Source organism: Callorhinus ursinus, unplaced genomic scaffold, assembly GCF_003265705.2.
Source record: "Callorhinus ursinus isolate GAN/ISIS: 27379988/994484 unplaced genomic scaffold, GSC_fseal_2.0 scaffold8, whole genome shotgun sequence".
NCBI lineage: Eukaryota > Metazoa > Chordata > Mammalia > Carnivora > Otariidae > Callorhinus > Callorhinus ursinus.
In genome coordinates this window covers 47,215,796-47,287,159 of record NW_027397070.1, presented here as the reverse complement: position 1 = coordinate 47,287,159, position 71,364 = coordinate 47,215,796, and the positions used below count along the sequence as shown (strand labels likewise).

The window sequence follows — 71,364 nt, the reverse complement described above, 5'->3', positions numbered from 1 at the left end:
CATCAAAAACTTTTTCTCCATCTATTGAGATGATTATGTGGAGTTTGTTCTTTATTCTATTAATATGGTGTATTACATTGATTACTTTTTGTATGTTGAAACAATTTTGCATTTCTGAGATAAGTTCCACCTGGTCATGGCATACAATCCTTTTTATATGTTGTCAGATTCAATTTGCTAGTATTTTGTTGAGGATTTTTGCATCTATATTCCTATGGGATAGTAGTCTGTAGTGTTCTTTTCTTAGGATTTATTTCTCTAGCTTAGGTATCAGGGTAATACTAGCCTCATAGAATGAGTTGAGAAGTATTCTCTCCTCTTCTAATTTTCCTCTTTTTCTAATTTTTGTTAATTATTCTTTAAACATTTGGTAGAATTCACCAGTGAAGCCATTTGGTCCTAGGCTTTTCTTTTTTTTTAAAGACTTTATTTATTTATTTATTTGAGAGCGAGAATGAGAGAGAGAGAGAGAGCATGAGAGGGGGGAGGGTCAAAGGGAGAAGCAGATTCCCTGCTGAGCAGGGAGCCCGATGCGGGACTCGATCCCGGAATTCCGGGATCATGACCTGAGCCTAAGGCAGTCGCTTAACCAACTGAGCCACCCAGGCGCCCGGTCCTAGGCTTTTCTTTGTGGCAAGTGCTTGACTACTAATTCAGTTCCTTTATTTGTTTTCAGTCTATTTAGATTTTCCATTTCTTCTTGACTAAGTTTCAGTAGTTTGTATCTTTCTAGGAATTTTTCCATTTTATCTAGGTTGTCCAATTTGTTTGCATACAATTGTTGATAGTATTCTCTTATAATCCTAATCTTTTTATTTCCTTAAGAGCAAAAGAATATCCTTTCCTCATTCTTGATTTTAGTAATCTGAGTCTTCTATTTCTCTTTTTTTTCCGCAGTCAAGCTAAAGGTTTTTCAACTATGTTGATCTTTTTCAAAGGACCACCTTTCAGTTTCATTGAGTTTTTCTATTTTTCTCTATTTTCTATTTCATTTACATCTGCTTTAATTATTTTTTTTAAGATTTTTATTTATTTAACAGACATAGAGAGAAAGCACAAGTAGGCAGAGCGGCAGACAGAGGGTGAGGGAGAAGCAGGCTCTCCGCCGAGCAGGGAGCCCGATGTGGGGCTCGATCCCAGATCATGACCTGAGCTGAAGGCAGCTGCTTAACCGACTGAGCCACCCAGGCGCCCCTGCTTTAATTATTTTTATTCCCTTTCTTCTTCCTTCAGGTGAGTTTGCCCTTCTTTTCCTAGTTTCTTAGGGTGGAGATTTGGGTTACTGATTCAAGATCTTTCTTCTTTTCTAATATAGGCACGCACAGCTATAAATTTCCCTCTAAGTATGGTTTTAGATGCATCTTATACATTTTGGGTTGTTATGTTTTTGTTTTCATTCATCAGGAAGTATTTTCTAATTTCCCTTATGACTTCTTATTTGATACTTTGGTAATTCAGGAGTGTATTATTTAGTATCCACATATTTGTGAATTTCCCAACTTTTTTCTGTCACTGATTTCTACTTTCATTCCACTGTGGTTGGAGAACACACTTTGTATAATTTCTATCTTTATAACTTTACTGAGACTTGTTTTATAGCTCAACAAATGGTCTATTTTGGGGGCGCCTGGGTGACTCAATTGGCTAAGCATCCAACTCCTGATTTCAGCTCAGGTCATGATCTCAGAGTCATGAGATCAAGCTCTGCCCAGCAGGGAGTCTGCTTCAGAGTCTCTCCCTCTCCTGTCCCTCCCCCCATTCTCTCTCTCTCAAATAAATAAATAAATCTTTTTTTAAAAAAGGCAAAAACAACCCCAATTGTCTATTCTGGAAAATATTCCATGGTGCACTAGAGAAGAATGTGTGTTCTCCAAAATTTTGTTGGGTGCAATATTCTGTTGATGTCTGGTTTAGTTGGCCTAGAGTGTTGTTTGAGTTTTCTATTTTTTTTCCTTAATCTTATGTCTAGTCTGTTCTGTCTATTTGAAAGTAGATTACTGTAGTCTTGAATTATTATTTTTGAATTGTCTATTTCTCCCTTCAATTTTGTCAGTTTTTGCTTCCTGTATTATATTTGATTTATTTATTTTTAAAAATAGGCTCCACACCCAGTATGGAGCCCAACATGGGGCTTGAACTCATGACCCTGAGATCAAGACCCAAGCTGCGATCAAGAGTCAGATGCTCACCCCTGCTTCCTATATTTTAAGGACTTTGCTGTTAGATGCGTACATATTTATAATTATGTCTTCTTGATGGATTGACTCTTTTATTTTCATAAAATGTCCTTTGCCACAGTAGTGATAGTTATCTTCAAGCCTATTTTATATAGTATATGTTTTCTGATTCTACTATATTCACCCTATTTTTGTATCTGAATCTAGTGTGTTTCTTATAGATAACATGTGATTGATTCTATATGTTTTAAATCCATTTTGCCAGTCGCTGCCTTTTGATTGGAGTGTTAATGCATTCAAATTTCATGTGATTGCCCATAAGGTAGGATTTATGTCTGCCATTTTCCTACTTGTTTTCTAAGTGCCTTATGCATTTTTTGTGCCTCTATTTCCTCATTACTTCCTGCTTTTGTGTTAAGTAGATATTTTCTAGTGTACAATTTTAATTTCCTTATTTTCTCTTTACAATACCTTTTGAGTTATTTTCTTAGTGGCTGCCCTGGGGATTACAATTAACATCTTATAGCAATCTAGTTTGGGTTAATATAAACTTAATTGCAATAATATACAAATAAAAATTCTCCTATAAACTCCATTCCTCCTTACTTTGTGCTAATATTGTCATACAAATTACTACTTTATACATTCTACGCTTATCAACACAGATTTATAATTATTGTTTTATGCAGTTATCTTTTAAATAAGATTGGAGACAAAAGTGTCATGAACAAAATATACATTTATATTGTCTTTTAATCACTATAGTTATCATTGCCAGTGCTCTTTATTTCTTCATACAGATTCAAGTTGCTGTCTATCATTCTTTCATTTCAACCTGAAGAACTCCCTTTAGTATTTCTTGTGGGGTAGGTCTGCTCGTAATAAATTTTCTCAGTTTTTGTTTATCTGGAAATATATTAAATTTCCCTTAATTTTTTAACAGCTTTTTAAGAAAAAAGTCAATGTCTCTTGTAGGTATGTAGTATGTAATAGTTTGGGTTCTCCAGAGAAACAGAATCAATAAATGTATGTGTGTGTGTGTGTGTGTGAGAGAGAGAGAGAGAGAGAGAGTGTGTGTGTGTGTGTGTGTGTGTGTGTGTAGAGAGAGAGTGTGTGTGTTTGGTGAGAGAGGGAGAAAGAGGGGGAAATTTATTATAAAGAATTGGCTCAACAAGTTCCAAGATCTGCAATCAGCAAGCTGGAGACCTAGGAGAGCTGATGTGTAGATCCAAACTAAGTTGGAAGGTCTGAGAAATAGGAGCGACAAAAGTGTCATTCCAGTCCAAAGGCCAGAAGGCTTGAGATCCAGGAAGAATTGATATTTCAATTTGAGCCTGAAGACAGGAAAAAACAATGTCCTAGCTTGTAGGTAGGAGGAATTCCCTCACATCTGGAGAGACTGTTGGCCTTTTTGTTTTATTCAGGCCTCCAACCGATTACATGAAGCCTACCACATTAAGGAGGTGTTTGGACTTTGTAAAATTAACATTTGTTAACTGAAACTCGGGGTTTGGAATGGTGAACCCTAGTTCAACAAAAGGCCATAAGAGAAATTGAGAGGGAAATGTTTATTATTCACGGGTCCTGGAGGAAATACACAGTATACCTCAAGGAGTCACATTGGGAGGTCAAGGCATGGTATAAGCAGAGAGAGTGATAGGGCCTGTAGCATGGGCCTTTATTAGAGTCTGTGGGTAAAGTGCTTTGGGGTTCCCAGGAAGAAGCCAGGTAGGTCAATTTAAACCAAGAAGGGCAGGGTTTGGGTAAGATCCATGGGGGTCTTATCTAAGGGGTGCACAAGGGGAAGACCCTGGGAAGTAAGGGGCATTGTTGATCACAGCACTGTTGGGGAGTCACATCAGGCTCTTACATTTGCTTGTGACTCTGTGGGCTGTCATCTAGGGCATGTGCTTGCATGAGGGGCTAGTGTTGGCTTTAAATCCCTACAGGCCACTTGGCCAAACAAAATGGATGCCAAGGCAGCAATACCATGAAGTAATTTAACTAAACTCTCAACGGGAGGAATCTGCTTTATTAAGTCTATCAATTTAAATGTTAAACTCATCCAGAAACACCCTTACAAAAACCCTCAGAATAATGTTTGACCAAATATCTGGGCTCCTCGTGGCCTAATCAAGTTGATACACAAAATTAACCATCATAGCAACATGCAATAGAATAGTGAATAACTGAATGAAAAGACTATTCAAAGAGGCAAGGCCGCTGAGATTGAACTGCTGTTTGGCTGGGAGAATCACCAAATATCCCCCTCTTCCCCAATCCCTATTGAGATGACAGCAAAGAAGTACAGTAAGGAGTTGACTCAGAGCAAAACCGATCATGGAAGGAGAGGACGTTGGAGACCAGAGGCTCTGTTGTTTTTCTAGAAGACTGAAAAAATTGTTGGAAATGTGCATTCTTTAGCAGATAAGCAAAAATCCAATTTAGCACATGAAAGGAGACTGACCAGAGAGACAATGGTAAGACAGAACACTGTGCCCCCGTGACAAATAATGTTACAGAAGAATATTTAATAAAAAAATTAATGATATACAAAGATGTTCAACATATTAAAATAAAAAGTGGGTTAAAAAAACATTATCTTTATCATGGTCCTGTTTTTCTTAAGAAAATACATTTATATATTTAATCAGGAGACTGTACACTATCTGTTTACAATGTTAACAATGACCATCTCACTATTTTCTCTAGCAAACACATATCCTGTGATGATAATAAAAGTGACTTTCAACTATTACATACCTACAAGAGACTGAAATTTTAGAACATCTCCATACATTTCTAAGACTGTGGCTGTTGTGGGAGCAAAGGTACTATATAGACAGGTGGGTGGCTTGTATTGCTCAATAAAATAGATGAACCCACACAAGATTGGCCACCCTCCTCCTTGTGAGTCTCAGGTATGCAGGTGTCAAGTTTCCCAATTCATGTCACACAAAACTCTGTTGTCTCTCTCGTTCCTCAGCAACCAAAGTGTGGTTTGTCTTAACTTACAGAGTCTCCATGTTTGGACATACATGTTCCCATATTGCCCGTGCTCCCTGTGATCTTCCAACTTTCTTTTAATCTAGTCTCTCCCACGGTAATCATCCTCAGAAACCTAGGTGACGAGACTAATGGCGAGGCCCATGTAACTTCTTACTGAGTGCCACATAGGGAAGGAAGGACTCGTTTTCCCTGCAAGCCATTCTTTTAAATAGAGAGGAATTCACATAAATGAGAAGAAACTTCTCATGAATTTATTGTAAAGAGAATCTGAATTAACTGTGGAATTAATTTAGAAGACATTTGATTTATATTTCTTCTCTGGAAGTAGGTAGGATAGAGTATTTAACAGCCCCTGATTGCCCATTATCACCCTCAAGGTATACAAGAAGATACAAAATTCTTATTCCTCTCTTTCTACTGGTCAGTGTAGCTTCCTTGGATCCATGAAGACATATGGTAAGATTAGGGCTAGGGGCTAGAAAACAGATGTACCAGTGGGTTTTCTAATTTTGTTATTACCTAAAGATTACTATTAAACTCTTTTTTTTTTTTTCTGGTGAAAGAGAGTGTGAGCAGGGGTGGGAGGAGCAGAGGGGAAGGGAGAGAATCTTTTTTTTTTTTAAAGATTTTATTTATTTCTTTGAGAGAGAGAGAATGACAGATAGAAAGCACGAGAGGGAAGAGGGCCAGAGGGAGAAGCAGACTCCCTGCTGAGCAGGGAGCCCGATGTGGGACTCGATCCCGGGACTCCAGGATCGTGACCTGAGCCAAAGGCAGTCGCTTAACCAACTGAGCCACCCAGGCACCCAAAGGGAGAGAATCTTAAGCAGACTCCATACTGAGGACAGAGCCCAACGCAGGGCTCAGTCTCACAACCCTGAGATCATGACCTGAGCTGAAATCAAGAGTTGGACACTTAACCCACTGAGCTACCCAGGTGCCCTAAGATTACTTTTATTTTATTTTATTTAAGATTTTATTTATTTATTTGAGAGAGAGAGAGACAGCATGAGCAGAGGGAGGTGCAGAAGGAGAGGGAGAAGCAGGCTCCCCTCCCAGCTTAACCAACTGAGCCACCCAGGTACCCCCCAAGATTACTTTTAAAACTACATCAGACCTCTGGATTAGGATGGACTGAGCCCATGTGCCTGACAGGAAAATCCCATTGAGATGACTTGCAAATGACTTACATAGTGTGAGCAAGATATATAGTGAAAAGGACTCTGCAGAAGGTGACAGACCAAGAAATACAGATTTCAGTAAAATGTCTAAAGTGATAAAGACGACTAATAGACCCAAAATTAAAATACAAGTAAAAACCTGGAGGTTGAGGGGGGCACCTGGGTGGCTCAGTCAGTTGGGCGTCTACCTTCAGCTCAGGTCATTGATCCTGGGGTCCTAGGATCAAGTCCCGCATCAGGCTCTCTGCTCAGCGGAGAGCCCGCTTCTCCCTTTGCCTGCCGCTCCCCCTGCTTGTGCACTCCCTCTGTCAAATGAATGAATAAAATCTTTAAAAAAATAAAATTGGGAGGTGGGGAAAATGAGGTGAAATACAACCGAATTAAATTCCTCAGTATTCAGAATAAGAGGGGGGGTCTTTAAATAATATCTAAAGGGGATAAGTTGGGGAAGAGAAGTGCAAACATATTTTAGAATTCTGGATATAACCACCAGAAGCACAAAACCCAAATACGATTTTAAACATTGACTTCCAGAGAGTAGGTCTAGGAGTAAAGGCTGGGAGATGCAGAAAACTTTCACATTTTCTTTATCTTTTTTATAATTGTTTGAAATGTTATTACCACGTCCATGAGTCATTTTTATAGTAGTTCAAACCAATAGCAACAGCAACAAAACTCCACTCTAGTAATCTTGTGGACAAAGTTTCTCCTTTTACCTCCATCCAACAGACAAACTGATCCTATGGCTTCTCCCCGCTCCTTCCTGGTTAGAACACATGCCAGGGAAGCAGAAGGTGACCAGGCATACAAGGTGCCCTACAGTTTCATTTGTTAAAAATCTTAGATTTAACTTTTTATTTATTTAAGCAGAAAAGAGAATGGTGGTTGACAGGGAGTGGGAGGAGGGGAAAGAGGAGCCAGTTGTTCAATGGGTATAAAGTTAACGGTTGTGCAAGATGAATAAGTTCTAGAGATATGCTGTACCACATAGTGCCTATAATTAACGATTTGGTGTTGTGCACTTAAAAACCTGTTGAGGAGCGCCTGGCTGGCTCAGTCAGTGGAGCGTGTGACTCTTGATCTCAGGGGTTGTGGGTTCGAGCCCCACACTGGATGTAGAGATTACTTAAAAATAAAATCTTAAAAAAAAAAAGTTGTTGAGAGGCTATAGCTCCTGTTAACTGTTCTTAAGACACACACACACACACACACACACACACAGCAAAAGGACACAAGGAGTCCTTTGGAGGTGTTAGATTTGTTTATGACCTTGATTGTGGTGATGATATCACGGGTATATACATATGTGCAAACTCATCCAAATGTGTACATTAGTTATGTGCATTTTTGTGTATCAATTATACCTCAACAAAGCAATGATTTTTAAAATTTTTTTACCATTTAAAGTATTTATTTATGTAACCATTTTATGCCCTACAGTTCTGAGTAAATACCATCGGGCCACCCTCTTTTCACTGGACTTGTTTTAGTCCTGGCTTGGTGAGCAGAACCTAAGAGGATAGCAGCTTCAAAGGCATGGCGACAGAAGCTGGGGATCCAAAGTCCAGTCTCTGGAGCTTTCTACTGTGGGGAGAGCCGCTGGGACCTGGGATTGGGAATCCTGCCTATCCGGGGTCCACACTGCTGTGGCTCCTAAGTGAGTAAGGCTCGCCCAGGCTCATTTCCTGACTGGGGAGTGGGGATCCTCAGACCAATACACCCTGCCCCTGTGGGGTCGCTGGGGGAGTTAGAGGAGAACAGGGCTATAAAGAATTTAGCACAGTGAGCCATTCCCCCCATGTTGGTTGTGTTGGCGTCAGTGTGCCGTTGTTTAAAGCTCGGGGGGTTGTCCTCCGAGAGCCCTCATTAAGCATTTCATCTGGGAGGAGCTCAGCCCCAAGGACAAGAGGAGGCTCCAGGGCCTCAGGAAGTCCTGACTCGGGGCGCCTGGGTGGCTCAGTTGTTAAGCGTCTGCCTTGGGCTCAGGTCATGATCCCGGGGTCCTGGGATCGAGCCCTGCCCCGTCGTTGAAGTCGTTGGCTCCTTCCTCAGCAGGGAGCCTGCTTCTCCCTCTCCATCTGCCTGCCGCTCCCCCTGCTTGTGCGCTCTCTCTGCGTCAAATCAATCAATCATCAATCAATCAATCAATCAGTCTTAAAAAACAAAAGAAGGAAAGAAAGTCCTGACTCTCAGGCCAGAGGCAAAGAAAAGGGAAGGTCAACAGGAAGAGAGCAGCCTTGGTGAATTCTACACTTTTCTGTTGACCGCCCTCAAGCCATAAGGTCCAGATTTCAGTTACCTTCTCAGAAAAAGAAAAAGCCCTGTCACAGGGGTATGCACATCCAGGAATTCAGACTGGGAATCACCAGGCACAGGGGTTTCTAGAAGTCTACGCTGTTGCTCCTGATCTGAATCACCCAGCACAGGGCCTATCAGCTGTGGCTGTGACTCAGGCCACGGCCACACATCTGGCTGATTCTGAGGAGGAGATGGTGGCCCAGACTCTGCAGGGGCTCAGATCTCGTCTGCGGAGCAGTTCTTCACAGGGCACTGGGGGGGCGGGGGGAATATTTTAGAATTTCTGTGTGTATTTTTATCAAAAAAAAAAAAAGGCAAGAAGGAAATGAAGAAGCTACGATCATATTTAACATATTAGTATAAGAACTAATACCTATTTTGTAAATAAATATACACATACTGCTTCGTAAACGCATATGTTGTACATCTATGTTAAAAATATACATAGACAATTTTTGCATGCTCAGGAAAATTGGATAGAGCGCACAAAGCATTTGGAGACTCAGATCTGCAGGTCTTCTGTCTGGCAAGCTTTCTGGCAAAAGCCTGGAGATGTCACGCTCCAGCAGCTCCGGTCACTTGTCCTTCTCGGAAGCCACCGTTGGGTTTCTCAACACTGCTCTTCTATACTCGCTGTTTCCTCTGGATTGTCCCTTACCCTCTCTGGTCTGGCCAACTCCTGTCTACCCCTTAGGCCTCCGCTCAGTCGTCATCCCCGCTAGGAAAGTGTCTGACCCACCAGGTTGGATGTTCTTCAGGGACCACCCTTCCTTGCACATTGCTTTATCGTGGCCTTTACATCTCATGGCTATGGAAATGTATCCCCATGTCCGTCTCACTCACTAACTGGGAGCCAGGAAGGTCTTACTTCATCTTTGCTCTCCAGTACGTAGCACAATGGCTCAAGTGACCATTGGGGCGCCTCCTCTCCCATTCATGTAGCCGTGAAGACCGCTGACTAAAAATCTTTGCCAAAAAAAAAAAAAAATGGATTAACATCTTCTCTGAAGTCCCATTCCTTCTGGAGTCTGGGTCAAATTGCCATCACCAGGCCTAGGGCTTCCTTTAAGAAAGAGCAGAAAGTTCCCCCTCAACAACATGCCCCGTTTCCGGACTGTGGTTCCTCCAGCACAAAGCATAACCAAGGACTTCCCCTAGTGGCTCTGTCAGAGACCTGGCTGAGTGAGCTCCTTCTGCAGAAACTCGATAACATCAGACTATGGTAAGGGTTCCAGGCAACAGACTGTCCTCGTGTGACTGAAGGGGGTGCCTCCAAAAGAGGTAAAGGCCACCTCTGGGCAGGGGCCTCTCCAGGCACAGGGCAGTTGGCTTCTCAGGGTTTCTCTCTGGGGTCTTGGGGTTTCTCCTTGCTACTTCCCCCTCCGCATCTGTTTCACCTCCCTCCTCTGCCCCGGCCTCCTCCATATGCCTGAAGATGGATGGTTCCCTGTACCTGAAAGAACCCCACCTCAAGTCATCAGAAATGGCTAAGGAGTCCCTCAAGTCACAGTTCCAAATTGAGAGAGGGGTTCACATGGGTCCAATCTGAGTCAGGAGCCCACTCCTGGGCCACTCAGCCACTCATGGCGGGTCTGGGATTGGTCTTACAAACATGGCTGCCAGCAGCTAGATCATTCCAGAGATTGTGGCTAGGCATACACTCTCAAAAGTACCAGCCACGGGAAGTAAAGAAGGAAGCAGAAAGGAAATAGGCTGAGTTTCTGTTCGGTGCCAAGTGCGTCAGCAAATATCTTAAAACAAGGAGTCAGATCTGAGAGGATGTGAGGAATCTAGTCTCGTCCAGTTCCCCAACTGTCCCTTTGTGCAAGCCCCATACCAGGAACTCTGAAATGGGGCAAAAAGTGGATTGTCCATTGAGGAGTTAACGGTTCAGTTAGGAAAATCACAGAGAAAGCTAAACTGGCATCAGGAAGCCCCCCCCCCCTTCTAAGGCCACTCATAACACTTCCATCCCTTCAGGCTCTGGTGACATTCCTCCTCCTCAGGGAGGCCTTCCCTCACCACACCTGCTTGGGTAATGTGGTCTGGCAGAGAGAGCCAAGAACTTTGAATCAGTCACCAGAGACCTGGTTCTGCCCCTTCCTGCCGCCAACCAGCTCTGTGACCTTGAGGGCACCATTTGTCCAGCCTCAGTCGCTTCATCTATGGGCTGAGGAAGCTTGAGTAAAATATAAAGTCTGTGCGACACAGTTATTTCTCCCATTGTCTCATTGTGAATTGTTTCAAGCTGAAAAATGTAATAGGTACGTTGGTTAAGAGCATGGGCTCTGAGGCTGCAACTTGTCCATGCTCTGAGGTCTCTTCTCATTGCAGAATGATCTAGAATGGGCTGACTGGCTGTTTCCTGTGGCATCACAGGCTTTGCAAAAGGAGAAGGCCTCCCACCCCCAGGGCTTTCCCACACCAGGGAGCATATCAGCTCTGGATGATCCAAGGGACGTCTGTGTTTTCGAGCCATGCCTGGACCTTGACTGGCATTATAGCGCAAGCCCCTACAGCTCTGGAAAATGTAAGCCGGCAGCCTCTATTGCTGGTACCAGGATGGTTGCCAAACTCGGAATTATAATGCTAAATAAATCCCATCAATGATATTGCATGTCTGTTTGGACCATTGTGGGACTGGAAATCTGCCAACTTCCATTACTTTAATGTATGAAGAAAGATGAGAACAGAGGCCCTAAGTATTTTCTGATGTCTTGATACTTCATACAAGAAGAGAAAGAGGAGGAAGAGGGGAAGAAGTAAGTGAAGGAGATGAAACGGGCAAACAGGGAGATGGGGGCAGGTAACAAAGAAGAAAATGGCATTGAAATGAGAGACAAAGAAAGAAAGCAATCACTAACGCCCCGGGCCCGGGCAGTGACTCTAATCCAGCCTCAAGACAACCTCCTGCACCTGGGTCTGTGAATACTGATGATGCTACTGCTTTCTGTGCCCCTAGATAAAATCTCAAGGTGTCAAATGTCACATGTCAGCAAACTGGAGGAGCCTTGAAAGTCTACTCAGAGGGGTACCACGAAAGGAAACCCTGCTACCTTGAGAGTTGAGCTATCTCTTATGTCCATCTATGCACAGACTTAATTTGAAATTGTGTTAAATGAAATCAAGAAAGTTTTACTATAACCCCCCCAAAAAAAGTTTGTGGGGGAGGATCTAGAGTCAGACGACTGAATGGAATCACAGCTGCGCCACCTGCCAGCTCCGTGACTTGGGGCAAACGAGTTCATGCTTCAGCAACTTTGTCATCCTCACCTGAAACATAGGGATATTCCCAGTGGAGACATCATGCAGCCGTTTGGAGGGTTCTGTGAGATTTTGCGTTCAGTGCACGCGGGGGACACCTGCTACTGCCATTGTGAATATGACCACAGGCAGCATCCTGTCTCTCCTCTGGAGTTGACTGTGTGGCCCCAAGGGCAGGGCCCCGTCATGGTCACTGAGGCGTTCACGACACTGCCCAGTGCAGCCAGGCACAGAGCATCCATCTGGTGAACTGCACTGATGTGGCCCTGGACCAAACTGCCCGCCCCCAGAGGGCCTCTGCTGTAGAGTCCGAGGGGGTTAAGAGCTGTTACGACCTGGGACCAGTCCCAGGAGCACATGTCCAGTGACCTCCCATTTCCCGCCCCAGAGCCAAGAATAATTTACTTCCACGACTGGTCAGTTTTGCAGGCTGCATGGCACGATGAGAGGGAGGAGACCGGCTTTGTCTGGGTTGACCATCTTGAGCCTTAAATTCTATATCTATATGGGGTTTCCTTTTTTTCCATCAGCCTCCTGGATATGCCAATTATCCTATTCGCCTAGATAGCTGGGAAATGCAGCACAAACACCCGGTGAGATTATGGCTCACCAAAGCCACACTTGAAATCAGAAAGAGCCTCCAGCAGCCCATGTTCCAGCTGAGCCTCCCACCTACGCAGAGATGCGCCCACTAACACTTTCCCAACACCGTTCTCTGCAGCGTCATAGGCAAGGCCCAGCCCCTGGATTTCCCTGCACCAATGACTAAAGGTCACTTCTCCAAGAGCACATAGAGACTGGGCAGCTGCCCTGAGATTCCCAGGAGCCTTTAATTGTCATTCCCAGATTATCCCAGGAACATGGAGAGGGGGTGGTAGAATCTGCATGTGAAGAAAGGCAACCTCAGCATGCCCTGCTACTGTCCACTCATCCACTCGGGCCGAAAAGGACTCAATATAATGAGGCTCCCCCGCCCCCAGCAAAATCTTCTCAGGTCAAAATGAGCGTGAGCGCACACTGGGTCCCCCAGGTGCAGAAGAGTGGGTACATGTCAATCTTTAAAGGCTAATCATAAAAGATATTTCACTGTGACCAGACTTCTTTGAAAATAAGTAGTTCCAATTTTCTTTATCACATACATATAAAAAGTTGAAAATTCTAATAGTGCAGGAGTACTAGTATTAGTATTAGTATAATGAAAACGAAAGAGATGCTTCCAGAAATAATAACCTCAGCTACTGTTTGTTGAGCACCTACTATGTGCCATGCACTTTACGGTCGTGCTCTCCTTCCAGGCTCACACCCGTCTGTGCAGTGGGGGCTCTGAGAATCCTGTTGCACAGGTGAGGAAATTGGAGCTTGCCCAGCATCACACAATGTTGAAGGAAGAAAAAGACAGTTAAGATCGTAAGTGCAGGAGAGCCGTGATCAAACACGAAGACTGGGATGGAAGAAGCCCAGAAAAATGAAAACCGTTGATTTGATGGGGTGATAAGGTCACGGGGATTTTTTCTCTCCTTGGCCAACATCTCTGTTGTTTTCGTGCAGTGGCGCGCCGCACCGGAGATAGAGAAGTCGATGTCAGCCATCTCAGGGGTGACACAGGGAAGCCTGTGGGAAGGGGTCGTGGACTGTCAGCCTGACGATGAAGGCCCTGGCTGCCCGTTCCCCCCAGACCACCTCCCCACACTTTCTCAGCATCTTTGTCGATTGCTGAGTGTGTGGAGGGACAGTTTAGGGGAAACTCCTTCTCTGGCTCAGATTGGCTTTGGTTCTTTTCTTAAACTTACTGCAAATTTGTTCCCTTGGAACCTGGAACCTGGGGGGGGGGGTTTCCCTTCCCTTTTATGAATCAGCACAGAATTGGCCTATGTGGGCCGGAGAGGCTTCTGGAATACAAATCTTGCTGAGGTCCGAGTGCTCCTCGGCCTACAGACTCTCCCTCCTGCCTTAGATTCACTGGCTGGGCTCCAGCCCAGGCCCCCAGCTGCCTCCTGTCCCCAGAACCCTGGGCCCAGAGACAAGCTCCCAGTCCCCTGATCCTAGAAGCAACCTGTAGGGTCCCTGTAATCCGCATGCCTTCTGAAGGGAGAAGGCCGCAGGGAAACTGTGGTCCCCCTCTCCCCAAAACTCAGCTTTCCCTGTGGTATCATGAGGCATACCCTGGCCTTCCCTCCAAGAAGAGCCCTGAGCCACATGACGCCAAAATCCACCCCCTTCCCCCCCCCCCCCCCCGGCCCCGGGGCCCCCCCCCCCGGCCCCCGCCCCGGCCAGTTGGTCCTGAGAGCAGTAGCCTGATACACTTGCCCTTGTTCAGGTGTCTGATATGACACATCGTCCCTCTGAGGGCACTTTGTGTCATCGAACTCTCATACCCACCCGGGGTATCTGCTTTCAATGATCCCATTTCATAGATGAGCTGATGGAGGCTCGGAACCATAAAGTAACTTGTCAAGGCCACCAGCCAGAGGCGCCAGGCCAGGATTCTTGCCCCGTCTCCTTGCTGGACCATCCTCCTCTGTCTCGTTAACTTGGGTTTTTTATATAAGGGCAGTTCTACGGGGACTGTGGTTTTTGTTCATGGATATTACCTTCTTTTTTTTAAGATTTTATTTATCTATTCGAGAGAGAGAGAGTGAGCATGAGCAGGGGGGCGTGGGGGAGGGCCAGAGAGAGCGGGAGAAGCGGGCTCCCCACTGAGCAGGGAGCCGATGCGGACTCGATCCCAGGACCCTGGGCGCTTAACCCACTGAGCCACCCAGGTGCCCCGAAACTAACCTTCTTCTTAACATCAGGCTGTGGAAGGGGATTTGTAGCACAGGAAGACGAGCAGGGATGAGCCTGAGGGGTTGGAGCCGAAAAGGGTCTTGGAAGCCCGGAAAGAGGGGCCATGCGTTAATCACAGTCCCTCCTCAATCCCAACCTCAGCTACAGGCCAGACGCCCAGGGACAGTGATGGGGGAAAAGACAAAAAATAAGACCAATGTAAAAAGCACTAAATATTGTCCCAAAATAAAGACTCGGCTTATAAGGGAAAAGAAACCTTATCTTGTTATTTCCAGAGTCACCTGATTTTCAGGGATCTATTATCACCTGGACTGGTTTTTCTCTGTGATTCAAGTTTCTCTCTCTGAATGTATTCATTGTGTAAGCTACTGCGAAGTTTCTGGGGAAGTGGATAGGATATAAATCGTAAACAAATAAATGTGATACATCATTTTTATCGTGATGGCAGTGGTTTGTTTCCTAAGTTCAAAACCAGGCCTCATAAGGTACATGTCCAGGAACCAAGTGAGGGAAGAGACGTCTGTGTGGGACCGTCCTCGGGGGCAGGTGCAGAGACACAGACAACCTGTGACCACACGCGGTGTCTCGGTTCCACTCTTAAAGAACAGACGCCCCAACCTCAACCTCAGAGGGCTTTCCAGCCCTGTTCCCATCCATGGTTCTGAAACTTACTGGTGACCACTCCCACCCACATCCTCTGCCTCCTCAGCCACTTGCCCCAGACGTCATCCATTCAACAACTATTGAGCGCCGGCTTTGTGCAAGGCTCCGTGTAAATGCTGGGAATTCAGCTGTGGCGGAGGCTGGCCAAACCCCTGCCCTAATGCAGCCCCCAGAAGAATGGAAGGATAGACGAGTAAATACTTAATAATCCTACGCAATGACTGCCACAAGAAAGGAAGTCCCTAGGAGGGCCACCCAATCCAGATCTGAGGGGTCAAGAGGAATTCAAATTTAAATGCAGGTCTCAAGGCTGTTTGACATAAGTCAGACGTGGCAGAGACTGGCTGGCAGGTCCGGGTTCCATTGCCTTCAGACGCAGAGTCAGGCTACATTCCCCAGCCTCCCCTGTGACCGAGCTTTATGTTGATGGACTACAGATGGGGTCGATTAGAACCACTCTCAGGCGGGTTCCATGTTCTTTGCTCACTCACCAGCTGAATGCAGAGGACTCCAAAGCCCTTGAGGGAAGAACAGGCCCACTAGACGGGAGGAGCCTGGGTCTCTGAATCACCATGTGGAAGGCCTTCCCACCAAACGGGAATGCCTTCATGAGAGTTACTGCACACATGAGAAATAAACTTCTATTGTGTAAAGCCATGGGCTTTGGGGTTTGTGTGACAGCAACTGGTACCCCCCTAACTTATTATCAAGTAGGAGTGGGGGATAAAGTGTCCTAGAAAAAAATATTAGTAGAAGCAACCTACCCTTAGGAGTTGCAGTCAACCAAACAGGAAAGAACAGAGGCTCCAGAGCCAAACCAATGGGATCGAACTCATGTTCTGTATTTCCTAGCTGTGTGATCTTGGGTGAATTACTTAACCTCTCTGAATATCAACTTCCTCGATTGTAAAATGAAGGTAACACCTTCCTTGAAGGAGTGCAGTGAAGATTAAATAGTACCTAGAACAGTTCCTAATACATGAAAGGCTTCCCAAATAATAAATCCCTTCCTCCTAACTATATGCATTCTTAGAATAACATTGAATTAATAATATGCTTTGGTAACTGGTAATGGTAACAATAACAATAAAACATTTACTGAGAACTAATTATGTTCCAGGAACTCATCTAATCACTCCCACGTATTAATTAATTCCACCCTCACAGCCCTGTGAATTAGGCACTACTTTCCCCCAATTTTACAAATGAGGAAATGGAGGCACAGAGCTGTTAAGTAACGTGTTCAAGGTTAACAGCTGCAAAGTGGTAGAGCCTGGTAAATCCAGGCAGGCGTGGTTACAATTCCCATGTTACAGCTGAACGAACAGCGCGGTGACACAATTTGCTTAAAGCCACACGATCTCAAAACGTCCCAGGTTGGGGGCCCTAACGACTTGCGATTCTGGCAGAGAACAGAGCTGACTCCTCGGACCGTGGGAAGCACGGCATGCGGGTGGCTTCGGGAGTAATGATGCTGACCAAAACCAAAGGCTGCTTTCGTGGACTGTGAGAACGTCACAGGTGAGCGCGCTCCGGGGCTGTCCAATGATGGAAGTCAAGCCCTCTGGCTGTGAAATAGAGGCCCAGGGGCTTTGGTTTTTACAAAAATGACATTTCTACAGGAGTTTTAAAGCTTACGCTGGAGCAAACCTCCCTGACTTTAAAAGGATGTTCAACCTCAGGGGAGAAAAACAGTTCTAAGAAATGGAACTTCAGGAGCGCCTGGGTGGCTCAGTCGTTGAGCATCTGCCTTTGGCTCAGGTCATAATCCCAGGACCCTGGGATCGAGTCCCTCATCGGGCTCCCTGCTCCATGGGAAGCCTGCTTCTTCCTCACCCACTCGCCCTGCTTGTGTTCCCTCTCTCGCTGTCTCTCTCTCTGTCAAATAAATAAATACCATTTTTTAAAAAATGAAAGAAGTGGAACTTCAGAAGCAGATCTGGAAGTAGAAGTAACTGCCCACCAAGGGTGAGGTGGTGGTGGGGGAGTTGTTGGACTTGCTGAGGTCCCAAATGACCACCAGAGGGCAGCAAAGGCATTGGTCAGAGAAGGCAGAGGCTCGCTGGAGGTTCTTCCGACCCTGGAAGGGTGGAAGGTGAACAGGAAAATGAGAAATGTCCTCCTCCATCAGTCAAGGAGCATTTCCTAGGCTCGGGATCCTAGCCATCTAAAAGAGAATTGGCTTTGAACTTGCTATTCAGATCATTTTAATTAATGAATGGTAATTGTAGAAAAATTGGAAAATGCAGAAATAATGTCAAGCAAACCACTGTAATGCCACCACCCAGAGAAAACTGCTGTTAGTTAACATTGTTTAATCTTTTTTTAAATTTAAATTCAATTAATTAACATATAGTGTATTATTGGTTTCAGAGGTAGAGGTCAGTGATTCATCAGTCTTATATAACACCCAGTGCTCATTACAACACGTACCCTCCCCAGTGTCCATTACCCAGTTACCCCATCCTTCCATGCCCCTCCCCTCCAGCAACCCTCAGTTTGTTTCCTATGATTAAGAGTCTCTTATGGTTTGTCTCCCTCTCTGATTTAGCCTTGTTTTATTTTTTTCGTCTCTTCCCCCATGCTCCTCTGTTTTGTTTCTTAAATTCCACATATGACTTAGATCATATGATAATTGTCTTTCTCTGATTGACTTATTTCACTTAGCATAATACCCTCTAGTTCCATCCACGTTGTTGTTTTAATGAGTATCTTTCTGGATAGATGTAGAAATCGATATGGATTTAGATGCAGAAACACATAGAGATTTACATATTTTTTTGGCTTCATGAAATTGATATCAGTCAGTATATACACATTGGTTGTCCTTTTGAAAAATTCAACAGCAGCAACAAAAATTTGCATAGCTATATATATATATGGCATTCTCTTGCCCAAGTATCTCTCGCTTGCTCACCTGTGAGCCCCTGGAAAGCCGGTCCCCCTGTATCCAGACAGGAGTTGGGCACAGGCAGGTGAGGGCTGGCTGGGCAGGCGCAGTGTCCTCTGAGGTCCAGTGGCCCTTCTGCTGGGTCTAAGCTCCTGCAATCTTGGGGGAGGGAGGTTGTGGAGTTTTCTAGCTAAAAAAGACTCCACTTAGTGAGCAGGTGCTCAGAGTTCGTTGAATTTCAACAAAATGAGTCACACTGAAGGTGTGAAGGACTGAGAAGTTTTAAGGAGTTACCACTTCCTGCTTCTACAACAGCCCTTCGTCCTTTACCCTGGACAGAAGCCCCGTAGGTCTGGGAGTCCAGGCAGCAGCCACGGGCATGCCTGTTCTTTCCAGATGCAAAGCCTCCTCACCATTTCTTCATTTTCAGGTGTGACATCTCTCCCCAAAGAAAATCATCACATCCTGACTCTGCCACGCCCTTGATCATCATTAAATGGGCTTCAAAACCTGAAAAACCCACTGAAAGTGTAGCGGTGCCTGAATTGAGTCGTAAGTTAGACACAGGTGTTCCCCAGGTGAAGAGATGGGCGGGGTGGGGGGGCACTGCACCAGCTGGATTTATGAGCCACTTACCTAATTCACATGGCTAGATGGGACACCACTGATCCCCTAAGGGAATTCTCTTTGGCATGTGCTTTGGAGTGAGACAAATCTAGTTCTGAATCAGCTTCATCGCTTCCTAATTGTGTGTCCTCAGTCAAGTCACATAACCCGGGTTATTCTAGGGTAGGGTTCAAGGTGACGAGGTTGGCATAGTTTTGGAAGGAAGCATCGGCTGTTCAGCCCTGCTGGAGGGTAGGATGACGAACCAGAGCAGGAGGGAGCCAGGAGGATGGCCTTGAATGCCACACCAGGGAAGGCCAGCGGGAGCTTTGACAGGATTTTAAGGAAGCGTTAAGTCATGCAATAATATGCAATATGGTCTGTTTTTACCAGTCGCACAAGGGTTATGGTTAGAAGCAACAAAATACGTTTGAGGAAAGTCTTTTTAACTAGAAACATGCGTCACTGGCATCCTCCTCTTGTATGTGGGTGATGATGATTGGCTCTCAAGTGCAGGCGGGAGGGTTTCCCACGTGCCTCTTCATTCCATGAAACACTCCCAGTGTGTGTGGTTCACCCCCTCTCAGATCCACTGTGCTCACACTCACAGCTCAAAGGGTGCTTCTTAACCTCTTCCCGGCCAGCTTCGGACTAGCCACGTTGGAGTGAGGTGCAGAGGGTAAGCCAGTGGGAGGAAAGGAAAGAGGCCTCCATCCTGGTGGTTGGGGACATCTGGGTACTGAGTAGAGAGACAATGGTCAGAGGCCAAGTCTCCCCTGACCTCAGTGTGCCCAGACACTGACCGTGCTCCGTCAGCATGCACCACTGAGTCTGAGCACCTCGCTCATGCCTCTGTGTAGTGGGTATTCCATCTGCCCTCGGCGCTACAGTTGGGAGGCAGCACGACAGGGAAGCATCCAGACGTGTGGTTTGCAGACAGAATCCTACCCCTGTCCCCGACAAGTGCACCACTGTGGGCAAGCCATGGTAACGCTCTGGGTCTCAGTGTCCTTGCCTGCCAAGTGAAACTAACATTAGTCACGAATTCTTAGTTTATTAAGAGACTTAAATGAGATGAACAAGCACTTAATACATCTAAGCTAAAATCACTGTTACTAATATTAATTGTTTTCTTTTTATGTCTCTTCCACTGGACTCCTTAGGGAACCAGATTATATCCTATTCACCTTCCTATGACTGTGCCTGCGGCCCATGATACTTTTAGGAGGCCATGAAAATGTTGTAATTTCTTTTAAGATCAGAAGGAGAAAAATGAAAATAACCCAGCTGGGGTTATAGTTGTCTTTATATCAATACAGTTGTAAAAATACAATTTTTAATATATTTTTTAATGGAGGAAGAGACCCACAAAGGCAAAGTGCATAGGACTCTGGAGAGTGACCATGCAGCCCTGAGCACAGGGGCTGGAGATGAGGATATCGGGTCTGAGTCCCAGCTGCACCACTTGGCTAAGACTGTGAGCTAGAGAAATGTACTGAATTTCCCTGAGCCGGAGCTTCTCCATCTGAAAAAAAGGGCTATCTGATAAATCCTACCTTCTATGTCATTCCACCCCCCCTCCATTTTTTTAATCACTCACTACATCTCTAATTATGTATTCAATGTCTATCTTTCCAGCTCCACAAGGGCAAGAATTGTGTCTAACTTCACAGTTCCCACACATAACCTTTAAGACACTCTTACTATGTGCCCTGCATTGTCCTAAATGCTTTCAATGTGTGACATCAGTTATGAAGGGTTTTAGGCCCATTTCACAGATGAAGAAACTAAGGCTAAGCAATTAACAGACTTGCCCCAAATCACATAGTAGGAAGTGTGTCCGTGTGTGTGAGAGTGGGTGGCTTTGTGTGAGTGGGTGGGTGTTAGGGTTTGAACCCCATGCCCAGGGGAAGCCACCCCTCAATGTGACTCTGATAAACTGAAATGAAGATTTGTCGCTGAGTAGGTGGCTGTGAAATCGGGGAGGCAGAGTTGTTAGGGAGAAGTCTTCCTAGCAGACAAATGTTTTCCACTCCTGGAGGGGGAAGAGTTCAGGTAGAGAGAATGATCTGACCACATCAAGCACAAGAGTGATTCTCCTCAGGATGGATCAGTCACCCTGGGAAGTTGGTCAGTTCTGTTCTTCCTGAGGTGGGAGAACTGACAAGCCCAGAGGGGGCTCCCCAGAGCTCAAGGTCATCCAGTTGTTCAGCCTCAAGCTGAATGAAACAGATGCTTCTCAGCTGGCCCCGCCTCCCTGCTTGCTTCTCGCAGCTATCACGCGTACAGAGGAATCGGTTTTTTATAATAACATTTCTATTATTTTCATAATGATTATTTTTATTTTTATAATAATTATCTTTTCTGATTACAAAATAACAAACATATCTTCATCTTAGAAAAATTGGAAAAATACTAATCCATATGCATACAAACTAAGTGAACGTCACTGATCAAATCACCATGCAGGAATAATCTTGTTTAACATTTCGGTATATTTCTTCCCAGTGTTTTTTCATTGCATATGAATGGGTATTTCCCCCTGCAATATTGATCTCATATATCATGCATATTTTGTAAACAAGGTGGTGGAAGCTTTAAGAAAAATAATCAATAAAATAATTAGAAGTATTGTTACTATGGTTAAAATATATGAAATAAAATGTAAATTTGGGGTTAGCGTTTCTTACTTCCTTCTAGATATCCGAGGCTGTTGTAGTAGTCAAAAGTGAGATCTTTGGCTCTTACTGTGTCTCAGGAATTGATGGAATTGACCTTTGTTTCTGCCAAGTGAGAGAAGAATCCCAGAAGTTCCATGGTGTAGCAGACACAAGTTAGCTGCTCAGGAAACCCTTTTCCCTTCCCTTCTGGGGACACGTCAGACAATTTCCCGGCCTCTCCACAGTGAGGTGTGACCATGGGACTCAATTCCGCCCGATGAAATGCAGGTGGAAAGGTGTATTAGTTGTCCACTGCTGTGCAACAAATTATCCCCAAAGTTAACAGTTTAAAAACCACAAATAATTATTATCTCACACAGTTTCTGAGAGTCAGGAAGCTGGGCGTGCCTTCCCTGGCTGGTTCTGGCTCAGACTCCCTCACAAGGTGGCAGTCAGTGTATTCGCTGGGGCTTGAAGTCTCCAACTTCTGCACAGGACTGTGTGAGACACGGCTTCCCTCTGAGTGAGGGATGAGGGACAGCCAGCCAGAGCCAGGGACAGAGAGACGGCACCTAAGATGGAAGCTGCCGTCTTTTTATAACCAAATCTTGAATTTGCCCATCACTCCTGACTTCTTTTTGTTAAAAGTGAGTCACTCAGTCCAGGCCACACTCAAAGGGGAGAGAATTCAGCTCTAGCTCTTAAAGGAAAGAATATCATGGAATCTGTGGAGATATCTTAAAACCACCACAATCTGCTACACTTTCGGTTGTGGCCATGAAATCCCCCGTGCGGTCCTCATCACTCTCTCTTTTCCCACGTGCTGGCTGAATGGAAAGGACTCTAAAGTCCTAGAGGATGGAAGGGACCTGGATCCCTGAGTGAGAACACAGAGCAGAGCTCCCAACTCTGTGACCACTGGGGCTTTAGAAGAGCAGAATTGAATTCTTCTTAAATTAAGCCATTGAGATACGGAGATCATCTGTTTCAGCACCTAATTAACACCTAACATAGATTTGTTTTGTTTCCTTAGGCTTTGCCTGTTGGGTGTATGTTCTATTAGGTAACAGTCTTCTTTCGAAAAAATAGAATCCCCCTAGAGAAATGATCACTTTCACTGTGCAGAGAGCCCTGATCCCAGAGAGAAGTGATCACAATCCTTGTGGCTTGGCGGGAGAGGGTAAGAGAATCAAGACACAGAAAGCCAGGGGACAACAGGGTACTGGAACAGGTGCGGAGAGATGAAGAGAAAGACACTTCAGCAAAACCCTAACAGGAATGTGAGCATTTGAGCACAGCAGTACCATGCAGTGAGTCCCTATCCTCCTAAAATACGGAGAAAAGAAGACACGAAAGACAGATCAAGAAAAGCAAAGGAAAGTGATTTGTCCAATCACTTGAGGGACGGATGCTACAGAAATCAACATACGGATATGTAAAAGCACGTATGTATGAAGATGTTCACTGTGGTTTATAATAGCAGTGAGGGATGGCGGGGAGGTAACTCAAATGGGGATGGTTGAATAGAGTAGGTTTCATACATAGCATGGTGTGCTGTGTGGGTTCATTCTAGACCTGAAATTGGCATGAGCTGATTTCCTGAAATGAAAGGCGTTCATAATAGCGCAGACCGCTGGTCCAGGCATTAACGGCACTGATTAATAATGTTGTTTTGTAACCATGGGTCTGAGGAGTCTCAAGGTGGCTTTTGCCAGCTTGTCAGCAGTGTTTGTTTGTTTGTTTGTTTACTTTTTTCGGCATTATTTCTTGATAACAATGAAATTAATGATTTGTACCTGGTTTTGGTGAGACCCCTGAAGGTCTCTGCTGCTGGGGCTGGTTACACAGAAAGCAATATGCCTGTATGGGCAGCAGGGAAGAAGAAGTCTTTGTGGAAAGTCCATTTGGGACTTCCTAGTTCTGAGGTGTTCTGGGACACATCTGTGCCCCAAGAGAGAAAGTGCATCTGTATGTCTCTTGCAGGCGAGGGAGGCCGACTGAAGCTTACACCTGGCCTCTCTAGAACCCTCGCTGTCTTGCTTCAGTGCTTGTAATGTTTTACCTGCAATAAATATAGACATATAAATATATTTGTGGACACTTAGAGGAAAAAATCAGGAAGCATGCACACCAAATTATAAACAGTGGTTACCTTACTGGGGAAGTGTAGAGTGGGGGAATGAAATGGGTTGGAATGGCTACTTCTTACTTTATGTGATTTTTTTTTTAAAAAGGCGGAATTACAGATTTTTTAAAAATTAATAGATTTTTTAAAAAGCACTTTTAAGTTAACAGAAAAGTTGAGCAGAAAGTACAAAGAGTTCCCATATACTACCTCTTCCCTCCACACCACACCCCCTCCCAGACAGTTTCTACATTATTAATATCTTGTATTAGTTTGGTACATTTATTACAATTGATAAACCAATATTAATACATTGTTATTAATCAAAGTCTATAGTTTACATGAGAGTTCACTCTGTGTTGTACAGTACTATGGCTTTTGACAAAGGTATAATGTCACAGATGCACCATTATCCCCCATTTCAGTATCATGCAGAATAGTTCCCCACCCTGATAATCCCCTGTGCACCACCCGTCCAGCTCTCCCTTCCCCCTGAGCCCCTGGCAGCCACAAACTTTTTACTCTTCCTATACTTTTGCCTTTTCCAGAATGAAATACAACTGAAACAATATACCATGTAGCCCATTCCCGCTGGCTTCTTTCACTTAGTAAAATGCATTTAAATTTCCTCCATGTCTTTTCACAGATTGACAGCTCATCTTTTTTTGCTGCTAAATAATGTCCCATCATCTGGATGCACCACAGTTTGTTTATCCATTCACCCACTGAAGGACATCTTGGTTGCTTTCAATTTCTGGCAATTGTGAATAAAGCTGCTCTAAACTTTTGGGCAGACATAAGTTTTCAGCTCGTTTGGGTAAGTATTAAGGAGCACAATTGCTGGGTTGTACGATACATCTAGCTTTGTGAGAAACCACCAAACTGTCTTCCAGAGAGACTTACCAGTTCACTTTGCCACCAGCATTGAATGACTCCAACAAATCTTGTTGCTCTGTATCTGCATCAGGATTTGGTGTGACCAGTGTTTTGGATCTTGGTCATTCTAATAGACGTGCAGCGGTATCTCCTTGTTGTTTTAATTTGTGATTCCTTAGTGACATCCGACACTGGCATCTTTTCCTATGTTTGTTGGCTCTCTGTGTATCTTCTTCGATGAGGTGTCAGGTCATATCTTTTGCCCATTTTTTTAATAGTTTTTTTTTTATGGTTGAGTTTTGAGACTTCTTTGTATATTTTGGGTTCAAGTCCTTTTTCAGATATGTGTTTTGCAAATACTTTCTCCCAGTCTGTGGCTTGTCTTTTCATTCTCTTAATTATAGGTCATTTAAACACTTTTTGTGTGTTTTTCAAGTTAGTGTTCAAGTAAAGAAGATGAAGGTGACCAGGAATGATTTACTTTAGCCCCCTTGCCTGGCTGGACTACTAGTACTAATTCCTAGTGAAGAATTGGCAGCAAAATGAAATCCACGCCTATGTATTATGCTTATAAACAGTTTTTGTATTTATGTAATAAATTTAGTAAATCCCATTAATTACCCCCCCCCTTTTTTTTGCAAAGGCCTAGAGAAAGAACAGCAGTCTAGTATGTGGGAGGGGTAGAAATTGTGGACTCCAGGGGACCCATGTGGGTCATCTGCTCCTTGGTGAGGAGCCCGGGCAGGGATGGAGACCAAGCACAGGGGGCTGCCCTTACCTCCACCTACCTGATGCAGAGTGGGGCCCCACAAATCTGTGCCCGAGAAAGTGAACATTTTACTGGAGCTTATTTCATGAGACCCACAAGCGTTGACCTTGGACTCACCCCCCTCTCCCCCTTTCTGATGAGGGAAGGGAAGTCCCTAGAGCCTGGGCTACAAGCTGCTTTAGAAATGCAAAGGTTCAGCTACTTCAAGGGAATGTATTTGAGGGAAGTCTCTCCTGGCTTCCCCTGTACCTTCAAAGAGGAATAGAGCTTTTTCAGAAACCCTGTATAAAGAGAGTTCAGAGGCTCTGGTCCCTGGGCCCTGAGGAGGTTTCTTCCCAGGCGGTGTTATGCAAATCTGGCTTAATAGAAGAGTGGACTGAGTCTTTATTTCAAGCAAAGAAAGGCAGAGGAAGGAGAATAATAATACCCTTCACATTTGGGCTATAAATACCACAGTAATAGGGCTGGAAGGGAAGGCTCTGGGGCCTTCAGGGAGCTTGAATCAGCTGTGAGGCCTGTGGCTGGTTTGTCAGGGTTTCTTCTCACAAGAGGACAGTAGAAGCTGGGATTGAGTGACTGTAACCGGCACCAATTAGAGAAGCCTCTCTGAGGACACAGTGGATTTCATTTTGCTGCCCCCGCGGCAAGGTAATCCTTGGCCACCGAAGAGGGGCCTGGGCAGCCGTCAAAGATTAAACACTGATGTGAAAGCTACTTTAGGGGAGTAAAATGGTAAGTTGGTCACCAAACTGTGGTGTATGCCCAGCCAAAACGGGGTTTTATTTTCCCTCAGGAGGAAAGGGCACAGCTCAAGGGTCGCCTGACCCCAGGTAGAATCTGCCTACCTGTTGCTCTGTCTCCCCAAGGGACTGTCCTCCTCAAAGGCAGGGATTCTGTATCAGATCCCTATTTGTCTTCCAGCCTGGCTCAGTAAATGTTACTTGGATCGAATGCAGGGGTGCTGCCTCAGTTTCCTCCTCAATAACATGGAACTTAAAGCTGTAACACCCACCTCACAAGAGCATATGGTAGATACTCAATGAAAATGAGGATCTGTCCTTTAGTTCTTTGGTGAACCATGGTGTCTGCTCAAGGGTGCCCTTTAACTCAGGAAAACAGTGTGCCCAGGATATTAAAATTAAAGTTTCGACTGAAACACCAAAGCACAATAGGTGTGAAGCCCTATGCAAATGCAGGCTTTCTAAATTTTAAGGAAAGAGTTCCAGGATGACTGGACCCTTCTCCAGTTTGAGGGCATGCAAAGGGCTCCAGGGGCGCCTGGGTGGCTCAGTCAGTTAAGCATCTGCCTTCAGCTCAGGTCATGATCCCGGTGATGGGGTTTTGGAATATAGGTGAGGTTCAGTGGGGTGGGATCCCGAGCTGATGGCCAAGAAAGAATTCTTGAGATGTCTTTGGTGCAAAATGGTAGTTTATGAAAGCATGGGGACAGAACCCGTGGGCAGAAAGAGCTGTTGCCTCAGGGTTCTGAGGGGTGGCTGATTATATACTTGGAAGCTGGGGGAAGTAAGGGAAAGGGAGGTTTCAAAAGGATTTCATACGGTAAAGAAGACTCACAGATTACTGGGAGGCCTTGCCATTGTCAAATTAAGGTTGTTTTTCCCTATAGCAAGACATTAATATTAATACAGTTGGGAGCTTCCAGGAGGAATGTCACACATATCCCATGGGGTGAGGGGGAGGGCTGCAGAGTGTCAGCTTGTGCTTTGTCCTCAGCTTGCCTTGCGCTTCTTCATCACCCAGTGAGGCCTGGGATCCAGCCCCATGTCTGGCTCAGCGGGGAGTCTGCTTCTCCCTCTCCCTCTGCCCCCCTCCCCCCGACTCATGCTCCCTCTCTCTCAAATAAATAAACAAAAATCTCTAAAAAAAGAAAAAGGGGGCTCCGAAAAAAATATCTGTAGAACCATTCCTTTGGAGAGAAGTGTGGTGCTGCGGAGTCCTTGCCCTCTGCCAGGTGGGAGGAAGGGGCTGGTGCCCCCTTTCCCTAGAGCCAGGTGAGGGGGAGCTGCCCTGGGACCCCTTGAAGAAGTGGTTGTGCTGGACCAGGTCTATATGCCCTAAGTGTCTCTGGGCAGGGCATGACCGAGAGCTTCCTGAGGCCAGTATGGGCTGGTGTAGCTGGCCTGGGTCTGTCCAATAAGGCCATCTAGAACATGCTGGGAGGTACCAGAAAGAAGCTGGAGGTGAGACAGTCTCCTAGGCCTGAGTAGAGCAGTTCCTACAGATACATCTGCCCAGGTGGACGGTCATGCAGAAGAGAGGTCCCTGGAGACAGAAACCTCAGAAGGACCCAGAAAAGTACTCGTGAAAGAATCGGCTTTAAACATTTGCTAAGACTTGAATGCCCAAAGCCAGCTTAGAACTCTAACACCTCAAGGTCATTAGGCCATTCCTACCCCTTCACCACTGCTCCCACCTCCTGCGAGCAGTTGGATTCTGCAGAGTGACAGAAAGATCAAAACTCTGGAAGATCATATTCCAATGGGGAGCTGGAGAATTAATACAGCACCACCACCACCACCACCCCCCTGCCGCCAGACAGTGAATGCTATCTCGGCCTTCCTTGTAGTAAAAGTGAGCTGTTTTTTTGATTCTCCTCGGCGATGGGAATTAAGAAGAAGGCATCTACCAATTAATAGCTGCTTACCAAACGCCAGAGGCTGGACCATCTGTTGTAACAATGCTAAGGCATCAAATACGGCAGCGGTGACACGGAGTACCAGTAGCCCACCGCTGCCCGGCACAATCCACCGGGTCTTCACAGGGACCACCCCCCCGCCCCCCACCGCAATAAGTGAGTCCAGCCCCATCTCCTTTCATCCCGTGAGTGTTGGATGGTGGCGCTGTTCTCCGCAGCTGCTCTTAGAGTGGAGCACGTACCATCACTTCAGATTCACTCACGTGGATGACGGGGGGCAGTTTCAAGCACTTTGGCTCAGGTTCTCCTATCAAAACCCTCTTATCGGTCAGGCACTGGGTAAAGAGCTACAGGGAGGGTCTGTGGGCCCACTGAACCCACTGACAGGCAGACTCTGGCTGGAATACCCTCGCTCTCCTGGCTTGACTAAACCCATCTCTAGCCGGAGGAGCATCTCGAGTTTCAGATACTCCCGCATCACTGTTATCTCATACCCAGAGTTTTCATGGGGATGTTGGATGCAATGGTGCTCAAAAGATGTGAGAATTCCACTTTCCTCGCTGTCTAGTTACCCTTTAGGAAGGTTCCTGAATGTTTTATTGAGTAAATGTAATGGTAATGCAGGGTCTTCCTCAAGGGGACCCAGCCTACGATGCAGTCAGTGGGTTCTGGCTCTGTGAACTGACTTAGAGCTAGAAAGTGGATGAGGGCCTTGCTGTCCGTGATGCCGGTTGATTGCCTTCTCCTGGCTTCTACCATTCTGGAACTCCGTAATACCTACTGATTTTGGGAGCCCCATCTCCTCCCGTCAACCCGGACCCATTCAGAGCTTCTCTAGGAGGCTAGTGGCCCCTCTCCAGTAGCTCGTCATTGCCCTAGTGAACATTCCTCTGGTCCTCCTGAGGAGCATGGTCAGGTGATGGGGCCTCCAGTCTCATATAACAAACCCATGTGAACATGGCCTCCTCCCTGGACATTCTGACCCCTTCCTTGATTCTCTGCCAAGGCTGTTTCAGTATCTCCACTTCACTCACTGTGGCTTCATGCCATGAGTAAGCTTCAAGGAGCTATCCTGGCAATGTACTAAGGTACGTTCCCGGTGTCAGTGCCATGGCTTTGAGCCCGGAGTCACAGGTGAGAGCTTGCATGCACAGTTCTCCCCTTCCCAGACTGATACCCAGGCCCTGTTGGGTCCAACACCCTCAAGGCACAATCATTCCCATGTGCCTGTGAATCCACATCAGCCAGGTCCTGTAGGTCCTTCAACAAATAAGTGATTTCCTTATGGAGCAGCGACTGTATTTCTTCCACTTGGACTATACTGACACATGATCCTGTCTGTCTGCCTGGAGGTCATGAGTATGGCAGAGGCGGATCTTGAGGACGAACATTGTGCTGCAGGGTACCTGCTTCAAGTGCAATCTTTGTGGGGTCTCCAAGCACAGGGAAGCTGCTCCCCTCTAGCAAGGGGCAGGGGGCTGCTTCTGCCAGTCCAGAGGGTTCAAGGGATCCTAGGGTTTCAAGAGTCATGTTTACCAAATGGCCCCGTTTTTCCCTTTAGCACACTGACTTCGATATGGAAACATGTTTAAGGGTAAACATTCATTCTCTTTAACGAGTCTGCCCCCCTTGGCAATTAGATTCTGGGCCTGATTCTCAGTACAGCGTCCTGGGACTGGAAGAACCAAGCATCTCAAATACTGCCAAAGATGTCTTCTGGGTTTGTGCATGTCTTGAGTTTAAGGTTGGCCAAACTAAGTTTTGCATTTCTTCCCCCAAGATTTCTAATACAGCTAACAGAAGGCAACCCACTCGAACTTTATACCCTAGCCTCATACCATACAGGTGCCACAGATAACCACTTCCCCTCCCACCTGTATCACATCACAATCCACCCAGGAGACAACCGAGTAACTGTGATGCTTCCATAGGTCAGGGATTCTCTCCATCCCACTTACACATCTGGCTGGCAAGTGAATCCCTCCACATAGCCCATGTGAGGGTTTGATTTCTAGGGCTACTTCTGACACCAACTCTTCTCACCTGGGATCCCCCTGAGACCAATGCTTGTGCTCAGGTGCTTTATTTGGGAAGTGATCCCAGGGAGCAGAGGAGCGAAACAGGGCAGGAGAGAAAACCAATACAAGACGCACTATTTAGTTGGGCCAACTCTGCAGGTCACTTCTACAGGTCTTGCTTAATCCTGCAAGACCTTTTGAGGAAGTTTAGGAAACACATCCCAGAACTCTCCACCTGGACACTCTCCACCTGGTGGATGAAAGGGAAAAGCATTTATCCATTGTTCCCTCCCCCGAGCTAGTCAATGGAGACCCTACAGGCATCAACTCCCCCACATTTCCAGGTTGTGTATGTGTAAATGCCAGGAGGATTACCGTGGATGTCCCCCAGGACAGGAAGTGGGAGATCCAGGGCATGCCTGGCGGCGGGGGTGGGGGTGTGGAGGGGAGAGGCACCATCAGCTTGCACCTGTGTGAGGTTGTTCACACCGGCTCAGACCCGGTCATGCAATAGAACTGGAGTGTGAGGATTTTTAAATGGGGCACAACAGGTGCCCAGGACTGTCCACTCAGGTGAGGACTGTCCTGAAGAGCAATGGAGGCTGATGCTTCAATGTTAATTTCACTGCAGGTGGCCCAAAGCATTGGGACTCGACTTGTTTCTTCAGGAATTGCCCACAGAGCAGCAGAGAAACCAAACAAGAAACTCAGTGTCTGACATATTTCCGTTTGTAAGCCAAAACAGTATGCCCAGCTTAATTAACATTGTTATTAACCATAATTTAGCTCTTCCCAAAGAAAGATTATTTGCCAGTATGGAGAAGAAGCTCATTCCAAAATTGTAGAATGTAATATAGAGTAAGACTGGCATCAATCTCATTACTTTATGCTCAGTCGCACCTGACATGAATAAATGTGTGTGTGTGTGTGTGTCTGTGTTGTGTATGGCTCTATTTGTCTGGGTCTATACCGTATCACACACATCTGCGAGTATATCTGTGAGTGTGAGTGTGTCTGTGCGTATGAATGTTGTGTGTTGACCATCTGCTCTGTGCCAAGTACAGTGCCAGGCACTAGGGATGCCCCGTGTAGAGACTATTCTCACAGCACTTACATGGAAAACAGCCTAAATTGCCAGGGAGTGAGGAGAGCTGTAAGAACCTCCAACTCTTAAATTCCTATTGCAGGAGGCAAAGTAATGGCCTCCCAAGAATGGAACCTGTGCATATGTTATGTTATGTGGCAAGGGGGAGTTACGGTTGCATATAGAATTAAAGTTGCTAATCAGTTCACCTTAAAATAAGATTATCCTCATTATCCAGGTGGGTCCCAATATAATCACAAGGGCCCTTAAAAGATGGAAGAGGGGGGCACCTGAGTGGCTCAGTCGTTAAGCGTCTGCCTTTGGCTCAGGTCATGATCCCACGGTCCTGGGATCGAGCCCCACATCGGGCTCCCTGCTCCGCGGGAAGCCGCTTCTCCCTCTCCCACTCCCCCTGCTTGTGTTCCCTCTCTCGCTGTGACTCTCTCTGTCAAATAAAGAAATAAAATCTTAAAAAAAAAAAAAGATGGAAGAGTCGGCATCAGAGAGATGTGACGTGAGAGAGACTCAACCAGCCACTGCTCGCTTTAAAGATGGAAAGGGCCATGAGCCAAGGAATGTGGGCAGCCTCCATAAACTGGAAAGGGCAAGAAAACAGATTTTTCCCCACCAGAGCCTGCAAATGAAACGCAGGCCAGCTGACACCTTGATTTTAACCCAGTGAGACCCATTTTGGACTTCTGATCTCCAGAACTTTAAGATATTACAATTTGTGTTGCTGGGGCGCCTGGGTGGCCCAGTCAGTTAAGCGTCTGCCTTTGGCTCAGGTCATGATCCCAGGGTCCTGGGATCAAGCCCAGCCTCGGGCTCCCTGCAGAGCTCCCTCTCCCTCTGCCTCTCCCCCTGCTTATGCGTTCGCTCTCTCTGTCAAACAAATAAATAAAATCTTTAAAAAATAATAAAATTTGTGTTGCTTTAAGCCATTCAATCTGTGGTAATTCGTTAGGGCAAAAACAAGAAATGAATACGCCTGTGAAAACTGCATTCGGGTCTTTAAAATGCCTCCTCCCCTTTGCTTTGCTTCGAACCTTAACTTAAAGGTGCAGTAGATTGCATTTTACATAGGGGTTGGGATGAAAAAGTCAGCATTTAAGGAGAAATGTTTGCAAAAAGCAGGGACCAAGAGCCACTGAAAGAACCAGATCAAGAGTACCCAAGGTGCCCTCACCCCTGGACACCCTCACCCCTGGGCTTGGGCTTACTGATTATAAGGGCCAGCTAAACAAATCACACCCTTTGAATTGTCTCTCTCTCCCTCTAAGCATTAAATTAAATTTGCATCAATTCAAAGAGCATATGCTGGAACTTCATTGTAATTTTAGATTTTGTTTTTATTACCTGAGTTTGCTAAGGAAAGAATGGAAAAACAAAACCTATTTGTGCTGTGGCTTGTTCTCTTTTATTATGAAACATACCAAGCATACAGAAGAATGTGAAGAATATCACTCACCTCTGACAAATTCTAACATTATTCTACATTTGATTCAGATTTTTTAAAATAAATGAAATATTACACATACAGTTGAAGCCCAGTGTCCTTCTCAGCCTTGCAGATACTGCCCTCGACCCCCTCTCTCCCCTCCCCCAGGAGCATTCCCCATTACTTATTTTGATATTTAATTTTGATAGGAGTCCTGTGCATGCTTTTATAGCTCTACTATCCAGTGGTGTGTGTACCCGTAAACAGTAAAATATTAGTTTCCATGTTCAGAAAGATTACATACATGGCACACTGCATATATCCTTCTGCGACTTGCTGCCCTCTTCAGCTCAACACTGTGTTCCTGAGATTTATCCACACCGACCGATTCATGTAGCTCTGGTTCATTTTTAACTGCTGAATAATATTTGATTTTATAAAAATACAATTTGTTTATCTGCTCTTCTGTTCATGGGTATTTAGGTTGTTTCCAGTTTCTCTTTATTACAAACAGAGCTCAGTGAAATTCTTGTTGGTTTCCTTGGGCCCCTGTGCTAGAGTCCCTCCAGGGTAGGAGGGAAATTGCCCGGTCAAAGGACGTGTTTAGCTTCAGCATCTCCGGTTATTGCCAAATTGCTTTACACAGGAGTCCCACCGATTTCCTACTAGTGGCCTATGTAAGTTCCCTTTAATTCGTATCCTGACCAACACATACTGGTTTCTGCCCATCTGATTGCTAATGGGTCTTGTCCTTCTTATAGATTGCACGGTTGATTCTCATAGCAACTCTGGGCACAGGCCTTTTTTATGACCACCTGGCAGGAAGGCATAGGGAGGCCCAGGGAGGGGATGATGAGCCCAACACAGATGACTGTGGCCATGCAGGAGCCGAATGAACCTAGGAATCTTGGATCCCAGCATTCATCACTAGAGGAACTGGATACATGGCCAGAACACAAACTCTGCAGCCACCTTTAGAGACTAGAAGACATTAAATCATTTGCACTATGTGGTAAATAGCAACTATCCACACTGGCAGAGAACAAGATAATTATCATTTTATGGTGACTACTCGGCCCCTTGTAGTTTGCCTGGCACACAAAGGGCAGGCACTCGGTATACTCGTGGAGGGAAGAGACAAAGGAAGTACTGCAGATTTCTTAAACTTCTCTGAGCCTCAACTTCCCCATCTGTAAAATGGGCGCATAAAGACACTTACCTGGGAGGGCTGTTGTGAAAACCAAGGGCCTACAGCAGATGCTCCAAACATCCTCTGACACCACACACCAGGAGGCCCACCGAGCATGCCTCGCACCCCATTCCCTAGGCAGACACCACAAGAGGCAGCCGAGTAAGTAAGAGTAACTTTTACTGAGCAATACAGGACTGAGTACTATGAAGGGTTTACCAGGATGGAAATGCACCCCATGCCCGCCCCGGCCACCCCCAACACCCAGAGACTACTACAGTACTTAGGAGTTACACACAATGGCCATAACTGCTAGATATCTGTTCGTAACAAACAAACCATAGCATATTTATACTATATCACATCGAGTGATTATAGAAATCCATATATATATTGCTTGTATAAAATCTTTTTTTTTTTGTAAAAAATATTAAAAAAAAAAAAAGAAAGTATAAAAAAACATGTGCAGTTGAAAGCCCTGCCAGGACAGCCAGTCTGTAAACATTCGGTGAGTATGTGCTTTGGAAGGGCGCCCGCGCCTCGTGCCCGCAGCAAACTCCAGCGGGGCCGGCGGGGGTGTGCCCTGGCTGCCGCTCCGGCAGGGCCCCCCGCGCTGGACCCTGGGGGTGGGGCAGGGATGGCAGGGCCCCCCCCCCCCCCCACTCCCGACGGCACCCCCTCCGGCCTCGCAGCAGGGTCAGGAGGCAGGGCTGGGGGCAGGCGGGTTGCAGTCTGGCTCTGAGTTCCATCCCCAGCCGAATTTCGTTTGCAACCCCATGGCTTCTCCTGGCTGCTCCGAGGTCCCTCCGTGGGTGCCCTGGCGCAGAGGCCGGAGCGGTGCCCCAGGCCATTCGGTGCGGGTGTCTCTCTGGCCAGAGGGTCTCTGTCCTGCCTCCTTCAAGCTGGGCCCCAGGCAGGGCAGCCCCACCCGAGCGTCTACTTTGGTCTCAGCGCTTGGTCCTTCTGGTTTTGTCAGCCGGTTCTTCCCCTTGTGTGGCTGATCGGAGTTTCACAAAAAAAGCCCGGCCAGAGCTGGCTGGGCGGAGCCTCGTTGTAAAGTTTGTCACGCAGCAAGGAAGGGCCCTCTGGGAGCCCTCGTTCTCTCCCCTCTTCCCAAATGCTCCTCCTCGTCCTCCTCGTCCTGCTCCCAGCCCATGGTCACTTCTTCTCTAGCTGCTCCAACAGCGGGTTGCCTTCCGACTCGGGGGTCTTGACGCTGTCCGTCCGGACAATGCAGGTGGGGCGATGCCGGTTCAGCATCAGGATGAGCTGCTGTCGCTCCTGCTTCAGCTCCTCGATCTGGGTCTTCAGCTCCGCGTTCATGAGTTCCAACCGCTCAGATTCCTGGAGCACAGACACAGAGACGGGGCTGTAAGTTTTCGCTGGGGACGAGCTCTGCCTCTGGAGAGGTACAAGGCATCCCCAGCTGGCCCTTGCCTGTTTTCTGCCTGCCATGTTCCCACTGGATTAAGTGACTTCCTGCAGCAGTGCCCGTCACACCGGTGACCCAGGCCAGGGTCAAAGTGGGATGAACCCAGGTTATATTCTGGGGGCGGCCCCTCTCGGGTCCCACCTCCCTCCCCTCACTCAATTCACTCCAGCCACAGTGACTTCTTTGTAATCATGCAAATATGCCAACGCTCTCCTGCCTCCTGGCCCTTGCCCCAGAAACAAAGGGTGGGAGAAGAATCGTGGCTCAGGGGCACCAGAGCAGGTGCATGAAGGGTCCAGAGGGGATGTGGCCCACAGTTGGCAGTGGGTGGCAAAGTGCTTGGATGTGTGATGTGTAAATGTATGTTGGGGATATTTTGGCCTATGGGATCCCCGAGCCCAGTGTGGTCATGTCATTCCTCCTAAAATGTGGGCTTCCTGATTATGAGCCCCCAATTATTTAAACAGCCTCTTCTTTATCCCATGTTATCTAGAAGCTTTGCTCATTGGGAGGCAATCAACTGTCATCCCTCTGGATCCAAAATAAAGTTTTACATCTCAAGTGAGATTCCCAGTGAACTTCCAGCTCAGTTGGAGAGACTCCAAGGAAAAGAAGCAACGCTGGCGATTTGATTTTGGGGGGAGTTCACCTGTTCAGAGGGTGGATAGGTGATGAGCATACCAATTCAAGGCTTGGGGCGGTCAAAACAGTTAAGACAGGAAAGCTCCTGAATGATGTTTATTGGACTGTGTCCGAAAATGGGCAACTAATTCGAGAGTTGGAATTGACTCAAGGGCCAGCAAAGTTTTAGCCCAGTGGTTCTCAACTAGGAGCAATTCTGCCTACTGGGAGACGTTTTTTGGTTGTCACAACTGGGGAGGGGGTTGCTGCTGGCATTTAGTGAGTAGGAGGCTGGGGATGCTCCTAAACATCCTGCACAGGATGGCCCCACAACAAGAACTATCTAGACAAAATGTCAACAGCTGAGGTTGTGCAACCTGTATCAGGCAAAGAACAAGCTGTGGTTGCCACTGCGTGTGTGACAACTGAGCGGGGTGATGCTGGCTGGGGTCTAGGGGCCAGCCCCTCTGGCAGGCAGGGCCGGGCTGAGCTCAGCCCCCTTCGGGGGGTCTTTGGGGCCCTTGGTGGGGCCCACACTCATCCCAGGGCTGCTGTCTCCCACCCGCTGGTCTGCCTGAACTGTCCTTGTGCTGGTCTCTGAGGTCACAGCACGAGAGCCCGGGCAGCTCAGACTGCTGAGACTTGTAGTCCTCGTGACCAGATACTGAGGGAGAACAGCCTCAAAAAAAGGAAAAAAAATGCTCAGGGGGAAAATATTAAAAATCAGCTATGGTGGTTTTTGGTTCAACAGGATGAAGCATGATGGGGAGGCTGGCCCTGTCCCCTGTTCTCAGAATTCCAAGAGACTGCCATCTCTGGAAGCCAGGAGAGAGACGCCACGTGAAACCATGAGTCTATGACCCATCAGCTGGGGGCAGTTAGGTGCTAATCTTAGCTGCCGGCTCACTGGATCTGATGAGCTCATGACGTTGGGGACTTCTCGCAAACCCTCTGACCATCTGGTTCCCCTGAGCCAAGGTCTTAGCTCCAACTTTGAATCCTCTGAGCCTCTGTTCAATCCACCCACCCGCATTTGCTGAGGACTTGCAGGTACAATGAACGTCTGGGGGAATCAGGGTCCATACAGCAGGGAAGAGTTTACTGTGTGCCCATCAGCAGTGCAGGGGCTAGAAGACCTTCCAAGAGGGCTAAATGGCTAGGTCTAGCCTCGGATTTAAAAAAATGGTTGGGTTGAGAAGGTCAGCTGGTGTGGAGGAGGTGGGACATCAGGAAGGGAACCCTGAGTGGACACAGACACAGACATGGGAAATAAGCTTAAGATGTGTTTAGGAGATGAAATCTTCCACTGTGACCATAGGTCACTTTAGGACAGAAGGGTAGAGAGCCTTCTGGAAGGCAGACTTAGAGCCACATCAGGCAAAGCTGTAGGGTCTGGAATCAGAGTCTAGAGAAAGTTTCCTAACTACCCTGAGTCTCAGTTATCTTAAATATAAAAAGATGATGCTCATGGGGATTAAATGAACTCACACAGGAAAAGCCCCTTGTCCCCTGAAAGGTTAGGGAGGCTTAAGGAATTTTTATTTTAGCGTTGAGCAAGGACCTATGAAGAAGGAGAAGGAGAAGCAGCAGAGGAGGAAGATGGTTCAAAGCAGCCTGGCCCGTCCAGGTGACTGGCTGTATCTGGAGAATGAGAGAGGCTGGGGCGCCTGGGTGGCTCGGTCGTTAAGCGTCTGCCTTCGGCTCAGGTCATGATCCCAGGGTGCTGGGATCGAGCCCCGCATCAGGCTCCCTGCTCCCTGCTCGGCGGGAAGCCTGCTTCTCCCTCTCCCACTCCCCCTGCTCGTGTTCCCTCTCTCGCTGTGTCTCTCTCTGTCAAATAAATACATAAAATCTTAAAAAAAAAAAAGAATGAGAGAGGCTGCCTGTGGACCTTGTTGGGGGGGGCGGGGTCCAAGGCCTGCATTGGGGGAAGGGGCTGCTGTTTGGGGGATGGCAAGGAGGCAGTCGGGTTGCAGGTGAGTAGACGTTAAAAGTGGACGTGCAAGGGCCAGGGTCAGACCCGCAGCATTCAGTACTAGGCACCAATTTACCTCCTTGAAACGATGCATGTCGAACCAACTTCATGGGTGAACATCTGTGTCACACAAAAACCCAAATAGGCGTGTGGCTTCACACACACATTCATCATTGAAATGGCACTGTGTTCTGTTGGTTTTTTTTTTTAAATGTTAGAGTATATCATGGAATATCCTAAACTCTGACCGGCCGGCTGTCGGAATGTAACTGACCGCTTTGTAGTTTTATTTCCTTCTGTTTTATTGGGTGGTGCGATGTCTTTATTTATTGTGTAAGTAGAAGATGAGTTCAGAAGAATCTTTTTTTTAACCATGATTGTAGAAGTCGTCTGTGGTTTTATAACAGCAATTACCTGATCTGTTTTCCTAATTAATTAAGAAACGTGGGCTAGGATCTTCACATGTTAATTACGAAGCAAATAACTCTGCTTGCATTTTTGTTTATCGTTTTGGCTTCTGGTAGATATTTATTGCCCTAGAGAAAATGAAACCATTTGTTGTTTTAGAATAGAGTTAGTGCAAGTGAAAGTACATTGTCTCTACTACTGTGCTCTGCAAAGGCAGGAGAAAAAATACAGGTAAGGGGCTGGGTGTTTTGGCTTTTCATCCTGGCTATGGGACCTTGGCCAAGTCAATTCCCTTCTCAGGGCTTCAGTCTCCTCCCAGAAAATATAATGATTGGCCCAGGGGACTTTAAGCATTAAGATTCTCTGATTTAATCTTTTAAAACACAGTTACCCTAATGCACTGAAAAGAGTTCTACTTCCCAACTTTTTGGGTAAGTATTGGGAAGAAGGCTGGTGTGGCCCCTTCTGAGCCCCAAAGACCGGTCTGAATTAAAATCCCGACTCTGCCACTTGAGCTATGTCACTGTGAACCAGATCCCCAATTTCCCTGAGCCCGGGCAACCCAAACAGCGTGCTGGGCAGGAGAGGAAGCCCTGGGCTCTAGTCCCGCCTCAGCTGCTACGGGGCCTTGAGCAAACTTCCATCCCTCTGAGTCTCAGAATCCTCGTCAGGGGAGTGGGGGCTGCCTTGCCTCCTCCCAGAGTCACCGTCTTCTTGTGACGATCAAGCCTTGGAGAATGGCCATGAAGAGCGCAGAGCACCATGGGAGTGTGAGCTGGGGTTCCTGCTACCGAAGCCCAGGGAATGAAGGTGCGACAGGCGCAGCAGTTCCCGGAGTGCGAAGCGGAGGGGTTGTTGCCCCTCACTGCAGACGGAGGAGGTACCGAGGTCACCCTGGCTGCCTCAAGGACTCGGCTGGTCCAGGCGGGCGAACTTGGAGAGGCTCTAAGAGTCTCCCAGGGCAGCTCTAGGTGTCTGGGGGTCAAGGATGGGAAAGTGACTTTTTACATTATACATATGTGTGTGGGGCGGGGGGAGGTACGCACACATATCCATATGTACCTCTGAGCCTTATAAATATTTTACCTGTTAAAAAATAGATTACAAGGGGTCCCTGGATGGCTCAGTCAGTTAAGCATTCGACTCTTGATTTTGGCTCAGGTCATGATCTCGGGGTCGTGAGTTGGAGCCCCATGTCGGGCTCTATGCTCAGTGGGGAGTCGGCTTGGGATTCGCTCCCTCTGCTCCTTCTCTCTCTCTCTCTCTCTCAAATAATAAATAAATCTTTAAAAAATAATAAATAAATAAATTACAAGAGAATTCCTCAGGTCTGTGGGCACTGGCTATCAACACAGCCATCGGCATCCATGTCCTAAACCTCACACCCAACTCTGTTTCCAAGGCCAGAGGGAAAGAGGAGCCTGGGAGGAGAGGGGGACTGGGATGGGCCCAGACAGGCCTGCCCAAACCCCCCTCCCAAACCCCAAGGCCACCAGGGACACCACCACAGCCACAGGACTGGTCTTCCCACTGCCCCAATCCTTGCCCCACACTGCAGCCAGAGGGATCTTTCCAAGGTGCGTCTCTCTCCAACTGAAACCTTCCATTGCTCGCCATGACTACATAATCCATCATCATAATGGGGATACTTGTGAGAGTAAAAGCAGGTGCTATTAATAAATAGGCCAGGACCAGAGGCATAAAGGGGGATTGCCCCAGAGAGCGAAGCACAGAGGATCACCCTACATAGCAAGGACGGGGCGGGGGGGACGGTTGCCCGCCCCCCCCCATTCTCCTCCTTGTACTCTAAATTCCAGCTATACTGACATTCTTTTCGATTCCTTAATCACATCCTTAAGCACCTCTGGCCTCTGGCCTTTGCTTGCACTGTCCCTGCGCACCCCTCCATCCCTGTCCTTCATCTTGTTAGCTCCTACGTCTCGCCTATGTCTGAATAGCAGTCTTTCCTCTGCCGAGGCCAGGATAGGGCCTCATGGTGTGTTCTCACGGCCCACCGCGCTCGCCCAACACGAGGCGCAGCACACATTAACCATTCCCCACTTCTATCTGCTGTCCGATGCAGACATCGCCTGCTTGTCTGCTCTGCAGCAGGTACTCACTACACACTGACTGGACGGATGGATGGATGGATGGATGGATGGATGGATGGATAACAAAGGGATAAATGAATTCTAGCTCTAACATTTGCTGGCAGTGTGACTCTGGGCAAGTAATCTGACCTCTTCTGAGCTATAGGTCAATCTCTACAATGGGGATAACCAATGTTTATCTCATTGGAATGTTATAAGATTAAATGAGGCATGTGAAATATCTGCATACATACAGGAGGTGCTCAGCAAATGTTCCTGGAATGTGGAGAACAGCTAGCACCATTCATATGGCACCATTCACCGCACCAGTGTGTGTTCACTTGGCGTATCTTGCCTGCGAACTGGCTGACAAGCCCTGGAAGGCAGGGATCTGGTGTGAGACTTCTCCGCTCCCCGCTGTGCCTCACCCAGCTCCGCGGGCACTCAGGGCTGGAAATGAGGTGCGGGACTCTCCATCCATCTACAAGGCCCATGTGAGACATGTGCCTTGGAAACTTCTTGAAAGCTTCCAGCCCAGGGCTGGTCTGCCTTCTCTTCCAAGAAGGCTCCCAGCTCTCAGAGTCTAACTCCCACCTGTAATGGCCATTCACCTACCCCAGATACTTAGAGCCCAGTGGTGTACACATGGCCCCATGCTGTCTACCCCTGGGACCTTGGATTTTCTCTCTGCTGGTTGCAAGCATGGGAAGAGACCCATATATTCCCCAGCATCAGAGAAAACCCGGGCCACGTCAGCCTTGTGTCTCCAGGTCCCACGGGAGAGACTATGTCTGCTCCTTCCTGTGTGTCCCCAGTGCACCTGACACAGTGCTGGGCACTGAGTACATGGATAAAAATGCTTGTCAGCGAATCAACGACTGAGTGAAAGAATGAACACACAGACGAATGAACGAATGAATTAGAGCTAGCAGAGCAGAGTGTTAAGAACAAATGCTTTGAAGTAGCCTCAGGTCTGAATCTCAGGTCTACCACTCAGTTGCTGAGGGGCCTGGGCAAGTAACTTAACCCCACCATGCCTTAGTTTCCCCATCTGTAGAAAGACAATAATGAAGCGCCGACCTCATACAGTTAATATGCCAACGAAGAGATAATATACTTACAGGACTTGGCACTCTGCCCAACTTTACAAATGTGAGCCACCACTGTTACTTGTTGCATCCTATAGAATAGAGCCGGACCCATGGATGATTATTGCAACTATCATTACTTAGTAATGAACAAGTGATCCAGAGTGGGGAGGCTGGAAACTACCAGCCTGGACTGATTAGCTTTCCTGGTCATGTCCCTTCACTGCCATGCATCATTTTTGAGATGCGGCGAAGGCCTAAGAGCTAGAACTCCAGAGGGAAAAAGAACAAACACCCTGCTTGGCACAGTCCAGGTGTAAGGGCAGGGACCCGCTCTGAGGGCTGGGGAGGGAGGTGACCCCCTCTGCTGGCCTTCGAGTGCAGAGCTGACCTCTGGTCCCTGGCAGCAGAGGCTTGGGGGTCACCCTCAGGGGGGCTGAGGGCAGCCAGACGGGATGCAGGGCTGGAAGAGCCCCCTGCAGCTAAGGGAGGAGCTTCTCTCTCTCCTGGTGCTGCATCCACCGCTCACAAGTTGGGAGGTTGTCACCTACACGTCATTAGCATCCACCCTAATAGACAACTTTGGCAGCCACCAGGGTTTCGAAATGAGTAGTAGCAGTCCTAGGCCCTGTGGGTCAATCGGCACCAGGGTCTGACCTCATAGAGGGGACTTGGCTCCTCCCACCTTCTCTGGCCTTCTGGGGATCTGGCTGGGTGGGACCTGAGGCCAGAGACCCTGGGTTGTCTTGGGTCAGGGAAAGGGCCCTGGATGGGAGGCAGGGAAGAACAGAGGGGTGGCGGCCCTGTGGGCAGATGCGGGCCCGTCCACCTCGATTCCACAGGCTTTGGTGCCGAGCCCGCTCTGAAGAATGAGACAGGCGTCCCGCCCCGGCCCCTGGCCTGCTCACCCGCTGCAGAAACTCCGTCCGCTCCTTCTTCTTGTTCCGGCATCGGGCCGCCGCGACTTTGTTCTTCTCCCGGCGCCTTTTCCTTCGCTCCTCTTCTTCATCTAGCTGTGAGGGGCACAGAGCCGCCGATGAAACACGGAGGCAGGCCTGGAAGGCAGCTTCCCTCCCGACACACACAGACAGATGGGCAAACCCCCTCCTAACCCACATCTCGGCGGTGAGCAAGCCGGCCCTGCCTGCCAGCCGGCCTGCTTCCTGGCCGGTGGGATGGCAGCGTCTCCCAGCCGGCCCACGGGTCCTCCTGGAGCAGGTGGGCAAACCTGGGAGGGCTCAGTGGCCCGGGAGGGCAGTTCTGCCAGAGTCCAGCAGGCTCCGAGCCTAGCAAGTCTCCTCACACAGAGGTGACACTGACACCCAGCGGGCAGTGGCGGTCTATTCTCTTGCCCAGCCCGAACCTTCTGGGCACTATTTTCCAGGCCAGCAGTCCCCAGGCACTTCCTTTAAAAAATGCCTTGGGCATGAACACAGATTTCACGTTCTACCCCCACATACTTCCACCTCCCCAGGTACCCTCCCTCCTGGTCCTTCCAGGGGCTCCGATCCACCTCCTGGCGCTCCTAACCAGTCTCCCCAGTCTCCTCACCTGGCTTTGATCCTTCTCCCGGCTTCTGTATGCTCTTTCCCCATGACACCCACCTGTATCCCAGGATCCCAGGGTGCCCCAGAGTGCCCTGCGCGGGACACAAGCAGACAGGCTTCCTGGGTCTCCAGCTTTGCTTGCTTCTTCCCCAGGACACTTTAGAAAGTTCACCGTGCATAAGACAGGGCCCATTAAATGGGAAGGAAGAAACTCACTGCCCACCAACCCTGACTTTCAGTGAAAGTTGCAGGTTCTCTTGTTTCCTTAATAATAACAACAATAACTGCTCTTCGATGCCTATTTGTTAAATGCTTTCCACAGAGATCATGTTATCCTCACGGTCAATGAGGAAGGTCCTATTACTGTCCCATTTTACGGTTGGTGGGACCGAAGCTGCAGGGTTCCATTTGCCCAAGGCCATCCGACTAAGAAATGGCAGGGTCGGGATTCTAACTCGGATTTCTCTGACTTCAACCTTCCTGCTCTTGACTGACCACGGGCCCACACAGCCCTGACCCATCAGGGTCACTTCGATGCAGTGCCTCTCGCTGTCCGTTAGCGACCAGGGGGGTCTGGAGGACACACGGGACCAGCTGGGCTGAGGACAGCTTAGAGGCCACGAGAGAAGTCATTGGACTGCTCTGGGCCTGCCAACTCTCTCACTTCTCGAGCCAGTGGGGGTGAATCTGGCAGCCTGAGGCCTGGAACAAGGTCTCAGCAGAAAGGGCCCCAGGCCAGGAAAATAAACAGCCTCTCTCCATGCTCTCCCAGCATGCTCTAGGAGCTTAGGACCGACAGCCTGGCCGGAGACCAGCACGCATGGCCATCGGCGCAGGCCCTGGTGAGGCGGTCCTTTCTCCTTCCCCGCCACCTCTGAGCTTCTCCCTGACCCACTCCCACCCGTCCTGGGAGGCTGGCTGGAAAGGCACCTTGTCAACAGCGCCACACCCAAGCACCTCCCAGCCCCTTGGCCTCCCTTGAAACAGAACCAGAAGTGACAGCTCCTCTGGCTGACCTGCATCTGGGAAAATAGAAACCGGGACAAAACTGATTCCGCCCAACCTCAACCTCACCCCCAACACAGCCGAGGTAACCGTGACGACAGGCAGAGGGAAGGAACGGGAGGAAGTGGCTGGCGGTGCAATCTCCCCTCGGCCAAGAGGGTTTGCCCACAAACTGCCGAGCTGATGTGTGCAACCCGGGCAGTGCGGGGCTCATGGGGCCGGAGTGAGCCCGGGCTCTGACAGAACAGCCGCTTCCTGGGGGACACAAGCTCCGTCCTCCAAGACCCCGCTCCCCACCCCAGCCCTGCACGAAGCCAGGGGCAAACGGAAGCTGCTCCAGCTGCAGATTCAAAAAGGCTCAATGCTGGGCGTTTCAGAGCTCAACTGGGCCAGGCTGATGCCCCCATCGGGGCTGCTCCAGCCTCATCCATCCCCTCCAGCCATCACCCTCCCTCCAGATGTCTCCCCCTTCTCCAAGCCCGCCTGAGACGACCTTCCTTTCCCCATTGGTAAACTCTTACTCAACCTTCAAAAGCAAATGTCACCTCTTCCAGGAAGGCTCTTTTGACTCCCCAGATAGAATTAACTGCTTTGTGCTGCCACAGCCCTGCGAGTACCAGGCTGTAAGAGTCTCTCTCACATCTCATCAGAGTTCTCTGTTAATGTGGGTATCTGTCTTCCCTGCTAGGCTGAAGGATGGGGGACCTGAGCATCCCCAATGCCTGGATAGAACATGGCACTTCATGCGGGCTCAGTAAGTGTTAGTGGAATGAACGAAATAAAAGATTCCAGGGAAAGATGGCATAGGCTTGGATTCTATAATTATAAAAACGATTTACTGCCTATGTTTGCCTCTGATAAGCTTTCCCCCGGTGCTAGTAAGGAGACTTTTCCACCAGGGTTGGCCTCTTCCGTCTGTGCAGGAGGCCAGCAAAGCTTGGGGGTTCGGTCCTGTCTTCCCCAGAAGCACACTGACCACAGACAGAGCCTCGACCCGGAGCAGGCCCCTGACGGCTATGGTAGGTCTGCACAAATCCTGAATAGGCCCGGACACAGTCTGGGCTGGGCAACCCTCTGCTAAAGTTCCACGGGCCCCCAGTAGCCTCCAAACCCATCCCCAGGCCTCTCGTGCACCCACGCTCCACCTCAGCTGACATCTCCCAATAAGGCAAGAAATGGCCCCAAAGCCCCATTACCACACCTTCCCCATTGACACTGTGCGGCATCTTCCCCAAATCCTCCTGCTGCTATGTAAGAGCCGCTGAGGAAATCTGGAAAACAGCAGCTGAAGTCCTGCCAGAAACAAGAGGGGAGCTGGGCAGTGCCGCCAGCCTTCTCATCCCCACGGCTGACTGTGGCCCAAGCCCCACGGGAGCTCTGTGCCCACCCCCGTACTGCCGCCGCCACCAGCCTCCTCCGGGCCTTCCCTCACCACAGTGAGGCCACTGCCCCTGCTCCCTGATGTTCCCCAGAGTTTCTAAAGCATTTGGCCGCAAGGGGGTGAGACAGGAGAGAGTGTTTTTGCCACACACAGTTCAGCCATCTAAAACTGGAACCCCAAAATGGGGCATGACGATTTTTTTCTGCAGATACAGCTGGAAGAACGAGAATATTTAAGAGGGAGGCAGCTTGACACTCAATACATTGAAAGCCCCACGAGATGGGGGCCTGTTCTCAAACTTAGCTCTGGCTCTGTTTTTCCCAAATTCCCGGGAAGGCCCGGTGCAAAGCTGTCTGTGTTCTGGGGCGAGAAGCGAAGGGGTACCCTTGTGCCACACTTCACATTGGAGGGACAGGCTAGGGGACCCACGGCCGAGAGGGTCCTCATGTTGAGCAGTCCCTCCTCAGACAGCCTGTTTTCAGGGCTCTGCTGGTGGGCTGGGGGACCCCTAACGACAGCTGACTGGACGAGGTGTGAACAGCTGACCAAGCTGGGCTGGAGTCACCTCCTGAAATCTGAAATCAGACCGCTGGACCAGGGGGCAGCCAGCTTCAGCCCTGTGCCCAGAGAAGCAGAAAGATCAGGCTGCTGATGTTCGGAGACGAGCAGAAACCAAACACCATGTGTCAGGAGAGAAACCAACACTCAGCCATAGAGGGGCATCGGGGAGACAAAAAGAGGGAGTGGGTGACAGAGAGGAAAGGAGGGCCTGCCCCAGGGTGAGGTGTCCACACTTACTCTCGAGCTCACGCAAGGGCAGGGCCGGCACCCAAGACTGATTGCCTCCCTAAATGCCATCTTGCAGGGCATCCTGTTTGCCTCACACTGTCCAGGCCCTGAGAGAGAGAGGGAGCTCCAGACAGAGAAGGTGAAGACAGAGACTGAGAGGAAAGAGAGGAACACAGAGAGACAAAGGCGCAGAGCCATTAGAAAGAGAAAACAGAGTCATGAACAGAGGTTAGTGGTTCAGCCGGGCTGAGAGAACATAGAGAAAGCACACACGGAGAATCCTCTGGATTCCACCCCTGGAGGGGCCTGCATTTCCTGCCCCTTAGGTCCATGGTGCATACCCCTGGATCTATCCTGAAACATTCCTCCTCTGGCCTGGAGGGAGTCTGAGAAGGTTTCTGCCTCTGGGATACCAGGGTCCCATCCTTGTAAAGTCAGGGGATGCCAGGTGATAATGAAGGAGCAGAAGGTGTCCTCCAGGGATGCAGGAGGGGAATCACTACCACCCAGGAGCCATGCTTCTAGAACAGCTGGGGAAACGGCAGAGCCTGGATGCAGAAGGGCTTGAGCAACCAGAGGTGGGTCACCTCAGCAAGCATCAAATCCTCGGGCCTTGAAGTCCCAGCAGGCTAAACGGTCTCAGTAACCCATCTAGGACAGCCCTGTTACCCTCCCCACTTTTACAGATGAGAAAACGAAAGCTATCAAGGCTGCCTGGAGGGTCAGGGACGGCTCCCAGTCCAGGCCTTTTGGCCCCAGGGCCCAAGTGCCTCCTGCTCTTTGAAGGGTTGGTGGTCTATGTCACAGGCCCCCTGTCCTTTCCGCTCCATCCTGCTGACAGGACCGTAAAGCTTCTGGCTCTGAGGGCAATGACTATGTTGTTCTTTTTCTGATTTGGGTCTTTTAAAATAAAAACAATTCATTGCACAAGGAACACTGGATGTGTCACGTTCAAGCTGACCGGTTTTCAGGAGGGCCCCCCCCACTCCCCTCTCATAGGCCATGTGGCTTTCACATGGTGGCAGCCTTCGCCCAGACTTGATTTTGTGTTCTGATATTTCATAAGCATTTCCAAAAATACATCTGGCAGGGCCCACAAAGAGATAGGATGAGAAAGAGCGATGACGCTTTGTAACCCGAGGCACCGAGCATATGGCTGCTCTCACATGGACGGAGCCATAAAGGTAAGAGCAATCAAGCTGGCGACAAGCAGGAACCAAGGGCGGGGGAAGAACCTCGCCAGAGTGCCAAAGGCCTGAAAGGCCATATCGTGCGCTAGAACCGCAGCATGGACAGAGAGAAGCAGGCTGAGCGGAGACTCATGGCATCAGGGTTTGTCAGCCTGGCCTTTAGGGTCTCCGAGGCCTGTGTGCTCCTGGGCAAGTCAGTGGCCTCTCCGAGCCTGTGTCTCACCTGTACAAGGAAAGCACTGAGCACCGCTGCCCAAGCTCGTAACAAGGACTGAGTTCCAGTCCAGGACCTGGGACACAGGAAACGTTCGCTAAGGGCCCGACTGCAGGCCTGCCTCCCCAGGTGAGGTGAGGAAGCAGCGCTAGTGCGGCCCGGGGCACCCAATCCCCATGCAGCGGAATCTGGCATAGGAGACCTGGTTGGGGGGGGGGAGGCAGGATGGGGGGCTGCTTCAAGGCACACAAGCTGTCCATGAGCAGCCCCGGAGTAACAGCCCGGCAGCCTCCACATCTAGCCCCGGCTGGGCCCACTAGGGTGCCCCCCACAAGGAGGAGCCACATTTCAACACCAGGGACCCATGAGCACCCTGGGAAGTAAACACCCAAATACCAAACATACCAGACATTCCCCCACATAAACACTGCTGCACTGAGCCAGGGGCTTCGGTTCCTTGCCACTCCCCTGTCCAGCCACGCATCCTTACACAAAGTAGGGCAGTTCAGGGGCAAGACCTCTGCAAGGCAGCACAGTCAGGCCCACAACCCGCCCCCCGCGCAGGGAGGAATGAGGAAAGCCGGGGGTGGGGGGCCCTCTGTCCGACACCCTGGCTGACCCCCCGCCCCCGCCCCCACAGGGGCCAGGCCCTCCCTGTCAGCATCTCCCCCGGGGCCAAGCTGCTGGAACCTTCTGCTCTCCTCTCCTGTCTTCTCCAGCAAGCCTCCCCCTCTCTCAACAGCCAGGGTCTGGACCTCAGCTGTGAAATACTGCGCAGTTTCAGCGAACACTGGGCAGGGCTGTAAGAGAAAATTCAAGCCAAATGGTCAGTCTAAGGCTTGAGCTGCAAACTCAGATCACCTCCAGGGCCCAAGCAAGTAACTGTTAGTGAGGGAGGAGGGCTGGATGGGGCTGTGGTCTGCAGACAGACACCCCAACTGGCCCCACCACAGCAGCACGGGCTCAGGGTTGACCAATCTTCCAAGTTTTCAGGCCTTGCTGAAAATACAAGTTTTTAAGTAAAACCTTCCACTTTTCAATGTTGGCAACAAATTCCATCTTGAAAAGAATGCTTCGTGGGCCGAACATCCATGGGCGGCTGATTTCGGACCCCCAACAGGTGACAGACCCTGGAGGGGTTGGTCATCAGACACTTGGTTCTAGTCACTGGGATATCCCCCTCTGTGACCGTGGGCCAATCAACTCATCCCTCCTGTCCTGTGGCTCATCTTTGCTAAACACAATAGCTCCTACTTCTCGCTAACCTTCAAACACCTTTCTTTGCAAGGTGGGTTTTAGGGGCCTCATCTCAGAGGTGAAGAAACAAGGTGAAGTGTCTGCCCGAGGTCGCCAAGCTGGGAGCAGACAGGGGTTAGAATCCATTACGTCGTGCTGCCTTCCCACAGTGGGCTGGAGTAAAAGCTCCCCCAAGTCCCGGCCAGCTCTGATGTCCCTGGGCTTTTACTCACCCAACCTTCAAGGGCAGCATTGGCTTAACTGAGGGGAGACGGAGGAGGGTGTGGGAAGGACACCTTTTACCTTTTAAGAAGTTTCAGAAATAGTCACCTTACAGACTCTTAGAGCCTGAAAGGAGAAGCCCCTAAGCCAACCCCTGCATTTTATAGACGAGGAAACTGAGTCCCAGGGAAGGAAGTGGACTGCTCCAAGACTCACACTCAACGGTAGGGCCTGGGTCCTCATGGACGAGTCCAAAGGATGCTGCTTGGTCAGCCCCCCGGGGCCTTCTGGCTCCACCTGACTCCCCCTTTATAGAATTCTCTATGCTCTGGATGCACAACACTGACTTCGTCTGTCCCCCTCCTACTTCTCTGGCCTCTCCTTTTCTGTCCCTTGCCCAGGACCCTCTTCCCGTCCCTTTCAGGCTGTCTCCTGGGGCCCCACCCCGGCCTCACTCCACGTGCACCACCTATGGATCATCGTTTTCATCCCCTCGTGTGGTTTTGACCACCATCTATATACGAACGCCAACCAGATCTTTACGATCAGGCCAAAGCATACAACTGCCAATCTGGATGCTCGATCTGGATGTCCTTCGGCGCCTCAAAGTCTTTATCCTCAATTGGCTACTTCCTGTCTCCTCTCTACCCCAGGCTAGCACCACGGCCTACCCACTCACTCACCTGTCCTTCCCTTTATGTCCGACTCTGGCTACCCAGGCCATCCCATTCCACATCCTGAACCCTCACCCTCCTCTTCCCCACTGCCACTTTCCAGCCTTCCTTCTCCCTCTCTCTCCTGGACCACCTCCTAGGAGGCCTCCTGACCCTGCATGGCCATCCTCCATCCCAGCCACTGGAGGGTATCTTTCTAAAATGCAAATCTGATCCAGTTATTTGTTTTTGGTCCTCATGAACCTCAGGATAGAGCTCCAGCTCCTTAATGTGTCAAGTAAGGGTGCTGTGACTTGGCCTCACGAGCTCTGGTCTCAGCTCCCATCTACCCTCCCCTCCCCTCCATGTTGCTGCAACCCTGGGCCCGTCTATGCCCCACACTCTCCCGGCCACATGCCTTTGCCGCTGCTGTCTCCCTGGCTTCCTCTCACCCTGTACATTCAGCTCAAGCATCACCACCTACAGGAAGCCCTCCTTAGTTCTCATCCCTTCCAGGCTGGGGAGGTGTCCCTTTGTTCTGGGCTCCCACAGAACTCTGAGCTTATGCTGGCCCCCACCGTGCTGTATTCTGACTTTAGTTTCTGCCCCCTCCATGAACCTGGGAGTGCTTTGAAAGTAGAACCTGTGTCTTGTTGACTTTTTGTGTGCCCTGCACCTTGCTGAGGTTGTGGCCACGTGGAGTGCTCAATAAATGTTTGCTAAAAGGAAGCCTGATCCACAGAGCTGGTGACCTGGGCGGGACTCCTGACTCCCAGTCTGTGCCCTTTCCACTTCACCCTGGATGCCCCCCAGCCAGGCTATAATCAAACACATCCACCTATGAAAAAACCCACATGGTGGACGCCATGCTCACTCAAAGCATCAAACCAGCCCAGCCAACCACCAGGTGAAGGCTGTGAACAAGGGCTGCTAGAGGCAATGGCTCCACCTGCCAAGATGATTCACTCGGCTCCACGGGCCGGGAGCGCAGGTGGGTAGGCAATTGCTCAGCGCCCTCGGCGTCTACAGGAAATGGCGGGGAGTGGTGGGGCTATAAAGTAAGCCCAGTCCTGAGGTTCTGGAACTGAGAAGACCTAGAGATCCTAGCTAGCAGCACCCTGCGGCACCCACAGGCCAGGAAGCTCAAGTTCAAAGAAGGGGGGGGAAGTCTGCCTCCATCCCAGGTCGGACGGTGGCACAACCAACCTGAACACCGCCGCTTCCTAGAACACCTTCTAGAAGCAGGAAACACTTTCTGTACTGAAAGCCTGACGCTGCTGCCATCGTGGGGCATCAGAGCCCCAGGGGGGATGGGGGGAATCTACCCAAACTGAACTGACTTCTCTGTCTCCTCACATCTCAGCAAGACAAAGTGTCCCCCTGACCTTGGCCCTCCCAGCCCCTTGTCCTCAGTAAGAACCTTCTCCTGCGTTAAGAGAACCTGTAAAACAATAGGCTGCTGAGGCTTGGGGCTGGTTTATATGAGCAGAATAGGGAAGGGCCATTCTCTCAGAAAGCAGTGGAGAACAGCCCATTTCCACTGCTAAGAAAAGACAGCATTGTGTTTGGAACAAAGCCTGAACAAGCCAGCTGGGCAGGGTGACACCCATTTGTGGTCCTGCAGAGAGAACAGCAAACGCTGTGCTGTTCTTGCAAAAGGGAGCTAGAGGCCAGGAGACACAGGAAAAATCATCTTGGCCGGGACAGAAAGCCTAGCATTGAACAGAAAGGAGCTGATGATTGCCGGGAAATCCTTTTGCTGGAGAAGAGCTATTTGAAGAATGATGGCTTTTGTTGAAATATGTCTATCTATTTCAGGCCTGTTTCATATTTATGGTTTGGTGAGGTTTGGTTTCCCACTAGGCAATCAGTCAATTTTCTTGCCCAATTGACATTCAATTCAAAAGATAAGAAAGGGAGAGAAATAGGGGCCCCCACAAGACTTCCCCCCCCCCAACCAAAAGACTGGTAAAAAGCAGAATATATCTGGCAGGGAAAATCAATTTTCTCAAAAAGTTAATAATACAGTTGAAACCAATTTTTAACAACAGCAGTGTAACATGCCTTGATTATACTGGGGCAAAAAAAAAAAAAAAAACCACAGACAAGAGCTCCTGCAAAATGACTACCTACAATTAAATGAAAATGCAGTTGTTGCAAAGAATATTCATGAACAGGGCTGTTCTGAAAGTCCCGAGTTGGCCATAGTAGAACATTTCAAGTGCCATCATCCTATTTAAGCCTTGGAAGTCATTTGCCTTTCATCATGAAGGTGAAAAACAAGGTCCTTGGCTTAATTATTCTCTACCAATGCAGTTCTGTTTAATCTGTATGCAGGGTGTGCAGCTAAAACACGGATTCCAGCCAATTTCTTTCAGGCATAAGGCACAGATTACAGACAAATCACTGAGCAGAACAGGTGACCTCTATTTTGTGAGTACTGAACTCTGGCTAATAAAAATCCCACCCAGGTGACGCAGCCAGATGAATTCACAACCAGGGATACCTAGCCTGGAGGATGGAAGGGTTTCACCATGAGTGATACATGTAATGAAATGGATGCAATGAAAGTTGAGAGATGGGGAAGGAAGGGCTTTGCAGCACCCAGGCAGGTGGAGGGGAGGTGGGGGAGGAGTGGGGTGGAGGCGGAGAGCTCCTGCAGCCCCAAGTTCTCAGACCAGAGCAGCTGAGAACTCCCGCCAGCTACAGCAATGGATGAACAGCTTATCTGATCCTCCCTTCTAAAACTATAAGAGAGCCAGCCTATTGACAAGCTTGGCAGCTTCATTAATTGCAAAATCCCTTAGGGTGCAAATGCTGGTGCGGTAAGGTTCTCAATACCTGGAAATAACTGGTTGGGAAATGTCTGCTGCAGACTCAAATGGCAACCTTGCCTTACACAAATTCAGGTACCACACACATTAATGGACAGCTGATGGCGTGCAGATCCCTCTAAAAAGTCTGAGATCGCTTTGGAGAAAAACGTGGTCTTAGACAACCTCGTAGGCATTCTCAGAAACATTGCCGGTCAGAGCTGGAAGGGACGTTAGGGTCACCTAAACCTTCAGAGAGGGCTGCTGGGTGGCTCAGTCGGTTAAGCGTCTGCCTTTGGCTCAGGTCATGGTCCTGGGATCGAGCCCCGCATCCGGCTCCCTGCTCTGCAGGGAGTCTGCTTCTCCCTCTGCCCCTTCTCCCACTCGTTCTCTCAATCTCTCTCTCTCAAATAAATAAATAAAATCTTAAAAAAAAAAAAAACCTGCAGAAAGCATCAGAAATGACCCGGAGGGCTCATTTCATCCCAGATTTCTGGACTCCACCCTCTAAAGCAGCTGCTTCAGTAGTCTCGGGGTGAGACCCAAGAACTTTTAACGTGCTCCGCAATTCTGGTCCACTGCTCTGCAGACCCCACTTCAAGTAGCGCCAATGTAAGCCAGTAGATTTCAGACTGGTTTCGGCAGAAGACGCTCGCTCAGACGATACCATTCTTTGCTAAAAAGATACAGGTGGTATTTTATGAGGAGGCTCACACTGTATCATAGTCATTCAGTGAGAACAATAAGGTGTGTTGTGATTGATGTAAAGCCTCTCGCTCAGGTTATGGGGAACAGCTGTGGGTTTCTGACAGCCTCAGGATCCAAATTATTTCCATCTCATGTTTCCCTTGCTCACACAGATCAGTAATTACAAGTGACGTGTGTGTAAATATGGACATAGGTAAATAACATTTTATCAGCTTGCCCTGCACTCTCATCAGTTAAAAGAGGAGCAGAAAAAGCTCTGTTCTGAAGTCTACACACAATAGATTAACCTGGCACCAGGCATCGACCTGGCGGTGCTCCCCAAGGTGTTAGATTTGATAACTGATAAGTATGAGCATGTGTGTGGATCTTGCTTTAAAAAATAAAATTATGCTTTAAAAATGACTTAACCTCTCGAAATCTCCGTTCTCTCACAACAAATGGCACTAATAACACCTACTTGCTGTACGGTTGTTAAACAGATCAAAAGAGACAATGGTTACAAAAGCAGTCTACAAACTACAAAGTGCATTGCTCACGTGAGCCTTCTGTCCTGAACCCAGATGTCCTCACTCCTTCAAAGACCTGGGCCAGTTTATATTGTACCAGAGGTTTCAACCAACGGCCACAGGCTAGAACCACCTGCCAGCCCCACCCAGACCAATTGAATCAGAATCTCTGGGCTCCACATCAATATTTTTTTTTTTAAAACACTCTCCAGGGCACTCTAATGAGTAGCCAGGATTACTCCATATTTCCTCCCAAGTTCCATACAAAATGCAGCCAGATTGCTCTCATTGCTTCTGGAGGGCCACTAGCAATAAAAAGGGAAGAGGAGAAAATGCCCCTAACCAGATCCTGGCTTTTTCACTGCTGTTGGCTTAAGAGGGGGTTTTAATCACTATACCTACTAATTCTGGAGCCCTGATACACGCCAGGTGATTTACCTGATTATGTCTTTGAATCCTCCCCACACCTACGTGACATCGATATTATTCTTCCTCATTTTAAAAACAGCTTTACTGCGATAAAATTCACCAATTTGCACTCTTAAAGTACACAACTCAATGGCTTTGAGTATACTCACAAAGCTGTGCAACTCTCACCACAATAACTTTTAGAGCATTTTCATTAACTCCAAAAGAAACCCCATGCCCCTTAGCTGTCACCCCCCCACCTCTCCCACCTCCCCCAGCCCCAGGCACCAGGGAAGTGGTTCTCCTTCCTGTCTTTATGGATTTGCCTACTCTGGACATGTCCTATCAATGGAATCTTGCAGTATGTGGTTCTTTGTGACTGGCTTCTTTCACTAAACATAATTGTTTTCAAGGCTCATCCATTTTGTAGCAAATATCAGTACTTTATTCCTTTTTATGAACAAGTAATCTACTGTACGGATATATCATATTTTCTTTACCTGTTCATCAATTTATGGACATTTGGGTTGTTCCCAGTTTTGATATTATGAATAATACTGCTATGAACACTCATGTACAAGTTTTTGTGTGGACATGTGTTTTTTTTTTTCTGTTGGGTATCTAGGAGTGGAATTAGTCTTCTGAGGACGGTTTTCTGGAGTGGCTGCACCATTTTACATTCCCACCAGCAGTGTATGAGGATTACAACTTCTCCACATCGTCACTAACATTTGTTACAATTTTTTCTTTTTTATTATAGTCATCCCAGCGGATGTGAAGTGGTATTTCAGTGGTTTTGATCTGTATTTCTTTGATGGCCAATGATGTTGAGCATCTTTCCATGTGCTTATTAGCCATTCATATATCTTCCCTGGAGAAATGTCCATTGCCCATTTTTATTATTGAGTTGGAATAGCTCTTTACATATTCCATATACGAGTCCCTCATCAGATCTACAATGTGCAAAAATTTGCTCTCATTCTGTGGGCTTTTTACTTTGCGTCCCTTGAAGCACAAAAGTTTTTAATTTTGATGTCAAATGTATCTATTTTTTATTTTGTTGCTTGTGGTTTGGTGTCCTATCTAAGAAATCATTGCCTAATCCAAGCTCACAAAGATTAACGGCTGTTTCCTTCTAAGAGTTTTATAGTTTTAGCTCTTGTATTAAGTCTTGGGGTCCATTTTGAGTCAATTTTTGTATATGGTGTGACAAAGAGGTCTGTCTCCCCCATTTTTACAAGGGCGGAAACTGAAGATGCCTAGTAACCTCTCCAGAGCCAAACTGTTCCAATGTGGCAGTCCTGCTTTGCTACAATGCCTCCAAAGAGCCAAGTTTTTGTACTGGTGGTGGCTGGGGGGAGGGGCAGGAAGAGGAGCTACGGAGGCAAACTGTGCAGGGGCTTGCCATCCCGAACACGCGCAGACACGGTGCTTAGTAAAGGGGAACCCTGCAGTCACAGCCACAGAGCAGAGCACAATGAGCCCCAGCACAGGGCAGGGTGTGCACAGCCTCAAGGGGACGCTAAACCCAGAGGAAGCCAGCATCTCCGCAGCCTGCCCAAATCTGCCCGTAAGTCCCAAGTCTCAGAGCTCCAACCTCAGGCCGAATGGTCTTGTGCCTTGGGGCACAGTAGAAGGGAGAGCGGCTTGGCTGGCTCCAGAGTTGTTCGGCCAGTGGAGCTCACCAGTGAGATGACCCAGTTTCCCAGCTCTGAGTCCATGCTGCCAGTGGACCCAGGGACACCAAAGAAGGATGGCCAGCATTGACAGAAGAGGCCACTTTGTACGGCTGCTAAAAAACTGATGGTTCACGGGAATTCAGTAGTGACCTTAACACCACAGGGAACAAGCTAAGGAGTCACACAAAGCAGCGTAGGGGAAAACAGAAGGTTGAAGGGTCTTCTCATTTACAGTTTGCGATGGTAACTAAAATCGGTTGCATCAAACCTGCACGAGCAACCAGAAAACAGGAAGGTCTGCTTGCTTCCCTGAAATCCAGGTCAAAGGTGCAACACATTGGTAAGGCCAATGCTGTCACAATGTGTGGTGTGATTCACTGCACATGGGCCACAGCCCTTAAAGAGGCAATTTACAATCAAATTGTGCTGGAGTCAAGGTCATCTTTTTACACAGTGCCTCAATTAATCTTCGTGATGCAACTCGGTAAGTATGAGTTTCCTCCTTTTATAGATGAAGAAACAGTAAGACGGCTGACCTGTCCAAGGTCGTACCAGGAGTGAGTGAAGGAGCCAGACTTCAAACCCAGAAGCTTGAGCCAGAGTCCAGAGCTCTTCCCAGGCCCCAGAAGCAGCCCCTCTGGTTAGGAAGCCAGGAGGGTGCCCTGCACCCATGACACGTGTGACCTCCACACATTCAGGCCACTCACCACGTCCAAGGGCAAAATACCCTCCAGGAAATGAAAGGAACAGTGTTTGAATCAGTAATAAAAACTAACTTGGGGCGCCTGGGTGGCTCAGTCGTTAAGCGTCTGCCTTCAGCTCAGGTCATGACCCCAGGGTCCTGGGATCGAGCCCCGCATCCGGCTCCCTGCTCAGCGGGAAGCCTGCTTCTCCCTCTCCCACTCCTCCTGCTTGTGTTCCCTCTCTCACGGTGTCTCTCTCTGTCAAATCAATAAATAAAATCTTTTTAAAAAATAAAATAAAATAAAAACTAACTTGCATAATTAACACATTGGAAAAGTGAAGCACATTCCTATCTTACATTTGTTGTGTATCTTACTGAGTGCCAGGCATTACGTGAGACCCTTGACCTGCATTCATTCATTTGATCATCAGAGCAGCACTAAGGGGTGGGTACTAATATTTTCCCCATCTTAAGGTGGAGAATCTAAGAAGGCAGCACAGGACTCCCTGAACTTTGCAGAGTAAGTCTGATTTCTAAGGACACACATATCCAGCCATGTCCCCACCACCATCTTTCCAAGGGATCCTGTCCTCAAACGATAGCGCGTGTGACCAACCTATGAGGTGAAAAAAGCGTCAGAACCCTTGTGAAGGCTTGGGGTCCTGCATCAAATAGGACTCAGTAACGCAGGGGCCAACTTTAAATATATCCAGAGTGGCCTTTAGCGATCGCTCTCTCTCCCTCAAATGAAATTATTAAAGGAAATAAAAAAGCTAACGGCTTTTGAAAACGCGCTAACAAAGTGACGGAACTAAAGTGGAAACTCAGGATTTCAACGACGAGCTGGGAGATTCCTGTTCCAAGAAGGGACAGATTGGATCTCTCTGCCAAAGAAGTATGAGACAGAAAAAGTGTGTGAGTCAGGGGGGAAGAAGGCCAATGCTATTTCAAAGAGCCACAAATTAAAAACCAATTATGCAAAGCTTGCTAAAAAATGTCAGTGGGCTTTATGTTTTAAATCACTAAAAACACAAGCGTGCTTACGCCAACATTTACCCAGCACATCAGATGATTTGGGGCAACTCTGTGTGCTCAGGCTAAACATGGGCAAACATTTTGGTGAACAAACTCTGGGATGACCACCTGTGGCTGAGGATGAGCACACCTTCCAAGACCACCCTGTAATCCATGGACTCAAATTCACACTTCATCGAAGGTGAAAACCCCCTAAGTGTTCTTTGGTGCCCCAGCAGAAGTTGGGAAATGACCATTGTGAAATTCACAAACGGTGAAGTCTCTCCTGCTCTGAAGATGACAAGGACGTGGACCCAGTCACCACGTGGAATGTGTGCTGGAAAGGCAGCCCATGTTGAAGTGTGCACACTGATGCCTCACGGTGAAGCCCTCAGAATGCTCCCTGCCAAGGATCAGAAGAGCCCGAGGAGAGGTATAAACAGTGAAAAGTCAGGTCCCCAGAGGTAGCTGAGGAACCTCTGAGCCTACTGAATGAATATACAGATTCCCTGGATTCTGCGCTCACAGTTTCTGAGTCCATGGACCTAGGGTCGGGTCTGGAAATATGTATTTATAAAGTTTTCCAAGCGGTTTTGATGATTAGCTAAGTTTTAGAAATAGTTGGTTTGATTTTCATGGTGAGTTTTGTTTTATTTTTCTGCCGAAAGTCACTTAAGTCCAAGAATAGAAAAACAAATGGACAATGCTTGGAGATAAGAACTGAGAGATAGAGAAACCAAGGGACAGAGAGTTTAAGTGACTTGCTAAGTTGACATAGCTAATTAACGTTTAAACCAACAAGCACGTATCAAACATAAAATCTGTGCAAGGCACTGCACACAATCTGTTGGAAATACAAAGAAATGTAAGATGTCATCCCTGTCTTTGGGGCCTACACACAGGACGCACACTCAAAAGCTGGCTTTGTGGAAGGCAGCAGGGAGTAGTGGGGACTGTGGCAAGCTAAAGGCCGCGTGCTAATACAGTGAGCATTTGCTACTCAGCTCCAGCTTCTTGGTGCTTATAAGGGTGTGGGCTTTTCCACATTTCCCGGCTTTTAAATATAACAACTCATTCAATTAAGAAAAAAAAAAAAAAAAGCAAGAAAGCAAACCACACTGTCAGAGCCAAATGAGATTCATCCATAGGCTGACTCCTGCCCATGGATTGACAGTTTGCAGCCTCTTTCCTAAAACGTCATCCAGTCCAAACTCCCTTGAATTCAAATGTCCTCTAGAGCCTTGCAGAGCGGCGCAGAGGGTGAGGGGTCCCATCTAGCAGGTTAAGTGAGTGCCTGGGGTGTGTGTCTGTGCCTTTGTGTGTGTGTGTGCCTTCACACCTGCAAGGGTGGGGCTTCTGGCCGCCCTGCTGTCCCTACTGGAAAGGCATTCCAGGCTCGGAGGCAGGGTGTGGCCCCAGCAGCCCACTTGGAGATGCCCTGGGGAGGGCCAAGATCTTCAGGCCAGTAGCCGCTGGTTGGTTGAGGAGTCCAGCTGGAAGGGGCTACAGAATGAAAAGTGAAAGAAGGAAAAGTCTAGAGAAAGCTAGAGAGCACAACTGTCCTGAAAAGGACTATTGGAAAGGCAAGAACAAAGAAGCTAGGAAGAAGCATCGGTTCTAGAAATCCCATCCCCCAGAACATGACATCCCCAGACTCCCCAGCCAGCCAGCCAAATGAGCCCTCTGGCCACTCTCCATCTGCTTGCTCGACTGAATTTGTCTTCGCAATACTGACCACTACCTGACCTTTTACATCATACACTACTTTGCGTATTTGTCTTTCTGGATGCCCCCAACTCTGACATACAGCTCCAAGAGAAGGGGGCTTCGTCTACTTTGTTTATGGTTCGGGTCCCAGTGCCTGGCACAGGGCCAAGCACATAGTAGTTGCTTAGCACTATCTGCCGGACCAATGGACTGCAGCCAAGCTCTTGGCACCAAAACAGTTGAAGTGTCAACCACATAATAAAAACATCAGCACAGGGCACTCTATCATCTACAAAACCTGTCGTTCAACTTAATTCCTCCAAGGTTCTTTTACCAAATGGCTTCGTGTGTTTGGCCACGGCCCAAGAGACCGCTGGCCTCTGCAAGGTGGCCCGCCCGCCAGCCAGCTCGGACAGGACTGCCTGCACAGCAGCTCGGCCCAGCTTTCTCGCCGGGGCCTGGGAGACGACGAGGCTACAGAAGTGCAGGGCTCAGCACTAACCGGGACATGTCATCAAAATGATCGAGTGTTCTGGGGCCAGGTTCATCCGGCCTCCCCAGCCCAACAGCGGGCTGCTAAGGATGTAGAGAGCTGTGGGCGGGGGGTTGCAGCACAGTCTAAGGTTAATGCTCTGGCTCTATAAAGTCCGACCGCTGGGCTGATTTCCCAGCTGCAAGACCTCGGACCTCTCTAAGTCTTGTTGACCTCATCCGTAACGTGGGCATAAACCACCACCTCGGTAACCATCACTTCAAAGGGTTCGGCGAGGCACTTGAGGAAGAGTGCCCAGCACCGTGCCCCATGCGGGTCTCCACCCCAGCAGCAGCGGCAGCACCCCCAGACAGCCCCAGCTCTGCCACTCTCCAGTGGTGTGATCCTGAGTGACTTGATCTCTTCCTCCCTGGACCTCAAATTCCTCTTCCCTAAAACGCGGAGAACCCAATCACCAGGACCGGGTAATGAATCAGCAAGATCCTACGTTCAGCACTTAGCACAGGGCCCGGTGCATCTTAAATGCTTAACAGTTGTGAGCTAGTATCTTATTATCCTTCAGGAAACTTCTACCAGGCTAAAAGGCCAATGTGAAAATCCTCCAAAGGCAGTTCACCATATGCAAAGAAATCTTCAGGACAGAAGGTTCTCGAGCTGTAAGTTTCTCTCCCCACCTCCTTTATTTTTCAGTTGCTCTCAACTGACCCTCCCCCAATCTTCGGTCTGACCTAGGAAGCATTTGGAGGTCAGCTCCCAGTGCAGGGCTGACCTCACTCCACGCCAGGACAGTCTGCACTGCTCCATCTGCCTCTTCGCCCCCACGAAGCTGCAGTCTGACAGCTGGGGAGGGGACATGCAAATACGCCCTAAAAACGGCTCGCTATTTTCACAGCCTGGATGGTGCGTGTTTGTGGGGGCCTGTGAAGACAGTCACTGTCAGGTACAGGGCATATGCCACCAATCCGGGGGAGGCTGTGAAATGTAAAAATACCCAACCCAAATAAAGCCCTTTTCCAAAGAAAAAGAAAGCTCCTTGGCGCCCTTTGCAGAAAGGGAAGGGGTGGTAACTCAGCCCCCTGGGGGCAAATCCCCACTGGGCCAACCCCGGACCAAGGCACCTGGCTCTTCATTGGTCCCACAGCCTCTGTGCCCCAGTGAAACTCCTCAGCTGCTGGGTTTAAATGGCAATTATACTGTGGAACGACCCAGAAACGGATGCTTTCAAGTTATGAGCCTGGGAAAGGGAATAGCAAAAGACCAAAGACAAGGGCCCTCCATAAAGAAAGCAAAGCACTAAAAAAGCCAGGAAGTGCTATTAACAGCACGTTGATTTATCAACTCAGAAGAATATAATTACCATCAACTTTCATCTCCTACTTAACCGTCTTTAATGGGCACCTACAATGCACCTCATCCAGGTGTCCCCAGTGCAAACGTCTACAGTGGGAGCCACGCAGTTGAGGTAAATGGAGGCAGCTTGTGGTAACAAAAGCAAAACCAACAGTGTAAACAAAACCAAGGACAATAGGGAGGTGTGTGGGCCTGTGGCAAACTGCAGGGAGGAAACAGGTGAGGTGGGGCTCTCTGTTCCATGTAGCTGTGGCCAGGCCACAACGGGGTACCGTGTGACCAGATCTCCCGAGTTTTTAACCAAAGATTAAAATCCAAATTTTCAGGTGAAATGTTGGTTCAGGTTTCTTTTAAAACACTGTGCGGGCCAAACAAAACACATCTGAGAGCCAGATCTAACCCACAAACGGCCAGTTTGCCACCCCTGACCAAGCCCCCAGCAGCCCCTCTTTGCAATTTGGTGGCACTCCTGGGGATTGGGGGTGGGGGGGCAGAGCAGAAGCCGCATAATAAACCCAGTGCAGTACCCAGACACCTTTCCCCACTCAAGAGTCCCTCTTGCCTGAATGTCCAGCCCTCTGAGCTCCATGCTGCGGGATGGACCCACATCCAGGCGCACCTTTGCCTATGAACGAGCTCCTATGCTCCGCGGTTGCCCCCGTCCTCCCGCATCCCCCCCCTCGGCCTCCCACTGCTGGCCCCTTCTCCCTTCTAGGTCGGCAGCTATCCTGTCAGGCCTTGGAAAAAGGGCCCTGCTGGGAACCTCACTGGGGCAGGTCTTTGGACAAACTGCCACCCCTGGGGAAGTGGCTGGGGGAGTGCACAGCACTGAGGCTCACCCACGCTGAGGACTTCTGCTTCTCACCAGTCCCCAGGGAAATGCTACTGTTCTGCAAGGAAGGCTCATGGGAGCTGCAGCCTCCAGGGACCCGAGGAGGGAGTGCTTCACATGCAGGTCCTCTACAAACATCATTTAAAGCAGATGGTGCTGCGGGACCGCCTCCATGCCCGTCTCTGGCAGCTGCCGGAGCAGGGATGCCACACCACCCTTCCCCCAGTGCCTACCTTCAGCTCCAGCTTCGGGCCAAGAGGAGTAGAGGCAATGATGTGCCTCACAATAATAATTTTGAAAGGTAATCCAGGATTAGCATTCTCTTGAATAGTTTCCAAAGCATGTGCATGTGTCCACGATCTCCCCTGATCCTCCCAACAGCCCAGAGAGACTGCCAATGTATTATTGTTCATTATTGTTATTATTAATCACTCTTCCTTTGCCCCTGGAAGAACCAGACACAGGTTCAGCATCCTGCCCTAGCCCAGAGCTTCTGAAACTTTAACATGGCCATGAACCCTCCGGGAGAGATTGTTAAAATGCCAAATCTGATGCAGAAGTTTCTGGAGCGGGGCCCAAGATGCTGCATCTCTAACGAGCTGCACGGTGACATAGATTCTAGTGGTCCTCAGACCCCACGCAGAACAGCAACGCTGAGATCACTCAGTCAATGTGGGGCTAGAGCTGGGGCTGTAACCCAGGCATCGTACCCTTGGAGTCCACCTAGAGGAACAAGGCTTGCTCACCTCACTTTTCACGGGTTGGGGCCTCTTGCCCAGTTTCACCTCCAGGAAGTGCAAGGGGGCGATCATGGCCCCAATGTTGCGGATGTCAGCGTATTTCAGCTCCTCTGCAGTCAGAGCCGAGCTGGGGAGTCCGGTCAGGGGGCCGAGCCCTGGCAGAGAGCCCGCAGTCACGGAAGGGTCTGGAATCTGCCCAGGCATCATAGCAGGAGGAGCGGCAGCCCAGCCTAGAGTGGGTGCAAGAAGATCAGGACACGGGCCATCAGCCAGGTGAGGGGTTCTGTGAGGGGCTTAAGCCCCCATGCCTTACTGGGGCCTCTTCCTTTCTCTCACTAATGTTCCCCTGAACCCCTTCCCCACCCAGTTGCTCCTCTTGCCCTTCCGTCCATTCCGTTACAGAGAAGAACTCTGATCAATTAGTGCCCAGCAATTATTCTTGGCACTGAAGGCAAGGCTTAACCCAAGCGTAGGCCACATTGATTCGGTATTTGCTATGTGTTTGGCACTGCGGTAATCCTTCGAGTAGCCCCACGAGATGGAGTCAGACCCATTACACAGACGAGGAGGCCACGGCTTAGAAAGAGAACTCGCTCAAGATTGTGCACTGTTAAAATTGGAGTAGCCGGGATTTAAACTGCACCATGCTGCCTCCGAAGAAAGCGGGTCACAATAGTGGCATCTCAGGCACCTTTGCACCTGTCTGAGAGGGAGCTATTTTTGCTCTGGCACGGTGCCTCCCCTCAAATCACACATCCCGTTCTGCATACTTGTTAAGACACCCTGAATACGAAATGAAGCAAATCGAAGTTCAAGGTAAGCGTGTGTGTGAGTGTGTGCATCTGGCGTCTATGGGGAAGACACAGAGGCAAAGATGAGATGCATTAGCATGTGCCTTCCCAGGGGAGCAAGGGACCAGAAAAGTCCTCCCTGTCTCTTCATTCTCAAAGCAAACACATATTCTGGCTCTGCCAGACCCAGAAGGTGTGCAAAGGAAGACAGATTCAGGCATGAAAGACAGAATTTAGACAGGTCAACACCAGAGAACTCTTGTTCCTTCTCCCTGCGGGGAGAAACTTGTGGATAAGAAATGGTCACTTCAAGACACAGATGGCAGGGAAGAAAGCATGTCTGCCAAGAAAGCCAGACTCATCGGGTCCCTTAGAGGACTCGTATCTATCCATCCATCCATTCACCCTTCCAACTGTTGACCACCTATGAGCCAGGAGCCACTGAGAATGTGGAGGTCAGATGTGTATAGCCTCGTAAGTCACATTTGAGTACAGAGCTGCTCCTGGATTCCAGTCCTGCAAAAGGGAACTTCTCTCCCTTCCTACCTCTCTGCACAGGGCCATAAAATCAAAACCTCGACTGTCCTGGAAATCCTGGGGGAGCTCTGTCCTACCCTTCCACCTCTATCAGTCTCTTCCAGGGAGAGGGATATATTTGGTGAGAGAGGGGAGATGTGACATCCATTGGACCGCACTTCCCTGCCGGGCAGAATTCATGTTCTCCTGTGGCCGTGCTGTCTTGGGCTCACTGCCTCCCATAAGAGTGGCCCTGGGGGGTAATCCACAACTCTCTGTCCCCATCCAGGCTGCCAGGTCTAGATTGCAGGACAGGGGCCCACTAGGGAGGCCCTGTCGGCCACAAGCACACACCATGTTCTCCACCTCTGTTCTCTTTTAAAGGTGAAATTTGCTTCCCCGTCCAACCCTAGGATCCCTTTCTCAACAGGTTCTGCACTCTGAGGGGAAAAGCATGTGAGGGATTTGCACCCTTGAACCACAAAGACTTCCCCTGGACATCACTTTCCTTAAAGAAGGTACATGTGAGTGGACAATGGACCTGCCATTTTGCCCCCAGCACCCCAGCGCACCTGCCTATGAAGCCGTTTGCACAGAGCTCCTTGCCGGGCACCCAAGTTCACATTTGGTACCCTGGGCCCTAAGTTTGTGCTCCACCTGCTCTGCCCCCCCCACACCCAGCCCCTTGCCCCTCCTTAGCACCTAGTGTCCCCCGGGCCATCTCAGAAAAGGATCTGAGACTCACTCACTCACATCAAGTCATCGTCTTAGAGCTGGAGGAGGCCCTGTGCTTATCTAAACCACATCCTCATTTTGCACATGAGGAAATTAAAGCTCAGAGGGGTGAAATGACTTGCCCAAGGTCACACAGAGGAAAAGCCAGGGCTGGACTCCCGGTCCCTGGATTTTAGAGCCAGAGCTTTCTCACCTTGCCCTTTTCGTTTCCCCTCCTGGGGTTCAAGAGATATATATGCAGATATTAATGACCTTTTAATGGTGGACTTTGAGACACCAGCCCCTAGCGGAGGATCACTCTCTTGCACCAAGGACCCTCTACTCTGCCTTCCATGCAGATCTAGGTTTAGGAAGTTCCCTAACAACCCATGGTAGCCTGGGTGGGAGCCCAGACATGGACATGGCCCCTGAGACATCTCGTGTGTGGTGGGTCAAGGTGTTGTGACCCTCCCTAAGCCTGAACTGGACTGAAGGCACCCTGCCACTCACCAGAGCCAGGACTGCAATGCAGAGAGGGCTGCAGGTTTTCACACCAGAAGGCGGCTCTGGGGCCGAGTGGATGAGCTGCATATATCCCGGGGCCTCCCCCAGGGAGAATGAGAAAGGGGCCAATGGAAGGACTCATTCCTAGGGGCAAAATGATACCTGGGCCCAGCTATAGGTACACCTGGCAGGCAGAGGGGAGTGATTTCAGGCTGCCTGGGCCAAACTGACATCTCCTTTCCAGGAGAGGAGAAAAACTTATAAAATCCCCTCTGCCAGACCTGAACTCATGCCACGAGGAGTCAGTGACCCCCTCCGCCCCCCCACCAAAAGGATGCTTGAGCTAGTCAAAACAGATGGGTAATGGGAGGCGGGGAAATGCTCTGTGCCTGGTATTTCAGCTGGACACAAACCCCTAACGGGATGGAGGCACCACACCTCTGCTATGCAGCCAAGCAAAAATACAGAGCAAAGTCTCCTCCTTCGCCAGAAGCCCCCGAACCCTCCTGTACTGTAAGGGCCAATTCCTACAGGGCAAAAGGTGCCATGTGGGCACTCAGCAAGCATATGGGTGATTTCAAGGGGGAAGCAGCAGTCATGGCTAGTTGCTGCCCCATGGAACCCAAGTGCCTAGTGTCATTTCTGGCACAGAAAGGGTAATCAACAAATACTTGTTGAATTAATAAATAAAAATGAATGAATGAACAAGTGATTAAAAAAAAAACTCATGGTGGAGCAAAATTCAGAGAGTGGGGTAAGGATCTGTCTCTGGGAGTTTAGATGCTTGTTATCCACCTCTAGATTATTTGTTCCCACAGTAGACCCCAAGAAAAATACTCCAGAGGCTTCTGTATGTTTCCCTGCCTAAGCCATCTCAGAAAGATGGAAGCCAGACCCCGCTCTATTCTGGGAATGATAGGCTCTGCTTGCAGCTTCTGTTTATTTTCATACAGATGGTATAAATGAGACACTAACAAATGATCCCAAAATATAATGGATTCTTTGCTACTGTGGAACCCCCTCAGAGGGGTAACCACCCCCTGGGACAGCAGCCCCATAAATTCTTGCCATTCCTGCTCCCCTGTGAACCCAACCCAATGGCAAGCCTCACTTGGAGGATCAGACACCAGGCTTTCCTCTGCAGAAGCAAAAATCCCCCTCTCTTTCCTCCCCGTCCCCCCCCAAGGGTGCCCCTAACTGCTCAGATACAAACCACAAAGTCCTTAACACATGCCATTCCTAGGAGACAATCCCAACAGCTGACATTCACCAGCGCGAAGTCATCCTAAACGGCTCTGGGGGGGGCAGGGGGGCGGGAGGGGCAGAAGATGGAGGGGCTAGAGCGGCTGCCTTTCATAACTGGGTCCTCATTAACTGGAAAGAGCTGGCTGACAAGCCAAGGTTGAAAGGCAACTTTGGTGATTTGAAAAATAAAACCATTTGATGTGATTTAGGGATCTATAAAAATGGGGGAGGGGGGCAGTGGCAGGGAACCTATAACAGCCAAGAGGAATTTACCCACTTCAAGGAAGACATAGGAGAGATAACAAGAGATGAAATCATCTCCCAAACTGCTTCTTCCATACGGAAACAATTTAGGAGGAAAAGGAGAGCTATGCACTAAAAGCTTTAGGGGAAGAACCCAGAGATTTTTCCCTTCAGGGCCCAGAAGGTCAGAAAGGAAGATAAACACCCTCCATGTCTCCATTAGTAACTGGGATGCATAAATAAAGAACAAGCTGTATATGTTGGCAGAAGACCAAAACTGGCAAATGGGGCTTGACCTCAAAAGACAGGCCCAGAATCCAAGAAGATTTGGGCATTTTGGGACATTGACCAGGAACAACTTGGAAACTAGCCAATGAAGAAAAACTGGGTAATGCACAGATCCGAGATGAGACTGACAAGTAAGGCATGAATAAGACAGAAAGCATTTGGGAGGTCACAGCAGACCCTAAGCTGCTCTGGAGCCTAAGATTTTGGGAGGCTTAATGCAGCTCCCTAAAAGCGGGCTTGGAAAAGATAGGGACCAGATGGGTCCAAGAGGCAAGAACCTAAAACAAAGATCCAACAGCTTGTATCTCCCTGTTCTGACTTCCTCGGGGGCTTGTGGGCACACATTTTGGGGCACTGCCTGATACAAGCAGAAGAAAAGCCACAATACACTTCAATTCCAGATACTGGGTCCCGTTGGAAGATACTAAGATGAAGAACCATTTCAGCCAAAAGAAGGAAAGGTAGAGTTTCCCCCTCTTATTTTCTTCTCTTGTGTACTGTATGTAATTCTGTAAGATATAATTTTTAATGGAAATATCTACAATTAAATAACAGTCTTGCTGTGATAGGTCAAGCCTGTACAGGGCTATTCTTGTTAGAAAGTGCCCAATAATTGTCTTCTTCATCTAGAATGGCAAAGACAGATTAAAAGGGGGGGGGGAGGTTAAGAGAAAGTTAGGATCTGCATCATGAACTCTCTGTCCATAGAAATAAAAGTTTAAGAGAGGCTCTAACATCCTTGGGCCTCTTTGGGAAGGCCAGCCCCCCTCCAGGCAAACAGCTGGCCTGGCCTGGCACCGGAAGCCAGGAATGGTGTGTAAAGAGCGCAAAAGGCCTGAGGCTGCAAGGCTCAGCACTAAGAGAAAGTGGAGGTGAGTAGGGGCAGGTCAAGGAGCAAGGCTGCTCACGGTCAGGGCCCAGGAACACTAGTGGGGTTATAGAGCAGGTAGCCAGCGACTGAGAATCAGCATGACGGGGTGGGAGGTCTTGGGAGCCACAGCCTAGAGGAAAATGGAAGGGGGTGGGGGGGACAGAAGTCCATGGGCAGGAAGGGGTGAAGGGTGGCAGACAGAAAGGTGCCAGGCCAGTGATCACAAAACAGAGTATTAACTATCGTGAATCTCAGTGACTTAACTACCAAACCTGTTCTTGGAGCTAAGGAATCATCTGGAATGATCTCGCTCCTGGGATCTGAAATGAGGTGGGTAAAACAACTTCCAAAAGATAAGACGATCCAGAAGGCAAGGGGCAAAGCAATGGAGAAATCTCTAAGACTGAGAACGGGGGCGCGGCCCCAGTGTCTCCGATGGTGGGCGGTCTTAGCTCTGCAGGCAGGAGAGAGAGGCAGGTACAGAGTAGGAACTTTGGAGCCCAATCATCTATCTGAAGGTGAATCCAAGCTCTGCCCCTTCCTAGCTGTGTGACACTGGGCAAATTCCCTAACCTCTCCACAGCTCACTTTCCTCAGCTGTAAAGTGGGAATAATAAATAATGTTATTTGCCCTGTAAGGCTGAGAAGAGGATTAAATTAGTTAATACTTGGAAAGTGCCTGGAACAGCGCCTGCACCTGGTGAGCCTGAAGTCAGAGTAGCCACGAAGGCCTTCCTTCCTGGAGGGACACTGGTGCTGGATGACCCCTCGGCCTCCCTTCCGCATGGTTCCCACCTAGCCCTGTGAAGTGGATTCTTCCCCAGAGGGTTCTCTGCTGTCCCACTTTCCAGCTGTGAACCCTAAGGGGGCAAGACCATCCTGCACCCAGGCCGTTACTGCAGAAGAGAAACAAAGGATGCTAGATCAGGGCCGCCTGGGTGGCTCAGTGGGTTAAGCATCTGCCTTCGGCTCAGGCCATGATCCTGCGGTTCTGGGATGGAGCCCCGTGTCGGGCTCCCTGCTCAGCGGGGAGTCTGCTTCTCTTTCTCCCTCTGCCACTCCCCCTGCTTGTGCTCTCTCCTGGGTTCTCTCTCTCAAGTAAATAAATAAAATCTTAAAAAAAAAAAAAAGGATGCCAGATCAGAGTACAAAGGTGCAGAAATGGGGCCCAGCACCTGTCCTTTGCCTTGGTTTCTCCTAAGGTTTCCTCCAGCTGCCAGAACACAGCTGCATAGATCACCGGCAACAAGACACCACCAGGATCTTCCACCCTGAAGCAGCGGGCCAGCATCTCCTATATCCCTGCACTGCTTAGAAGGGGTCAGTCCTTACCTCCTCCCAAGAAGAGAATGAGGGGTGGCAGGTTCAGGAGAAGGCACCCGCGTGACACACTGGCATGCAAGATCCTTGCATGGCCATCCCAGCCACAGAAGAAACTGGAACCTCCCCCCCCCCGCCGAAAGATTCTTCCTTGGAGACCAGAAAAATGTTTTTGATAAGGCCCTGCCTGTAAATACAGCTTTCTCCCCTGCCTAACGTAGGTGCTCAATAAATACACATTAAGGCATTTCTGCCAAGATCCTTATCCCGAACAGCGAAGAGCTGGGAAGGTACTACCATTGGACAGGCTTTCCCTCTTCCCACCTCACCCTATCTCCACTCATTGGTGTTTGTAGTTCATCATAGGGTACATAACACAGACATGCACCTAGTGTGTAACAAATTCTTGGCCCTTTTTAAAAAATGCCATTGGCCAGCTCTAGCTTTGGAAATCGAGCTCCACAAATGGAATCCCATGGGCTGCAGCATGAAAACAGACTAAAAAATAATAATAATACAAAAAAAAACACCCAAAAACCCACCCCAGAACGGTGGGCTCTGGCCGGGCCTCCTACAGCCAGCAATGAGTGTAAAGAAACAGACTGAAAATTCCAACCTTGTGTCGCTAAGGCATTTGTCTCTGCTGAGCTTCGAGAGGCCAAACCACACACATGCACAAGAGTGCACACACGCGCGCGCACACACACGCGCACACACACACACACACACACACAGGCACACAGAGCTTGGCAGCCCGTGAGTTCCAGAGCTGGTAACACAAGCCACGGAACCGACTGCCAAGACAAGCAACAGAACGAGCCAGGCCCAGTTTCATTGGCCACCATACGCTGCATATGGCCCGGGACGCAGCCAAAACAGTGTTCTCACCCTCCTCAAAGGCATAGGAGACCCTCTGTTTTCAAACACACCTCCACAGAGCCTTAATTAAAGGAAAATGGAAAAATAATGTGTCTGCTGCCCCCCCCCCGCCTATATAGGTATGCACACACACATACCCATACACACTCACTCTATTTTTCTCTTCCTCCCATTTCAGTTTCAAACATAATTCATTCACATGGGAAAAAAGCAAACTGCATCCTGCAGCAAAAAAGCAGAAAAGAATGCAGCTTGCCCTCAGCCCTGGCTCTGGTTGCTCAAGTTGAGCTGGGGCAGAATGAATACAGAGCAGGCCAACCTGGAATCGCACGGGCCCCTCTCTTCCAGAGCCGGGCTGGAAACAGAGACACTGGTGTGAGAGGTGGCCCACTGCAACACCAGCAGCCCCATGACAGACAGGGCCCGGAGAGCCTAGCCCTTCCCATCCTACCAAGGATTCTGTGGGTTGGAAAAGATGCCTACAGGTCCTGCAAACAGGTGGGGGAGACAGCAGACCCTGGTGGCTGCAAAAGTTAGGCACTAAGGGAGTAGAGAGATCCTCACCCAAATCCTTCCTTGGGGGACACTGAGCACTCACCAACACATCTCCTTGGAGGTGGCTGCAACCAACCTAGGAGGAAAGTCAGAGGCCTCAACGCCCATGCCTTCCAACAGCCCTTCAAATCTCACAGCACCCAGCTCTTCAGGAAGATTCTGGAGTGCTGGCAGCTCTGAACCAAAGCCAAAGAAGAAGAGGAACAGAAGAGTCTTTGAGAAATCTGTCCTCCCTATTCTAAACAAGGCAAAACCTTCACCAGCCAGAGGCACGAGAATAGATCTTGCTTCTCTTCTCCGGTCCTCAGGTTTATATAAAAACCAGAGCCATGCTCACACCTGATACCTGGTTAAACTCTCCCCTAGAAACCTGCAAAGGAAGATAAGGCGTCCATCCAAGCTGCAGCCAGATTTGCTGGAAAGATGAAAGCAATGGGAGGTGTTTTTAAAAACCCTCAGGGGAGGGAGGTGGAGGGGGGGAAGGGAGATGATCTGGGAACACAGTTGGTAGCAAGGGCTTAAAGGACAAGCGGGCACCCCATCGTGGTTCAAAGCTTCAGATCAGATGCTCCTCAAAGTTAAGACCCTGAGGGGAGTCCACGAAGATTTAGACCTGGATACACACGCCCACACAGTCTGCAAGCCCTTTTTTGAGAGACAGACCTGAGCACATCTGCCCTGAGCACATGTGGTCAGGTCATAGCCGGCCGCCCTGGACTTAGACTGTAGGGAGAGCCTTACACTGAGCAAGGGTCAGGCAACGTTGCAGCTGGAGCTGACCCAAGGGGTCAGTTGAGTTCCTCTTCCACCAGCCTCTCCAGCCGCAAGGATGGCCCATCCATCCCTGACTAAGAGCCAAGGCCTCCCATCTTCCCAGCTCCTCCCACTGACCCAGGCAAAGCCTGGGTCCGCCACCCCAGGGTCCTGCGATCCAGGCCCCGTGGCCCAATCCCTCAACCTCC

General features: G+C 48.9%; 1 protein-coding gene across 1 annotated transcript; it reads right to left on the bottom strand.

Moving 5' to 3' along the window:
- Positions 1-33,853: 33,853 nt before the first annotated feature.
- JDP2 (Jun dimerization protein 2) lies at positions 33,854-62,706 on the bottom strand. The gene is made up of 3 exons (XM_025869627.1): positions 62,483-62,706; positions 42,213-42,317; positions 33,854-35,034 (listed from the first exon to the last, which is right to left on the bottom strand). Exons 1-3 carry the CDS (start codon positions 62,681-62,683, stop codon positions 34,849-34,851), a joined length of 492 nt encoding a protein of 163 aa, XP_025725412.1. The 5' UTR covers positions 62,684-62,706; the 3' UTR covers positions 33,854-34,848.
- Positions 62,707-71,364: the final 8,658 nt, after the last annotated feature.

Excerpts from the sequence above, each read along its gene's own strand:
- JDP2 (XM_025869627.1), bottom strand. The coding sequence starts at position 62,683 with ATGATGCCTGGGCAGATTCCAGACCCTTCCGTGACTGCGGGCTCTCTG. Across the intron at positions 42,318-62,482 it reads CCCAACCCGTGAAAAGTGAG|CTAGATGAAGAAGAGGAGCG; the intron begins GTGAGCAAGCCT and ends TGCCCCTCACAG. Across the intron at positions 35,035-42,212 it reads GGACGGAGTTTCTGCAGCGG|GAATCTGAGCGGTTGGAACT; the intron begins GTGAGCAGGCCA and ends TCTGTGCTCCAG.